The sequence below is a fragment of the Cibotium barometz genome, chromosome 63 (genome assembly GCF_041138505.1).
Source record: "Cibotium barometz isolate CiBa-2024 chromosome 63, ASM4113850v1, whole genome shotgun sequence".
In the NCBI taxonomy this organism is placed as follows: Eukaryota; Viridiplantae; Streptophyta; class Polypodiopsida; order Cyatheales; family Cibotiaceae; genus Cibotium; species Cibotium barometz.
In genome coordinates, this window is record NC_141108.1 from 16,739,105 (window position 1) to 16,811,193 (window position 72,089).

The window sequence follows — 72,089 nt, forward strand, 5'->3', positions numbered from 1 at the left end:
GATTATGCAGCCACATCTTCTCCAAATTTAAATTGGAACCCTCCATATTCCTTCACTCACCATCGACTCTTTTTGCATCCAAGCCTTGCTTTTTACAATTGAGCATCTATATTTATATTTGAGCCTCACTAATTTCTTCTATCTCCATTTCCTTCGTAGTAGGGAAAAAGGCTTCTCAAGTCCTCAAAGACACTTTAGAAAAGAGCACAATAAAAAAGTCTCTCCTAATCCTAGGAGAGAACTAGGGTTAATCAAAGGCATGTGTAAGAGTTTCTCCTTGCACATCATCATTGGAGGGGATCTACACTCCACGGATAGAAGGATCCAGTGGGGTTAGATGCACTATCTTCTAACTTGTGCATAGCTCCACTCCTCTCCTTCGATTTGTGCTTCCAACACTTGCAAAGGCAACTCTCCTCTCACTCTTCTACTCTCCTCCAATTTGTCACCAAAGAGGATGCTTCAAACACTTACAAACACTTACAAAGGAAACTCCCCTCTTGCTCTTCTACTCTTAACTCTCACACATATATACAAGAGCAATAGAAAGCAAGAGAATTCTATTGGCACAAAGGGGGATTGTGTCTTTGCATTATAAGAAATTAGCTTATGTACATATGGCCCTTATTCACACACTTGGGCATGCAAAACACATAACTTATCTAGGTGGTCAGCTTTCTCTCATAACTTATCTAAGTGGTCAGCTTTCTCTCATAACTTATCTAGGTGGCCAGATTTCTCATAAAGGTTACAACTTTTATTGTTGTGACTTTACATGACACTTATTGCTTGCCCTCATATGTAGTGGAGAGCAACTAGCTAACCCAAAATGGGGTTAACACTATGGAAGAAATCATAAATTTGCTAAGTGTTAAACCTAAAACTAGAGACTTATTGACCCTATTGATATCTAAGTGGATGAAGGATATGTTTAATGTGAAAAGATCCAAGGTATGGTCTTAGAAGTGTGATTTAAGTAGTGAAAAAGGTAGATCCAGCAACAATTTTCTTGATGATATGGGTGGGCTTCATAAAAACAATATTGAGTGGCAATACATCCACATGGGTTGTCAACAATTTTTGAATTAGCATGTGTGAAGCTTGCTTTTCATTTGTCGAATCTATAGATGTGGTGGTGAGGAGTTAAGATGTGTTGAAGCTTGCTTTGTATATTCACCAATTTCTTTAAATGAAATTATTGTTTTATGTTGTTGTTTAAGTAGAATTTGCATTCTAAATTGTTAAATAAATAAATAATGGATATGTATATTAGTATTGCTTTTGCTTTTAGTATTTCATAATTTCTCACTTCAAGTGTTTAAAATATTTTTTGGTATGGACCTTATAGTGCATTGTATATAAAATCCTGAGTATTGGCTTATGATCCAATTCTTTTGTTTTAATACTATAATTTTATCCCAAATTTTTAAAAAAACACATAAAAGAAAAAGCTTTCGAATGAAATCATTTTGTCCGAAATGTAAGACCACAAAATCCTTTTATATAAAATGTAGACCAAAAACGAATAACTCATTTTACATGATGTGCCAACAAATAATGCAATTGAATAATGAGGCCAAACATGTTATTTGCAAATAAAATAAATTTTTGAATACGAATAATGTAACTTACTATGCATGATGTGCCAACAAATAATGTGATTGAATAATGAGGCCAAATATGTTATTCGTGAATAAAACTAATTGTGTCGAATACGAGTAATGTAACTTAGGAAGTGATATTTCACTACATTTAAATTTTGTTAGCGCATGTTAAATGATAGACTTTTCCATGATTCCTTGCATGGATCTCTAAGGTGTGATTTTCATATCTTCTTGAAGAGGATTTTTTGCTCCTTTCTCCTTGTTTTCTCCTTGTTCTTTTGTAACCTTGGGTGACCTAATGATATTTTATCCTTTTATTCTTCCTGCTTTCCATAAAGTAAAAATTTCCTCTTGTAAATTTCATAATTCTCCTTCATAAAAAACAAGCTTAAAAAATATTAGTGTGCCTTAAGATAATGGGAGAGCTGGGGATCACCAACCCTTGGCCTCCACTAACCTCAAAATCAAGGTGGTGGACGAAAATCTTACCTTATCCATGGGTGTGGTTAGGATCAATAAGTTGGGCTCGTGCTGATTGACCTTTGATCATGTCTTTGCTATTATAAACTTTAAAAAGTATATGATGTATAATGTGATCCTAGGAAGACCATTTATCAGACAACTTAGAATGATTCATGACTGGGGAATTGACCATGTCTACTTACACAAAAAAGAAGTGGCCATGAAGGTCAATCTTGGAAATTGGAGTCACCACCTAGTTACAAAGCATTTTGAAGAGGATGACGACTCTGTCACACCCACCACTGATAGAAGTGAAGAAGAGGAAAAGCTAGAAGTGTGTGTCTTTTTGAAAATGTCCAATCTGATGATCTATCATCTATGGAACTAAACTTCAATGCTAAAGATCTTCCTGAGCCTAGTGAAGATGAGAATTAACTCCACAACAACAAATACGATACCCAAGACTAGCGGTTCTCATTTTTGTAATGCCCATGGTAAAGAAATTGCCCTTGTCATGACCATGGAAATCTATCTAGAGTCTCGAGATCCTAGTTAGTCTATACCAAGAACTTAGTCTAAGATATTGTGAACTTGAAAACTCCTTAAGGAAGGTACTGGATACTTTCGTTGAGCTTTAGGGACCCTTGAGCCCCCTTGAGAATTCAAGCGTGGTTCAAACCAGCATTTTTAAACCAAGGAGAGGCTCAAAATAGAGAAAAAAAAGTAAAGCCTATAAAAATTATTACAGAAGAACCCCTTATGATTGAAAATGACCATGACTAGCTCTGTTACCTCAGAGCTGTAACCCACAAAGACTTATGTCAAAGTTGGGAAGTCAATAGGGAGGGGGGAGCACAACCAACACAAATAATTGCCTTCTTATGCAAGGTCGAACTCCCTCCCCATCCTGCTTAACCCTAAGAATAAAAAAAACTTAGCCATTTTGCTAGGCAAAAACGGAACAAGGAGTTGGCAAGAAAAGACAAGGAAGCCAAAGCTAGGATGAAAGATGACTTGTAGAGCTGGGAATTTTGAATGAGGCAAGGCTATATGCAGTGGTGGGAATGTAGACACAAAAGAGTTTAAAGGAAGCATTAATTTTATGCCAATGTGAATAAATGTAAGTTTCATGATGTGTAACATCAAGAAAGGAAAAAAGAAACTAAAACTTAGTAAACTAAGACCTTACAAAGTGGTTGAATTGTCCAAGAGTGGTGCAACTTTGGAAGGTTTCCAAATGGATACTTTCATTAATGGTAGCAAGCTGCACCATTACTATGGGCCCTTAACTCAAGAATAAAAAGAATGAGCTTTAAAGGGAAGCCCAAAAAGATTCCAAAGACAGACAAGAAAAAGTCAGATAAAGACACTAGACATTACACACAATATATGGCGGAACTTATAGGAATTGAGAAAGAAGAGGAACGAGAAGTTAAGCCCCCACAATTGTGGTTGCATATTATTGGAGGTGTAAATCTTGCATGGGTAGTGGGGATTATAAGATGGGAAAAGGGAGGCTAAGTAATCCCACATATACAAAGGCACTGTGGAAGATGAAAGTGTATATATAGTCCAAAGGGACCCCTCCTATCTTTAACTCCCCCAAACTTGCTCTTTTGTGGAAGATTGGAGGGTTGGTTAGGTAGGGTGGGGACTTGCCTTAGCATGCTAGAGCCTCCACCAGTCCATGCGGATGTGTGTGCCCTCTAGGGGTGCTAGAGCATCTCTAGAAAGTACATTGGGCACATATGTTGGCTGATCATCTGTCTATTTGTGATGTGGTATCATAACACATCATTGGGCAGGTGTGTACCACTCTTGGTTTCCAAGATGTTATCAGAGTCTTAGTTCATAGTCCCCCTCTCTGCTCATGTAAGATTGGAGGGGGTGTTGGAAGTGTAAATCTTGCATAGGTAGTGGGGATTATAGGATGGGAAAAGGGAGGCCAAGTAATCCCACATGCAAAGGCAATGTGGAAGATGAAAGGGTATGTATAGTCCAAAGGGATCCCTCCTATCTTCAACTCCCCCAAGCTTATCTTTTGTGGAAGACTGGTGGAAGACTGGTTAGGCAGGGTGGGAACTTGCCTTAGCATGCCAAAGCCTCCACAAGTCCATGCAGATATGTGCCTCCAGGGGTGTTAACAACTCTAAAATCATGTTGGGCACATATGTTGGCCAACCATCTATCCATTTGTGGTGTGGTATCATGACATCATTGGGCGGTGGCAACTCTTGGTTTCCAAGACATAGAGGGTGACAAGTTTTTATACACAAACTAGGTCTTCTAGATTATGATGCAAGCCACAACCTAATGTCTTATGAGACTTAGACTTCTTCTAGGAAAAACCTCCATTGTATTCCCCACAGTGCAACCAGTTGGTTACAAAATGGTGTTTGACATAGCTGATCATGTAGCATAAGGAAAATTCTTTCTAATGCCTCATGGTGATCTATCAGAAGAGCTCTTGTTGAGGAGAAATTGGATGAGCCATTTTAAGATGCACGGTGTGGACTAGGATTCTATAAGTACTTCATTAAAAGTTTTTGGTCGCAACAAGTCAATATTCTCCTATCGGAGGACAAAATTATAAACCTACCTGATGAAGAACTATTTTAGTTGTATTTCCTGCACTCTTTGAGTGTTAAAAACCTGCCACCCTAACTACAGTACCACTGAAAGCTCGTGAGAATGTCTTAGACTTGCCAAGTTGTAGTCAAACATTTCACCCCATAACAAGTCATCACACTAGGGCCTCAACACAAACAAAAAGTCCCAAGACAACCCCAGGCTCAAAAAATCACAACATTGGTTACCCAAACGACTTCTTAAAAGCCCAAAATTGTCCTCCAAATGATTTAATTTGGGTAGACAAAGCCAACGACAATGACCCTAGGAAATTTTCCACAAAAAAAAAAAAAAAAAAAAAACTATGTTTATAGCAAAAAGACCCAATAGGACCTTATACACCAAACTTGATGTGCACACGTCAAGTGTGGGTCCCTAAGGACCTTCTCATGGCTCAAGGATATTATGTAGGGATGACGTCAATTTGGATCCCCAAAAGGAAACCCTACAAAACAATACACTAGCAATAATGGCTTCAAACAAAGACTTACCTAAGGATTTAACAACCTAACTCCGTTCTAATGGAGGCAACATCCAAGAACTACCTAAGGTTTTAGAATGAGGTAGTCTCTCACACCTGGTAAAAATCATCTCCCCTTGCCATGCACAAACACATTAACAATGCCTCACAAGTTGAAAATGTCATTAAAGTGTGATTAAGTTGCTTTTAAGTATGCATTTACGTCCAAAAGAAGGTAGTGCAAACATGTATAAACATATACTAAAGTTATTTAAACTCTTTGATAGATGACTTCGGGCACCTCTCGTGGGTGTGGGAAGCAAATTGTTGGAGAACAATCATACTTGCACAGGAGAACATACCTGGAGAACGAAGGACCTGAGGGATACCGTATCATCAAAGATAAAGCAACATTGTACGACATCACCTGCACCTTCCACTATAACTTTTCGGAGTGGTTCATGGTCTTTCTACTATAACTCTTTGGAGTCCTTGTTAATCCAATTTTAGGATTAACAAGAGCTACCACCTTTGTCTTACATTAAGGAGTCATGGTGGTAGATACACCAAAGGGTCATACATTCAAGATATGAAGTAATAGTGTCCAAAGCTACAACTTGGACAAGCGCCTGTAATGGTGTGACGGAGGAAGTATGGTGATTCCCGCTTCAAGAGCATATGGTAGCAAGTTAGGATGAAGTCCTAAGTGATGTACTTCATGGATATATTATGAGAGTAGTCATTGTAATAGCATTAGGCCTCTTATGAGCCTAAGGTGCCCGACTAGCCACACAGTTTAAGTGAGTGTGAACACTTATGGCCATGTATATAAGTGAATTTCTCTCATAATACAACATACTCTCCCATTGTGCAATTGAGTCTTGCTCGTGCTAATCCTCTTGCTAATCTCTCTCCCTAATGCATGCTAGTGAGTGTGTGTGAGTGAAGTGAGGTGAGAGGAGGGACGAGGACCCGTAGTGCAACACAGCGGTGTGACAATGCTTGTGGGAGACGCGTTGGAATTGCTTCTCAAGGAGTTGTAGAGCTTGGAAACCTCAAGGGTTACGAGCTCAACCATTGGAAAGATCCTCACACGACAGTTGTTTGCGGTTCACCAGGTAATCTCTTTTTGGATATGTTTTAAAGAGGGTTAGGGTGGGCCATAACATTTTTGGCGCCACTGTCGGGGAGCTATCCCTTGGCTTTTTCCATTGTTTTACCTCTAATCTACGCATAACCCATTGCCCATTATCTTGATTAATGGTTTTCCATGAAAAAGATGTGGATTTGATGGTGATTTGTGTGAGATTTGGTGTAGACTAGCTCTCTTTTTTTTTTTGAAAAGAATGCTTTTTGCTTAATTTTTAGATTAATTTGTTGTTTTTGTGGTTTTTTATGTTCTTAGGGCTTGCACATAGTTGTATTAGACTTAGTTTGCATCCATTGCATCAAACAATGCAATTCTTAATGTGAATGTTAGCTCTCTTTAATTTAAGCATAGATCTAAGATCATTAAATTGAGTTTAATTGTGTGTGTTTTGTTGAAATTGTTTGGATTAGAGTGTTAGCAAGCATTAGGAGTAGCTTAATCCTTTAAAAAATTTCTTAAAACCATCAAAAAATCCTTGAATTTGACTAATTTATCTTAATGGACTGGTTTTTATCTCATTAAGGGTGATTAATCTTGTTCAAGAGGCCAAAAAATTAGAAAATGTGTTAATTGGAGTCTAAATTGATCATATGAGTAGTCGAAATTGGGGTTTTGATCACTCGGAGAACTTTGACTCTCTTTGCTTAAATTTACCTTAAAAGAAGAGACTATAATTAAGAGTCTAATTAATTTTCTAATTTAGATTAATTTACATAATTCTTGATGTACAAAGATTAGGTTTTCCTTGCTCTATCCAATGATGTGCTCAATTGTGTGAATTAATTAGGGATTAATGGTTAATTAGAGTCCTTGATTAGTGTAAAAGAGAAAAAGATTAGTGAAAGGATTAATCTTAGATTAATCTTTAATCACTTTTTTACACGACTCATTAAGGCTAATGAGCATTCAATGAGTAGATACTCCTGAGTTGTCAAATTTGTCCATTTTGGGAGTCATTTATGAAGGGTGTAAGGGGTGTCATTAAAAGGTTGACTTTTTTGATTCCCACACTTTTTTGGAAAAAGCCCATACCCCTTTCATTTTAAATTCAAAAATATTCTCCCCCCAAAAAGAAAAATTCGTATTTTCCACGACTCCAAAAAAAATCGAATTTAATATTCCGTAGAGCCAATTCACAGCGTGAAACACTCAGTGTTTCACGGCGTGATAGCCTAAGGTTTCACTCGACCAAAAAAAAAATCAAATTTAATATTCCGTGAAGTTCGGTTTACGATGTGAACCATTTTCTACACTTTCACGTGAAAAAAAAATCGAATTTAATATTCCGTGGAGTCCGGTTTACGACATGAAACACTCAGTGTTTCAGAGCGTGAAAGCCTAAGGTTTCACGCGCCAAAAAAAAAATCAAATTTAATATTCCATGAAGAGTTCACGGCGTGAACCATTTTCTACACTTTCACGCGAAAAAAAAATATCAAATTTAATATTCTGTGGAGTTCGGTTCACGGTGTGAAACACTCCGTGTTTCACGTGCCAAAAAAATTGAATTTAATATTCCGTGAAGTCAGGTTCATGGCATAAACCATTTTCTGCACTTTCACGCGAAAAAAAATCGAACTTAATATTCCGTGGAGTCCAGTTCACAGCGTGAAAGCCTACGCCCCAAAAAAAAAATCGAATTTAATATTCTGTGAAGTCCGATTCACGGTGTAAATCATTTTCTACTCACACAAAAAAAACAAATTTAATATTCCGTGGAGTCCGGTTCACGGCGTGAAAAGGGGTCTATCGGCCCTCCCAAAAAAAAAGACTCTAGAAACCACCCCTGTTTGGAGGCCCATATCTCCTAAAGCGTATATCCAACGAAGGCGCTCTAAGGCTCATCGGAAAGCTGATATTCAGCTCTTCGACTTTGGACTGTTGTCTGAAGTCAAAATCCACCATTTTGGACTCCGACCAGTAGCCTCAAAATTCAACCCGAAAATCGAGGCAAAAAACAACCCAAAAACCACGAAAAATCACAAAAAATTGCGCGAAAACGACGACAAGCCATAATCAAGCTACTTTTTGGGGGTCTAAACGATAAAATCGCATACGACTCAGGGAAACAAAGTTGTAGTACTCCAAAAATACTACAACCCTACAAAGTTTTTCAAAATTCCTTTTGGAACACCCTTAAAAATGTGTTGCGAAATAGGAAATTTTTTTCGTCTTGAGACATTGATGGAAAACAAGTTTTAGGACCTCCTCTTCCATTTGGAAAGTTCCTACATACTCTAACTCTTGGACTCACGTTGTGAGTCATGGGAAAAATTAAACGATGTTCAATTGAAGAGATGTTTCATGATGGGCTTAAAGAATAATAGCTTACACAACTCAATCATTGTATCCAATCTAGAAACATTCGATCAATGTTGTAAAGAAGAAATACATTTAGATGACAACATGCTAGAAGATGAGCATGCTATGAGGTGTTCCTCATCTAAACCAAGTGAAGCAATGGCAAAAGAAAGATCGATCTCGGAATTGACATTCCCCGAATTTTATACAGCCTTGCCTTACATTAGACATCTATAAGAGAGGATGAAAATCTTCAAACCCAAACATCCTTAATGCCTCTAAAAGTGAGGATGAAAATCTTCAAACCTAGACATCCTTAATGCCTCTAAAAGTGAGGAACGAAATGCCTTGTGTTGAGTGCAATCACTACGGTCATCCCAATCCTCATTGTGCATACAAGGCACCTATTCTTCTATACTGCATATATTGTAAAACCTTTAACCATGATACTAAAAAATGTCCCGCTTCATCCACAAAATGTACTCAAAACCTCCATCTCCTGTGCACCAAACAGAAACAGTCCAAAGGGTAGAAACTGCTCAGGAAGTAGTTAATCAGACACTTGAGTGTTTCTATTGTCGTGGACCTCACAAGGTGGTAGACTGCACAGTTTGGAATACTTCCATGCCCATAGTCACTAACACCTTGCGACCAATGTGTGAATGATGTGGCATTGATCACATGTTCCAAGATTGCCCAAGACAAGTTGCATCAATGCAACTTGTCTCACAAAATACAACTCTTAACATCTTAAGTGTACAAAACACGCAATTGTCCACAGTGCCATTGAATATGCTTACACGTTTACAAACCAAGGCACGACAAACTATCAAAAAGAATGTAAAAGACAACACCTCAACATGGGTAGAAGAACATGCTTTAAAACAGAACCCAAAAGAGAATACAAAACCTTCTAAACCCAAGAAAAATAGAGGACAATAAACTGTCGAAACCAAGGTCAAATTAAAAGACAAGGAAAAGAAGTCTGTAAAGGACATAAACACAAAAGAGCCCAAAGTTATACATGATGCAGAAGCATCCACCTCAAAGACCGCCACCACACAAACCTCAACACCCATATATATGCGACATAAGATACAAAAACCCAAAAGAAAATTTGATCTCATCGCATGGGTAAACATAATGAAAAACTGACAAACCAAAGAAAGTCAGAGAATGAAACAAGTTCTAGTATATCGCTAAGTGAGGGTGAAACAAGTTCTTACTCTTCGCTCAGTGCACCACATAAACCAATCAAGAAACTAGAACCCACCCAACCACCCCAAATGGATAATAATAATCACATGACATATGCGGAACACAAAAAGGAAGCTCAGGAGAGCATGCTTAGCTTGGTTGAATGTCTTACAGGGTCACCGGTTGTGATTGAGCCTCATAATGACAATCCTAAAAGAGTAACCAAGATACAAAGCCTAGAGGAGTACCACTTTCCCTTTCAAGAGGAAGACATACTCTCTACAAAAGAGTCATTTGAAACAGACTGTTCTAACTATAGGCTTGAAAAAGCACGTGAGGAATTCGATAATTCCCTGACAACACTAAAACAGTCTCTCAAAACCTCATTCGGAGGAATGCTCTTCTCTCATAATAAAGCCAACATCACATCGGCACTTGCACCTTTAATAGCTCAACATGAGTTATACAAGGACATAACGAGCTACATAAAACAAGACTGTCAAGAGGATTCATAAGTTTCCAAACAGCCCTCATTAAGAATTTTTAGAGGGCCAAGTGTGCCATTGTACGCATTGGATACTCTTGAAAAAGCTAAAACCCAAACAGAGGATGAAAGTGAATGGGAATATGAAACAGAAACCGAGTCAATAACCAAAACATCCATGGTTCCTTTGGAAGATTCTATCATGGTATGGTTGGATTTTCCTATAGGCAATGATGTTCAGCGCAAACGTGCATTGATTAGCCCTCGAGCAAGTCATAACATCATGACAATAGACATTTGGGTGTCATTGGGACAACCTAAACTCATCCCTACAAGCAATAGTCTTGCAAAAGGAACCAAGGAACAAAACATTGAAGTTTCAGGTTAATTTAGATACGTTACTCAAACAAATCGATGGCGATATGGAATTTATATTTCATGTTACCCTAGATTCCCTTGAGTATGATGTCGTCTCATCATCGACAGCCACTCCACAAGAGGCTTTAGACTCATCATCATCAACAATGCCCATGAGTCTCAAACCTGTAGCCTCAGCACACCAAAGTCAAGGAGGGCCCTCAAAGAACTCCACCAATGCAACAAGTGTGGGTACCAAAAACACTGCTACAAGCACAAGGGTAAGAAATACCAAAGCTTGGGTCCCCCCCAAGCGCATCACAAAGTCCCCTAAGCTTGCACAAAGAAGAAAGCCTCAACACCAAGCACATGGGCCACCAAATTACAGTGTTCGTCAAAGATACCCGGGTGCCTATGCATGTACTTCAACAACAAGGATACTATGATGGTAATTCCATCGTATGGTTGCCAAAATCAAACAATGTGAAGAAAACCTCATCACCAACTCCAACCCCAACAACTTCACCTAAAGTTCGACAAGAATAGAGGCCCAAACAACAGCAAGCAAATCACTGAACCACTCTCTACATTCAGCACCAACACAAGAGCTTGTCTGTTCAAGCAAACAATCAGCAGTCTTCCCTACTGCCTCGACATCATTTCAGCACAACAAATTTAAGAATCAATACGGCGACTTATGAGCACATCAAAAACAAAATAACAATGCTCTTATCACCCCTCTAAAAAGTGAGAAATGAGCGCACAAGAAGTTGTTACTTGCAAATCATGACCTAGATGACCCATAACATTTATAAAAAAAAACCTTCGAGGTCAATACCTGCAAATTCACAGAATTCCATCTCACGGAATTACAATTCACACAGTTCCATCTTACGGCTTAAGAACCTGCACTTTCACGATTTAAGCCTCATCGCCATATCACACAATAGCTACTATATAATTGTTAAGCTTATTGCTTACTATTCTTTGGGCTCAATTAATGTAGCAGCTGCTCCATGAGTACGTATCCATACTCATGCACTAGAGAACATTTACACCAAAGCCTCACCATCAACAACTTCCAAGTACATCTCTGGATGGGGAGGCATGGTGGGTGAAAGCCTGGTCAATGGTACAACCCATCGCCTAGAATTTTCCTTTAAATTACAAACCTCTCTAAATGACGCCGCAATCTTCACAACTCAATGATTTTCAATCCCTAGTGAAGATCTCTATATTAGCCTCACAAGTCGACATAATTCTTTCAATCCTCACCAAGTGGCTACTTCAACACACAGAGCAGTTCAATAAGAGTCTATATGATTCAATTCTTGTACTTCATGTAAATCTGCTTCATAAGAGCACTTAAATAAGGGACATCATCAAAAGCCAATTACTTCAAATGATGAATGTCGCTTCAATGAATCAAATGAGGAATTGAGAATCACCATCTTGTTCTGATGATTAAGTCTACGTTCCTATAGAATCATTCCCTCTCTTCTCTCCCATTATTAACATCTCTTAGTGTCCCCACTAACAAAAATCACATGTAACCTTGCTCATGATTGCCAAAAATAAATTGAGGCAAAAAAAAAGAGCTCACACAAATTTGTGCAATTGAGTCTTGCTCTTGCTAATCCTCTTGCTAATCTTTCTCCCTAATGCATGCTAGTGAGTGTGTGTGAGTGAAGTGAGGTGAGAGGAGGGACGAGGACCCATAGTGCAACGCGGCAGTGTGACAACACTCGCGGAGACGCGGTGGAATTGCTTCTCAAGGAGTTGTAGGGCTTGGTGACCTCAAGGGTTACGAGCTCAGCCATTGGAAAGATCCTCACGACAGTTGTTTCAAAGAGGGTTAGAGTGAGCCATAACAATCCTTCATGGTCTTTCGAGGACCATTAGTGAAAGCAAAGCTAGAACATCTAAGGCTATGGACAGTGGCATCAAAAATGGGGGAAGACTTCAACGATAAGATCATTTTTTGATATCTTCATGGTGTCTCTCCCAATCTACTAGGGTTTCTACAATTCAGTGGTTGGGGCGACAACAATTCCTACACCATCCGACTCACCAAGTAGCATATCCAATTCATGTACTCCCTACTCTTAATGGATCCAATTGCACATCCTAGAGTCTTCCACCTCAAGCAACTCATTACATTGAAGGCCACTGGTGATGGAACTCCAATGGCGAATAATAATGGTGTACTTTTTGATACAATAGAGGATGAGGATTTCAAAAGGTGTTACAGAGCCCTATCACTGCTTCTCCAAGTGCACGGAATAGATAGGCACAACAAGATTCCTAAAAATCTTGTGGGTACACCAGGGGCACAAGATAACTAGAGTGGTATGATATAAAAGGGCCTAGAAATCTACTCCAAGAACCATAAACATACAATCTGCAACCCTTACATCTTGTACACGTTGCTCATGGTCCCATTAATTGTCCTCTACATCAACAACTACAATGCTCCTCTACATCAACAACTACAATGCTCCTAACCATGGTAACTACAATGACCATTTCCACTTCACCTTCTTCTACCTCATAAACCATATCTACTACCTCATAAACCATATCTATTAATTGTCCTCTACATCAACAACTACAATGCTCCTAACCATGGTAACTACAATGACCATTTCCACTTCACCTTCTTCTACCTCATAAACCATATCTACTACCCTATTCTCTACACCACCATCTTCATCCATCCCACCCTTATATCTACTGCTCCTGCACCCATATCTTCTACCACTCTCCCAATATCTACACCATCCATATCCACTTCTATCTCATACACCACCACCCTACCCATGACCCCACTGTTAGAAAACCCATTTCCCATGTTCACATCCACTGAGAATAAGCTTCTCCTATAATTTCCACCTTTGAAGTTCCAAAAAGTGGATGCATCCATGGCCCGCAGAATATGCCTACCCTAGTTACAAAAGAACCTCATTGAGGCATCATCTTCTTCCTAAGAACCCAAAGATACGATGTCAGTAGAACAAAGCCTAGCTTTATCATATGTATTGATGAGCCATAGCTTGTTTAAAATTCACAAGCAAATATCTAGTTCCATGGATAAGCTAGAGCTTATGCAGATACAATATAATGGAGTCATGCACCAAAACTCTCAATTGCAAGAGGATATTGAAGCCATGAAGACAGAACAAGAGGCATTAAAAACTCAAGTAGCAAAACAAGAACAACTTCAAGGATAATGTGATCAACTTGAAGATTAACTCAAAACACTCGATGTTTGGCACATAGGACCAAGAACAACTTCAAGATAATGTGATCAACTTGAAGATTAACTCAAAACACTCGATGTTTGGCACATAGGACCAAGAATAGATAGAAAGACATAAGGACATAGTGTGTGATAGGTGCAAGACAATGTTATATCACCATGGGAATGACATCTTTAGTAACTTAGAATCTTGGGAATACAACTTTGTCAAATGAGGAACTATTCATCAAAGGCTCCATCTTTTATAGAGGGCTGTGAGAGGGTAATCCCATATGATCCCCTAGAAAAAATGACCTTGCCAAAAGATGATCTAAAGAGGATATTATGGCTTATGCACCACATTTTAATAGGCATGTCATCATGGAGTGCCAACATCAAGAGCTAAAGCACTATGGGACACAATGGCAAACGAGCACCAATTCCTCAAATCCCCATCTTGTAGATCTATCGGATATGAGAATGGTTATCTTTATCATCATTCATAGATGTTTTTAAAGGTGAGGAATGAACATCGATCCGCGTGTAGTGAGGAGGTTATACAATCATAGAAGAAGACATAGTTATACAGAAGGAAGGATGGTACAGGAGGCTGATCAGAGTGGAGAAAGAATTGGATAGAAAAGAAATACTACTCAGACATTTATGCCGAGGCTTCTTGTTTGAGGGGTTGAAGTGCTAGGAAGAATGGGTTATCCAAAATAATCGAGGGATTGGTTGCTGGAAGACTGGGATATCTAAGAATGGTAAAACAACCACTTGTTCATGCACTGTTCAAGGGAATCCAGGCGATGTGTTGTACCATGGGCCAAGGTTTCACTCGCCAAGGTTTCACCCACCAAGGTTGTACCATGGGCCAAGGTTTCATCTAGAGATATACCTAAAAGCATATCAGTGATGACAGTATCATGCATGCACACTTTGTATGACTTTGGGGTCAAGTGGATTATTGTGGTCTTTAGTTTGTCTCACTGTTTTGGTTATTTGATCAAGGAGAAGTGTGAGCTTTTGCGTTGAAGTGTTTTGGCCGAGAAGCTTCTATCGTTGGTGGTGGACATGCGTTCCTTAAGTAGGGTTTATGTCCTGAGTTTGAGATTAGTGTGCTCATATATTTGAGGTTAGTGTGTTCATGTGTTTTATGTGAAGTGCTCAATGGAGAAGTGGGTCACTGACTCAAGCTTCTAAAATATTTTTGGATTTTCTAGAGCAGTGCACTTGAGTCATGGACATTAAAAAAATTTATGTGGCAAAAGATGAGAGGTGCATGTAGGCTCCTACTTATTATGCTTTTCTTCTTAGTTTTTGTCTTTGTTTTCTTTTTCTTTTTTTAAACTTGGCTTGAGAGTAGAAAGGACACATGTTATCACCCACACACACAAGTGCCATCGCTTGCACAAGGGAGATTCCAACCCACAACCTGGGGACTCTTGAACTCCGTTCTAATTGTTGCATTAACATGCAATCGACCTTTTATCTTTGTTTTCTCGCTCTCTCCAAGTTCTTGTTGTTGCTTGTTCTTTATTGTTGCTTTTCTTTCTGCTTTCTTTAAGTAAAAAGTTATGAAAGTCTCTCCCTCTCCCTCCCTTTGAACAAGGCAAAACCTCTCTCTCTGTCTCTCTGTCTCTCCCTCTCCCTTCCCTTTGAACAAGGCAAAACCTCTCTCTCTCTCTCTCTCTCTCTCTCTCTCTCTCACACACACACACTCTCTCTTCCAGGGCTAGAATTTGAAGGTTAAAGTACTCTTCAAGGGGGTAGAAACCTTCACAAGAAGAGTGAGAAAGGAAGGGTTTTGAGAAATTTAGTTACATACCTTTGCAAAAACAAAAACAAGTTTTAAAAAAAAACCCTTCAAAAGAAAAAATTGGGAGCCTCTTCTCTCTCTCTCTCGCTCTCGCTCGCTCGCTCTCGTGCACACGCGCACGCCTACGCGTCTCTCCACGATCGCAACAAGGCTGCTGACGATTGGCGACAGCGGACAGGGATTAGCGCTGAGCCGGGCGAGGATGCGCGAACAGGTGCGAACTATTGGGTCGGGGGCGTGAGGGCTCGCAAGGGGAGGAGCAAGAGCCAACGGGGGCGCATGAGAACAGATGGCAGGGGCGTGACGGGGCGGGGGCGTTAGAAGGAGCATGGGTGAGCAAGCAGTGGCGGTCGTGAGCGTGCAGGCGGCCAGGGTGTTGCAGACGGCGTGGCTGAAGGAGAGCATGGCGAGGAGCGGGGTCTATAGAATGGCGCGGGAGGCAGGGACCTGATGAACACACACACAGACGGAGTACACGACAAGACGTCACGCCCACGCAAGCCTGCGCAGGCGGGCTATTTTTAATTAATGGGGGGTGGGTTATATTTTTATTAATTAATTAATTGAAAAAAGAAAGAAAGAAAGGAGGGGGGGAATTTCAAACGCAGAAATTAGTTTATGGCATGATCTCTATGGAAAGGCCCTTTTGTTAATGCTTGCTTGTCGAAAAAGCTCAAGTAGACAATTTGGTCATGTAGATTTTCTATTGAGACCTCATAAGGTACCATAAATCCACTTCTTCAGTCGCGTAAAGCTCAAGGTTTAGAGACCTCATAAGCCATAAACCTCTAAAACTCCATTTTTCAATCTCTGGATTTTTTTTACTTTTTTTCTACAAATGTACACAGTGATATCGTCAATGTGGAACAATCCAAACCCATGTGGGAAGATATTGGCTTGGTCCTGATGAAGTCCATGGTTCTCATTGCCATATGTTTGGCAACCTCCCTTCCTACTGTGCTTGACAAGACAATTATTCCTTCCCGCTAACTCACATGATAACCCTATGAAAGAAGAAGACACTACATTTACCATCAAGTGAGAGCACGAAAAACTTTGGACGAGGAAACCCCTGGGTCAAGCAAGGCCTATGCTAAGGAATTTAGGCTATCAATGAGAAACTATAGAGAAAGGTGAAATCCAAACCTCAACTACGACAATCAAACATCCTACCAAGGAAGCAACCAAGCAGACATCAAGGCCTCATCACAAGTCATCGTATTCACTTGAAGCTTGGGGAAGAAAAAGATGATGTTGGGTGCCTATCAAGATACTAGAAGCTCAAGGATACCAGAAAGGAGTCACCTAACGTATGGATACTACAAAGGAGCCGCCAACATATGGATACCAAAGAAGGTGAACGATTGAAAATCAAACTATTCTAGTGAGTCAAAATTTACATCTAGAATGGAATGGCGGCCTAACAAGATGACATCTCCAAAGGACAATGCCAACATAAAGCCACAAGAATCTAGAAAAGTCAAGAAGCCTAAGCTACAAGAACCATCATGGTCTTGGGTCTTGGGAAAATAAATCCCAACCATCAAATCAACAAGCTTTGTTTTTAAAGAAAGAACCATAGGATATTGACACATCAGTAGTGGGGATTTTACACAAATGAAAGCAAATGAGTTGACAACACATAAGCAGTGAGAATGTTAAAAAATAGAAGGCCAATAAAACCTCAGCACATGGAATGTTAAAAAATAGAGAGCTAATAAAAATTTGCCACAACAACAAGGAGAATTTAAAAAAATGGTTCCACCCAAGACCGTGATGGTTGGGAAAGGCCGTGGGTTTGCCTTTCCCTAGAAAAATGGCTAGTGTCGGCTCCCCATTTTCCTCTAGGGAAAGGCCTCCCCATGGCCTTTCCCTACACCTTCCTGTAACAATGCCAACTCCCCATTTTCCTCTAGGAAAAGGCCTCCCCATAGCCTTTCCCTACACCTTCCTATAACAATGTCAGCTCTTCATTTTCCTCTAAGAAAAGTCCTCCCCATGGCCTTCCCCTACACCTTCCTGGAACAATGGTATTGATTATTAGATAATAACATAATGGAGTAAAACAGGAAACACCATGAAAGGCTTGTTCCAAGGGGAAAGAAAAAGTGACAGAACCACACCCAATAGGAGATGGACACATAAGAACGCGTCGCAGGGTCAATGAATATATTGATATATTGGATGAACACCAACCAAACAAATAGAACTGCCCAAGCAATCAAAGATAACGAGGCAACAAAGCCAAGGGGAAAGTTCACAGCAGAGCCACATGCTGCAAACAAAAGGAGAAGCCAAAACAAGGGAACTGAAAGTTGTAAACAGAGACCCTCTTTACAATGAATCAAAATGAACAAGCAAAGCAAATGAGCTTGAACATGATAATGGTTCTCTTTGCACTAAAGTGGCTACTATGCAAAAGAGCTAGATGCTTAAAAAAAGAAGATGCAAGATCTACAAGAACAAGTCCAAAGGATGACAACGAGGTTGTAGGATGCTGAACTAAATTACGACATACATGTAAAGGAAGAATTGCAAGACGCCTAATTGAATTACGACACCATATAACTAAAGGAAGAAGCACATAAGCTGGAAACCATGCAAGCTAGCTCAAAGTGGAACAAGATGCCGCCAAGGCCATGAAAAGCCAAATCTCCAACTAGATAATGAAAAGGATTCCTTGGAGGCTAAGATCAAGGATACAAGAAAGTAAAGACGGCACAAGAAAAAATCATGCAAATCACAAACACAATGATGGAAACAAAGGATAATATAGAATAAGCAAGGCAATTGACTAAGTAGAGCAAGACAAGTTATGATATCCTACTACAAGCAAGGCAAGAATGAGAGGATGTAATATCAATACTTTTGTAAGCTCATGAGGATCAAGTGGCAAATTCAGAATAGCAAGAGCAAACGAGAAAAGAGGATGACCGAACGGAACAACTTATCATAAGAGCCTCTACCTTGAGTGAGTGATTCCTCAAGCCCCTCCTCTGATTTTCTCCTTATTTTTTGCTACACTAATACTCTCACTCATTCAATTTAATATCAACATTGTGGACACCACTAACACAAGGAGACATATGAAAGAATGAAAGGTATGCATGCTGACCCCACAATCATTATGGCTATATTCCATGCTTATCTAGAGCTCTCTGATCCTACTGCTATTTTTAATTTTTGATCATGGTGTAGGGTGCTCTGGAACTTCACCATTTTTTATGAAAGGGAAGATAGACTTTAACTATTTATAACTACTGACATACCCTCTATGCCAGCCTCCTTGAGAAACTCTAATAAATTTTGGATTGGTTCAAGGTATATGATTGGGTCGAAGCCCATCACACTCATTAATATCTATTACTCCTTCGAACAGTTATTAACTACCTTCGTGTATGACTTTTCTATTGAGCAAGTAGAGTATCCCAAGAGAGCTCCTAATGAGGAGGATAAAGTGTGCCTTCTCTTTGATCCCACAAAGCCCCCACCTCCACCTAAAAATGAGGATGAATATCAAGAGAGAAAAAAGGGAGAGCTTCATTCCTTGCTTACATTCATTGCAATCTCCACTAACACTCTAAAAATTAATGAGGTTTACAAGTGATGAACATAATATAACTAGATATTCTTTCTCACCACGTCATGATGATTTTACCACTAACACTTGAGGATCCATCATGAACACACCCAAAAACAAAGGAACCAAACAATTCAATAGCTATTCCAAACAACCTAAGAATAGTGCAAAAAGCCTGACCCCAAAATAATAGAAGCAATGTCAAACGAGAGTTATAACAAAACATGATCAACACAGGGTTCTAAACTCCATTGCCTTACTTTAGAAGAACTCTTCGCCTTTGCAACAACATTGTGGTAACGCGTTTGTAGTGCTTATAGAGACATTGTACCTGTAGTTTCTGAAGGAGGAGAAAAGTAAGGTCCTTCAAAAATAAAAATCAGGTTTCCGAAAAAGATGCATTCAGCTTAACCTAGAACTTGTTCAATTTTAAAAATTAATCCTTCTCTTGAATTAATGTGCTACCTCAAAACTTTTCAAGATTTAGTTACATTAAAGTACGAAGAAAATGCTTGTTCAAAATTACATTTTATTTGCTCTTGTCTACATGTGCGAGAGCTGAGAGTAGAAGCTAGAATGATTCTTGTTGCATGTTCCTTTCTATAGTAGAGTGGCCCTACCAAGCATTAGAAGAAGCTTCTTTGGTTACATCTTGGAGGAGAGGCTTTGAGGAGAGTGGAGTTACACAAATTAAGCTCGAGGACTACAAGTGGACGACCGAGCTCGGGACTAAGGTAAGTTCCCCACAATGGTTGTAATCCTTTCACTCTAGGAAGGGTAGGAAACAAGCATAACACATACCCATATGCATATTTTCACACTTTTGAAATTTTGGGTAATGTGAGGTTATAATCAGTTACAATTCCGTGCCTTGAGACAGGCAATTCCTACCATCCCATGGGCTATCGCCATATCACTAAAACGAAATCATATAGTCTTTAAAAGTCTTTTACATGCTTAGACATCACAAAGATAATCAATGACTACCTTTAAGGACTTCCTAGGTTGCTAGACATTAGCCTTTGGAAAGCATCCAATAGATTGCAAAACCAAACTACATGACCCATCTAAAACTATCTTATGCTTATCTTTTAATCAAGGAGTGATTATGTTGTACTTATTGAAATCATCCACAAACTTGTGCAGTTTAGATCTTGCTACTTATCCATGAAAGATGTATCAAGTTCTCCTTGCACTAGGCTTTTCAAGCTAACATAGATTGTCAATTTCTATTCTTCTTGGGCGACACAATGAAAATGGGTGAAGCCCATCATATGCTTGATTTATTAGTGAAACATGTATATTAGAATTCTTATTTGAACAATCTCTAGTTTTGAATGTGTAAATGACATGATGATATGGGAGGCCAAGTTTTGAAATAAAATATCCCATCTCGATAGAGTGATTTTCTTTAAAGATTAAGTTTTCTAATGCAATTCGAATGCTTCACATATCATGTCTTTTTGGGACTGGGAATATGTTGTTTAGTTTCATTGACATTTTCAACTGAATCATAACAAAGGTAGAAAAGCCAGCATTCCTTTAGCCTTTAAAATAATAATGATAACATTTGACAAACACCGAAAATTGAGTATGTTGACAAGTTGATGGCACAACTGCCTTTGCAATAGCATTGTGGTGGTAATGAGTTTGTGGTGCTTATAGATGCATCGTACATGTAGTTTCTTAAGGAGGGGGAAAAGTAAGGGCCTTCAAAAATAAAACCAGGTTCCAGGAAAAAATACATTCAGCTTAGCCTAGAACTTGTTCGATTTTAAAAAAACAATCCTTCTTGAATTAATGTGATACCTCAAAACTTCTCAAGTTTTAGTTATTGTTACATTAAAGTAAGAAGAAAATGCTTGTTCAGAATTACAATGTCCGCGAGACGGGCTTTAGCTTGAGCAATATAGGGCTGAGTTCTCTCAAAGAGAGGACTTAACTTAGCCCAAATCTACGCGACGCATCTAAATTCAATACCCACTCTCACATTAAAAAAAAGAGAGGACTTAGCCCAAATCTTAAGCGACTCATCTAAATTCAATACGCACTCTCAAATAAAATAAATAAATAAATTATAATTTAGTCTTAGATTCATGGTGAAGAGGATTTATGTGAAAACTATGGTGTCCTGAACACTCCATACAACTTATGCATTCCTCATTAATTTGGTCCATCCACATGGTGGACGACTCTTCTTGCAATTGGGTTGGCAACTAATCACTAATTTGAGCGGGAACATTCAAATTTTGAGTTGATTACAGCATTTGTGTTCTTCCTTCTGAAGGCCACAACCCACAGGGACAACAATGCAGCGCCATCTCTCCCACCCTCCGCCCAACACCCTCGCAGATTCACCATCGCCCACCTGCATTTCTCTCGAACCTGGCCAAGATGACTCATTAGATCTCTCTCTCAGCCTTACTTGTTGCAGTTCCCATGGCTTTTCTTCCCTTCCAAGCCCTTCCGCATTCCCTTCGTTTTTATCAGAGGACAGCCAGGTAGACGAGCCCTGAAGACGGAAAGCAGTGCTTCACGTTTTCGTAATTTAAATTAACGCTAATTTGAGCCTTGAATATCTGCAGCTTGAGGGATCGGAATCGTTGAGCTTGGATTGCACGGAGTTATGCCATTGTTATCGTCATCACTGCAGTTCTGGATGTGAAGTTTTTATCGATACAACACAGGTACAAGGTTCCCAATGCACTGCTTCCTTATGAAAATTTACATGGATAAACCCTTAATCTAATCGCAGACACCTAGCCCTAACCCTAACCCTAATTTGGAGCTTTGCAGGACGATTTGAATTTGGAGGCCTCACAGGGAAAAATCATCTGTGAAGCTCTGGAGGATGAGTCACTGGGCAAGGCCTCACGCAAGGAAACCCTAGTTCAAAAGTGCGAACCTCTGCAGGAGAATGGGCATTTCGAGGCCTTGCAAAGAGAGGCCTTAGTTCAGGATTCTGACTCAGCAAAACCTCTACTTCTCTCTTCATCTCTACACCTAGCTTCCTCGGCACAGAACCCTGCATTGGCGCCAAGAAGCCACAAGAATGGTGGGGATTCTCACACTGGCCCCTATGCAAGCCATAGCCAAAGCCATGCAAACTGCCACATTGACCCCCTTAAAAACCGTACTCAAAGCAATGGAAACTGTTTCATTGACCCCCATGAAACCCATAGCCATAATAGCTGTCGCATTCTGGCCCTGCAAATTGCTTCCTCTGTGCTTCCATCTTCAAGACAAAATGCTTCCACCATCATCATAGAAACTGGAGAAGCAGATGGCAAGGAGAACATCGTAGAAGATCATCACATAGATGGCAGTAGAGGATCAGAACTGTTCAAGCAGGCAGCTTTGCCAGGGTTGCAGAAAACCATAAATCCCATATTTGAAGAGCAAATCATTAACCCTAACCCTATTCTTGAAGGGTCGGAGAAAGTCTTACATCCTAATTTGTCAGAGCAAGCACGAAAGAGGATTGGTGGAGTAACAAGTCGTTGGATGTGCCCAAGGGATGGCAAGAAAAATTTTAAGCCCAAACCCAGGCAAATCCTTCTTGATAAGTGGCTTGCAAAGCAAAGGTAGAAAGATTCTGTTAATTATAGCGTTTGAGCTCGCAACTTGAGTGCCATTTTCACAATACAATCTCTGTAATCACTTCATATACTGCCTCAAGTAAAAGTAATCAATGAAATTGTGGCTATTTGTTAGCATTGCTTGAAAGATGTGCATGTGCATCAAAGGAGTTACCACAGTACTTTAAATAAAGTATATTGTCCACAGGGTATAGCTGAGTGGTGAAGGCATTGACCTTGTCAGGTGAGACTGGTTCAAATTCTTGCTTGCTCCACTCTTTGGATGCCCAGTTGTCTATGCTAATAACATATAAGCATGTACCTTTTTTGTAGGCAGCGTTCAAGTCTGTGTCTAATTACATCTTGAGGGTTGTAAGCCTTACCATCTGTCTAATTACATCTTGTTTTGTTTTGAGGATTGTAAGCCTTCTCCAACTATGTCTAATTGCACTATGTTGATCATTTACATGAGGTTCATACTACATTTTATGGTTAATACCATATGCAATCTCCAACTTGATGAGTGCAGTTGTATCACACTTAATTCCACGTGAAATGTAACTTTTCCTTTGGCAAATAAAGCAGTTCATGTTTTAGGGGATGTGTCTTAAATTCTGTAAAATGTGGTGGCATGCATGAGTGTTTCAAGTGGTGGCACGCATGAACATGCATTGTTGTACTTTCTAATTCCAACCAAATTTTTTTTAGAAGAAAACCTTTCACACCAGAATTTATGTAGAATTTTGTATAGATGGTTTTTTCTCGTATTCTGTGTCCATTGTTTACACTTAACCTAGCTTCTACCTTGGCATAACGAACCCCCCTAACCCCCACTGTCCCAACACTTGTAGAAACTTTAAGGTCCCTTGAGCTTAAAAACACTTAAGGATATTAAGGTGTACAATATGTAACCTTTTATCACCAAAAAATTGTTACCTTAGCTACTGTGGATTTCACTACACGGATGAAGTTTCAATGCTCCTATGAACTATTCTAACTGGCATTACAAGGTTTGATATTTAATAAATTTGCGACAGCAAGAGCAATCGTTTCTAGCGTAGGAAGTCTGAATGGTACCAACATAGCGGCTGCAACATGTAGGCATTAGCAAGCATTCTTTTCATATGTAGTGATACCTCTCTTGAGCTATTGCTGCATGGTTAAAAGACTGTTCACGTTATTCATTTTGATATTATCTTTTTGAATTTTCCTCTCTCTGCAAGTTGTGTGCAATACTCCAACTTGCTTTGATATGTTGCTCTTGGCCTGCTCGTGTCTCATAATAATAACTGGCAACAACACAATTTACATGGTTTACGGTTTCCAACCAAATGCAAGATTTGAAGGATCCTAAATTTGGCCATCATATTTGACAAATTTTAAAGCCGCAACTTATTCAATCTCAATCTCCCTTCACAATCATTTTGATCACTCTTGATTTTGCCCTGTTCTTTATTTCTGATAGATCTACACATTCAAATAGCAAAATCTTGGAATAAAGATAAGCCTTTGATGAGCAGTGTGTACAAGGTCCAGGAACGGATTCATCACCATGTGGCTGAGAACATTGATTACTAGCGATTCCAGCTTCAGACTTCATGCAGATGAGTTGCACCCTACAGTCCGAATTGAGACCCAGTATCTGAGAGTGATTAGCAAATTTTAAAATACCAGGAAAGTAAAATTGAGTATATAACTTAAGCAATCCTACTCCTGACAAAATCAGAATTTACAAATTCTCAATAAACTTCTTTGCGGCATGAATGAAGAAATTATGGCTACCACTAAATTGTTACAATATAATAATGGACATAGTCAATTCTTTAAGTTCTCAATTATGCAAATGCCAATGTGGCTTCCAAAGGGGCATAAAAAGAGACAATAAGACTTCAATGCAAGAGCAAAATGCCATAATCTCAAAATGTTGGTACATACTTACCCTCATCAAACAAGTTCAATAAAGCTCACAAACAGAAAAAGCAATCCCTGTTCTTTTCTTTTCCCATGGGATCCATATAGATTGCTACACATTATCTAGAAAGATTGCCACAAAAACCATGGTGGCTTGAAGTTGCACACAAGCAGCCCACCAAACTTCTGATGTAATGCTGTTTCAACCACCCATTAGCAAGATCTAGTATTAACCAAAACTGCAAGATTACATTACATCCATCCCAAAGTGATAGTGACTGCAAAAAAAAAAAGAAAAAAGAAAAGGAAAGAGACCAGCAGGGGGGGGGGGGGGGGGGGGGGGGTGGGTCGAGGGCACATGCACATTTTACTGGTCGTGCAAAAAGATGCTGACCACACCAAAGGACAGAAAGGGGCGCTCCAAGTGCGTAGAAATGTCAGGGTGCCTCTTCAGCACTCCAAGTGGCCATTTACTGGAACTAATATTAATTGGGAACCTAGCCCAGGAGCTAAATTATCATATTGGGCCCTAACCTGAGTGTTTGAACCCCCGAGCTGCAAAAGGCTCCGTTGATCATCCACAGAGGAGTTTACTTTGGGCTGCATAGGATCCATCCTCCCGCCTAAAACCTGCAAAAAAGGGGAGAAAATTAGAGATAAAGAAAAGAGTGATTCAGTTGTGTTAAATAAGGACAAAGAGCAGCCATCCTGTGCAGAATATGTGTTAGTTACACTTTGAAAATACCAAAAGTCAATGCCATTGATGAGAAAGTTCAATCACTCTCTAAGGCACTAGTGTAGGTTGCTCTTGGTTCTGCTTGTTTCAAGGTGGACAATGAAGAAGGGAAAAGAGGAATATTCCACACAATTCTGGTATTAGGAGAGTTGTCGTGAGGCAACAAGAAGCCAACCAAGGGTGCAATTGCAATTTGCTACCCATCACGGAACCAAAATAACACAGCAACACTGCGCTCTCTAGACATTGAATTGCTGGCCCATTGAATGCCCACAAAAGTCAGATTGATAGAACAGCTTGGAGCCAACGTAGCATAAGTGATGATCTCTACTTTATGCAAATGTTGTGCTTCTTTTTCATCATGTTGCTCTAGACTCACGTAACAAGGATCATAAACATGGAAACTTTTTCATATATTACATATTTGTGCACCTATGTAGATGGGTAGGTTGAGATGGTTTCTGGTTATAATCTCTCTCACACACGCGTGCGCACGCACACGCACATACACAAGCAGTAGGAAAGTATCAGTTAACAGGTTCAAAACAGTATAATTTCCAGAGTCAATTGCGCACCATGATAGTATCATCCTTCCAATGTTCATATACTCATGCTTGTCAAAGGCAAAGAGGAATCAAAAGTCTATATCATAAAGTGTGGAATTTACAATTTTACATACACAAAAATTTTGCTGGTGAAGGGGCATTGAGATATATGCTTCATACACTTGGAAACAAAGTCATCATCCTTTGGTGGTAATCCAAAAGGCCCTTCCATCTAGTATAGGGCACAATACTTTAGCATAGAATACACAAATACTCTGGAATACACCCATCCAGTCAGGTAGGACAATCTCCATCATATAAACATATTAAAAGGACAAGGCCCATTTATATATAAACATATTAAAAGGACAAGGCCCATTTATAGATCTTGCAAAAAGGGACCTGGAATACTTATCTTCAGAAGATTCTACTGGGGAGGCCTTGTCCTTTTAATATAAACATATTAAAAGGACAAGGCCCATTTATAGATCTTGCAAAAAGGGACCTGGAATACTTATCTTCAGAAGATTCTACTGGGGAGGCTTATAATTAGCAAGCTCTAATAAGCATCTTTAATGGTCATGCTCTTCCTTCGCACGTTTGCTTGGGTTGAAGGATGAAGCCCTGACAGAGTCTTCTTTTAGCTTTGGCTTGATATCCTCTTGGTTCCAATCAAAAAGAAACTTTGTTGACGAGGATGAGGTTCCCACAAAATCCCTTCTTATCTTTGGCTTTGCGTTCTCTTGATCTTCCCCATCATATGTAGTGTTTGATGTCTTCTGATCCTCATCCACAGTTAAAAGCACTCCAAGAACCTGCCACATCAGTACGCAATCACAGCAGAACAAATTGTAAATACCAGGATATACTATACAAAGGCATTTAGTCTGCTACACGATTAGAATTCTTTCTACCCCTACCATGAAATCAAAAGTCAGTGTTGACAAACACCCGTGCCCTTAGGATCCCTATATCTATATATGTCTGCGTGTGCGCACGCGTGCATGCACACACTAAGAAAACCCTGTGTGCAAAGGGTATTAAAAAATAGGCTATATTTGTAAGAATTAAGTTGACCATCAAGAACTACCTCACAACTTATCGGCATCCAAGAACCCACAGCTTCTCTCCATGTCTTACAGTGGATTGGTGATATTGGTGATACTGTTTGTCTGTATATATAAACTGTTTTTAAATGTTATCGGGTCAGATCCCAAGCGGTCAGCACATGATACATTCCTGTGGTAGGAGCCTGGGATAACAGCAGTTCATATGCCCAATGTTTCCAACAATAAAACATATTTTGACATAGGTTTGTAACTGAAGAAACGTCATTCTTTTTTGTTGAACTATTCGGTCTGTGTCAATTGGTGTTGGTGGAGAGAGTTCATCAATGAGTTGTGAATTTGGCATTTATGAATCGAGGGGAGGTGTGTTCTCCTCGTTGGGGAGGCAAGGGTTCTCCCACGTTGGATGGTTCTTGGTACAAAGGTTGATTTGTTTGATCAAATGTAAAAGGTGATATATGAGTCTAGAAGATCCAAAACAAGTGGTTGTCATTTAGATGGTTTTTGGGCCACAACTATGGCATATAAGATGGCATCATTGTGTGGTGTTTTTGAGAGCTCATTGGAGCTATATCATATTGTATTTGTCGATCATTTGTATGGAGCTTTGATTAGCAATGAGAGCCTAAATATTGGTGTGGATTAATTGGTTCAATTTGCTTAATCTTGTCTCTTGTTTTGCCAAAAGGAATTGCTTAGAGGGTATTTTGATCCACCATAACCATGCCTAGATCCATGAAATTTTACATGGTATCACAGCCATGGCTGTGCATAGGATTATGGTGGATTTAAAGTTCATTAGGAGTTAATTAGTGAAGATTTTAAGGATAGCTTAGCTGAATCTTAAGGTTTGGCAGGCAATGGGTTTTTAGCCTAGCAATGTGGGTTTTTGACCGAGAAGAGGGAGGCCATAATTGTTCCGCCTTCGGGAAAGAGACCAAGCCACTTTCGGGTGGGCACTAAAGTTGCTACAAAAGACCTACTCAAGGAAAAAAATAAAAATTAAAAAAATCTTAGGGTTTGGCCTATCTCTTTCCTTTCCTCCACCTTGCTTACTAAAAAATTTGAAAAAAGGCAACTCTTTTCAACATAATAGTGAGCAAAAATTCAGTCTTCTAACTCATGCATACATATCTTCAGCAGAGCACCTCGCTACAGTCCAAGGCACCCAGAAGTCATCTTCAACATTCAGCCATCCGTCCCACATTCCCTCAGCAGATCTGGGTGTGTATATTGGCTTTTGAAGTGGCTTTGTCTACAGACCACTTGATGGTTCAGCTGACCTTTGGTCTACCTCGTCCTTGCATTTGGCATTCCACAGTCCATTGTCGTCAAGTTAGTTTCTTGGTAAAATCTGCATTGTAAAGAACTTCTCCTAAGTAATAAAAGTAAATACTCTACTTGCAGGAGGGGGCCATTCAGTGGGTAGTTGGGACACAATCAGTGTCAACTCTCCATCTTCTCTATCTACAGCTCTATCTCCTCGTTCAAATATTAAAGTGGATTGCTTAAACTCAAGGTATAAAGAAAACCTTGGTGTGTGCTACACAATCATACCGGTTGCATGCTATACCATGTGCAAGTCCGGCACATAATGATGCAACCCACTTGCAATACGTAAATGATGTAAAGGGTCGCCGGATGCTTGTTAGACCTATGGTCGGGTGCCCAAACAGCCACCCTAGAGTCATTAAGTTTACGGCAAAAAGGTTTTTTGTGTGAATCCATTTTATGGTACTAATAACACCAAAAAGGGGGTCTTGGATTGTTGGGTTGTGGAAAGACTACACCTATCAAATCCACACACCTAAAAAGGGAAAAAGGTGCTGAAGGTGAAGATCAAGGGTAATCCTCAGGATGAAAGTCATCTCAACCAAGTGAAGGTCTCCAAGTCAGTTTAGTCCTGGTTATTTACAGCCAGCAGTGTCATTCTACTCATTCAATAAAGCAAATACACCATACGTGGTGGGGGCCCTTTGGGACCCAACATTGTGTATTGTCTCTCTTCTCTCTCTCTCTGCACTCTTATTCTCATTACATTGTGCTATACTTCATCAAGAACAAAGGGCTGGAAGTTATTTATCAAAGTATAATGCTCGTCTATAAGCTTCCGCATGTTACAATGGTATCAAAGCTTTGAGTTTTGGTGAAGAAATTCAACCAAGCAAAAAAGGGAGAAAAATTTTGCTTGTGTGGTTCTTATTGTAACACCGAAAGCACTCCCCATTTTGTTAGAAATAATGTCCTGACATTATTATGGGCAGTGGCCAATGTATTAGGACCGGCCGGGCACTTTTTACTCACTTTAAGTGAGGTTTTTTCCCCGCGCCCAATAAGGCGCCCAACTTACCGTTATGTGAAACGGGCACCAGTTAGGGTTATTATATGCCCTAAGTTTTGTAACAAACTTATCTTCATATTTTGAGCTCCATCGTTTTGCTCCTTGCCTCCACACGTTTTGCTTCTGTTTGTTCGCGTGCTCCACACCGTCTCTTACTCACAATTGGTATCAGAGCAGGTTGTTGTTCCTGCTCCCGCCTTCCCTACTGCTGGTGAAGCACTTTCGTCGTGAAGACACACCTCTATTGTGCTGGTCGCCTGCTTCTGGTGCTGAAAAACAGGTCGCCCTCCTTCTACAGACCTGGGCGACTGCTTTCTGTGTGTCTCGGGCACTGTTCTGGTGCAAAAAGCAGTGCTGGTCGTTTCCTTTGAGGATACTAAATGTATGGTCCGTGACAGGGAAAGTGACTTTGCTTTGGTTGCTACAGGGACCTTATGTCGCGGTTTGTACCGTCTTGATCCTTATGAGAGGCACAGTGCATGTGTTGTTTCTACCTCTACATCTGCTATGCAGGATGCAGAGTTGTGGCATGCCAGGTTTGGGCATGTAAATTATGGCAGTCTCATGGCACTTCAGAAGCTGAAAATGGTAGATGCCCTACCTAATTTAGAGACTCCTCCCAGACATGTGTGTGAGGGATGTATTTTGGGAAAGATGCATCGTCAGGCTTTCAAAAAGGATAGAGTTGTTAGAGCTGTCCGCAAATTGCAGCTCATTCACAGTGATGTATGTGGTCCAATGAGGACACAATCCTTGGGAGGTCATTGGTATTTTGTTACTTTTATTGATGACTTTTCCAGATATGCCTGGGTGTATGCTTTGAAGAACAAATCTGATGTCTTTATGCATTTCCGACATTATGTCAACATGGTTGAAAATGCAACAGGACAAAAAGTGCAGACTCTCAGAACTGACAGAGGGGGGGAATACTTATCTAAAGTATTTGATGCTTTTTGTTTAGAGAAGGGCATAGTACACCAGTGTACTACACCATATACACCTTAGCAGAATGGTGTGGCCGAACGAAAGAATAGGTCACTCATGGAGATGGCCAGGTGTATGCTGAAAGCAAAGGGATTGCCACATAAGTTTTGGGTGGAAGCTCTTATGTGTGCCACTCATGTGTTGAACAGGTGCCCTACAAAGGCACTCAGATCTGTTACACCCTATGAAGCTTGGTTTGATCGGAAACCTAGTGTTGATTATTTTCGTGTGTTTGGTTGCTTGGCTTATGCACATGTACCACAGGAGCTTCGTGGGAAGCTTGATGATAAAGCCATAAAGTGCATATTTGTTGGCTACAGCAGTCAAAGTAAAGGGTACCGTCTCTATAATCCTGTCACACGCAGGATTTTTGTGAGCAGAGATGTTGTTTTTGCAGAGAATTCAGCACAACCCATTGCTGAATTTAAATTTCAGCAACCTCAGGAGTCTTTTGATGTATTTGAAGGGTTGATACCCATTGGCATAGGAACCACAGCTGATATACCGGCTGAATTTCAGAATTTGCAGCCACCACCTCGTGTGTTTGATGCTTTAAATCAGCCCCAGGCTGAGCCTGACATACAGCAAGCAGAAGAGGATATTGTTGTACAAGAGAGGACAGCTTTGCAAGAAGCTAGAACCATTCCTCGTTGGGCTATACAGACTCTTCAAGAGAGTAGACTTGCTGCTCCATTACCAGGTAGGACACGTAGGAGTACACGTGAGGCTGAAAGCTCTCACTTTTCCGAGTCAACTTGGGTGAGTTCTATTATGGATGAAGAGGAACCTGAGAGTTTTGAAGATGCAAGTGAAAATCAGCATTGGATGCAGGCCATGCAAGCTGAATTGGATTCTATTGTTAAGAATCATACATGGGATTTGGTGGATTTGCCTCCTGGCAAGAAGGCAATTGGTACAAAGTGGGTTTATAAGGTTAAACGCAAACCAGATGGTACCATTGACAGGTACAAAGCAAGGCTGGTTGCTAAGGGCTATGCTCAGAAAAAGGGCATAGATTATGAAGAAACTTTTGCCCCCACTTCTCGGATGACCACCATCCGTGTTGTTGTTGCTATGGCTGCACATTATGGCTGGTTTGTACATCAGTTGGACATAAAAACAGCCTTTTTGAATGGTGATCTTGAGGAAGAGGTTTATGTGATACAACCTCTTGGTTTGGCTATCTCTGGTCAAGAGCACAAGGTGTGCAAGTTGAGGAAAGCTTTGTATGGCTTAAAACAAGCACCGCGTGCCTGGTATGCAAAGATTGATGCATTTTTGACTAGCCAGGGGTTCACCAACAGTCCAACTGAAAGCACCCTCTACATCAAGAAAGATGGGGGGGATATTTTGATAATCATTCTTTCAATCAATGAGCTCCCGTCCTGGATCTTCTGCCAAAATGGACCAAAATAACTATCAGTCCTGCAAAGCCCTCTCAATGACTGAAATAAGTCAGTAGAAATCTCGGTGAACGACAAAGTATTCACCTCTCTAATCCGACTAAGCGCATCTGCAATACTATTCATGGACCCTTTCCGATAACGGATCTCAAAATCAAAATCTTGCATTAACTCTGCCCAACGAGCTTTCCTTCCTCTCAAATCATCCGCATCACACACATACTTGATTGACTGATGATCAGTCAATACCACAAACTTGGAGCCATATAAATAATGTCTCCAAACCTTGAGAGCATGAATCACAGCATAAAGCTCCTTCTCAAGGGTTGGCCAATGAGATTGAGTGTCGTCTAGCTTTTTACTTTCAAAAGCAACCGGTCTACCATCTTGAAAATTGCAGCATGGGGATTACTACCCCATCAATGATACACTTTCCATTGCAGCATGGGGAAAGAAGAAGATTGCCGATGGTAATGTTTCATTCAGATTCAATGAGTTCAACAACATTTTTATTGAAATGCGAAAGCTACAAAAGGCAATGATATTGTTCTATGGGTTGCCTTCTGGATGTAAGTAGGTTTCGTAACCTTGCACGCATTAGGTCTGTGCTCATTTTGTTCGATTTCCGTGTTTTATAGGTTCCAAGGTCTCCTTCGTGCTGAAGTTGGACGAGTGCCAGATTGGAGCATTTGAGGTTCCCAATAAGGAGACACACGAGGTGCTAACATGGGTCTAGGAGAGGGTGCCTTGGGGGTTAATGATGTGATAAAGTCACAAATAGGGGGTGAGAAGCTGGATGTTGATGGTTTAGGGAGCTTTGATGTTGATTGGCATCTTGGCAAGGATCTGAAGACAATAAAGTGTATGTTGGGTTGAACACTCAAGGTGCAAATACAGCTCACTCTCACTGGCATCAGTTTCAAGAACATAAGGCCGACTAGGATCAGGCAATGCTAAGATAGGTGCTTCCTTGACTTTATCTTTCAAAAGTCTGAAAACTATATCCAAATCGTTATTCCAAGTGATAGGCTGATTTGACTTACGTCCACGACCTTTCAATAAGTCGGTCATCGGTAGTGTGAACTGAGAGTACTCCCGTACAAATTTCCGAAGAAAAACTACAAAACCGAGAAAAGAACGAAGTTGTTTCACTGTTCGCGGTATAGGCCAGTCCAAAACCTTCTGAACTCGGTCATAGTCAATGCTCAATCCATCTCTAGTGATCTTGTGTCCCAAGTAAATGATGTCGGTCATAAAGAACTCACATTTACTTAACTTAGCATATAGTCGATTCTGTCTTAAAATAGCTAAGACAATCGTGAGGTGTCTGACATGATCCTCAAGAGTACGACTATAAATCAAAATATCATCCAGGAACACCACCACAAATTTTCCCAAATGTGTTCACGAAAAAGATCGTAGTAGTCCCATCACGCGACGACGAGTTATGGATACAGGTTTTAAAGGTCAGGTGCCGACAGGGTTGTCAGCTACAGTGCTGGAGGTATGTTTCTTCCACTTGGAGTGTTAGCAGGACAGAGAGGCATTCTTGGACCGAGGGATACATGGAGATCCGAAAACCTTGTATTTGGAGATCGGTGCTCAACAAGCTCAGAGTTGGAGGCTTGAATACCAGGGCTAATGTAGACATTGTGGGCCTCTAGGGTGTCTAGAGGGAGTGCCAACAGGGAGACAGTTTGGCAGTGTTCTCTAAGGAGAAGATTTTTTCTTGGAGGTAGAGTCAGACGACATCCTTTCTTGGGCTGAAGAGAGAGCACATTGTGTGGACTGGTGTGATACAGATTGGGTTGGAGATAGGTGGTTCATTTTTGGATTTTGCTGAACTTTTGGATTGGGAGCAGTTTCTTGGAGTACGTGGCAGAGGCGAGAGCAGATCGACTTCTCGACTTGCTTTGGAGGTTTGCTTTTCCAGCTCCTTGGACCGGTTTCTCTCCCAGGATGTGAGAGGGGGTATTAGCATTATTCATCTCCTGGTAGTATGCCCAAGTTGTGTATCAGGAGTGCCCAGATTTATCCCGAGCAGCACCATATTTCTCCCTCTACTCTCAGGGCCCTTGGTTGTAGGGTTGGCCACCCATTTTTCACATGTTTATTTTAGCTAGTCGTAAGTCTTTTCTCGAGCAATTCGGCCAGCTTATTTTGGGGCTATATAAGGCTTGCCTGCTTCTCATTTGTACTCACCTTGACACAGAGGCTTCCAGGCCCGAGTCCTCCCTCAGGGGAGTTTCTCATCATGCCCTCACTTACAGGGACCACCCCTTGCACAGGACTGTTTGTATCATTGCTTCTTCATCATTATGCAGATTCGTTTTCTCTCTCTCTGTGCCTATGTCTCACGCTTTCCGCTACGCACTTTTGACAACAGCAACACAAGAAGACCAAAGACCACATGTGGAACATGAGCAACAATTCCTTGTAGCTCTGAATGCGAGGGCAATTCCGACAACTTCCTCAACTCATCTTCACGAGAAGATGAATTTCAATAAGTATAATAGTAAACTCGACCCCGCTGCTTTGTCTTCTTGGAATTAGTAGTTTGAAGCTTATTTTGCTCCGGGTAGAAAGTCAAAAGTGGATAATGTACTGTTAGCTAGTTGCCTCATCGAAGGTGAGGCAATTACTTGGTAGACTCATTGGGCCCAGGCCAATTTCCTATTCAGAGTTGCTCCCTATGAGTGTAAAGAATGTAGCATTATGTCGACATGGCAACCCAAGACAGCAGGTGCACGTGAAATAGCCATGTCTAGATCCATGAAATTTTACATTTTTGCCAATGGTACTTGTTATGTACAAACTCTAAATAGACCCTTTGAATCCTTTATAAACTTTTTGAATCTCCATCTTGCTTCATGCTAGAAATGAAACAACGAACAAGTAAGAGTTCAAAGAGCGTGATTTCCACACCTCACAATCAGGACCATCTATCTCAAGGCATTCCTCGTCCTTTTCATTCCCTTTCCATGGTTTGAATGCACCTGCTGTGCTTGCATGCTGCACAAGGTCAACATAAACAATTTTGTAAGCCTCAAAGCATATCAAAGAAGTGAGCAATTTAAGCTATCTAGAAGCAAATAGTAAAAGTCTTCTATTTTGAAGAGAATCCTATGCACAAAGACACTTTTGAACACACAATTGCAGTACTGATCCAAAGCAATACAGCAACTGGTTGAGCGATGAAACAAATCTCACAGACCTCATAGCAGGAAAAATAGTGACCAAAATTTTCTCCACTAAATACTGAACATAATTAAGTTGTGATAGTAGAGCAGAGCCACTTAGGCATGCAGCACATGATGCTGCTAATGGTAAATCCAGGAAGACTAGGATGTGGGGCAGAAGAATTAAGAATGGGAACTAGAGACAAAAGAGTTCAAGCATATCTACATCTGAAGCTCAATAATGCTGATGAGAGCTCTCCCCATGATTGGGGAACATCTTATAGTGATTGTGGCAAGGCTGCTACCTGATACCCTGACATATAGGAACATCTCTTAGGGTAGATAAGATTTTCTGCAAGTGACCTCAACTTAAACCAACATGATCATGGCATACTCATAGCTCCTAATCAAGTGTGATCCAAAGAGCATACCAACCTCATCCCATCCTTGAACTTCTCTTCTGGGATAAAGTGAGCCCTTATAGAAGCAAAATGCTGCGCTCTATGCCTTTGCCTGTGAATAAATACAGATATTTAGTCAGACTATGTCTAACTAAATAGGTCAAAGCAAAACTCTGCTGCTTTTGTCTCTAACCAAATAGGGAAAAAGCCTGCCACAGATTCATGATAGGCTTTCATGCACGGTTACAGAACAAACCCATTTAAATGGCCAAAAATTAATAATGTTTGGCATATTAAAACACAACAGCATGAAAGCCTTCATCAACTTTGCCTAAATATTTACAAATGCCTGCTGGCAAGCCATTTACATACTAGCAGAAAATTAGCCCTGAGATTAAGTAAGCGTGCAGCCATCACTTTCAACCTGTTGTTTTTCCCTAAACTTGCAAAAAATGTGAGCAGCTATGACTGCAGCACGATTTAGGATTACATTCTTTTTCTCTTCCGTCTTTCTCCTGCACTTGTATGTGAGCTTCCAAAACTTGTACTTTCAAAGGTAATATTCTTATTTGGCATTTTCGTACAATTTTATCTGTTTGCATTTTCATGCTTTTATGGTGTCATACAATTTTGTGAAGGCCATCATGTTTGCGTTTTAATGTTCGACAACTATGCTTTCACGGCTGCACCGGGCATCCTAAGCTTTGCCCTCTAATCATAGCCGCAAATCCTTCTTGGCAACTTTGGACAGCTCAATGAGATTAAAGTGGAACCTGAGGAAGTGATACTGGAGAGACCCTTCAACACGCCCACCCCATCCCTGCTACCCCTAGTCGGTGCCCCTTGGATGTTGATCCAGCTTCATCAGTGAGGCCACAAATTTCCACACCCAGCACTTGTTAGCTTAGGGCATGACAGGCCTCATACCTGCAGAATTCTAGTAATGCATCTGGAGTAGTTCCCCACAACCCTTCCATCTCCCCCCCCCCAAGGTTTCGTTCTTCCTTTGGATAACAGCTCATAAGTGTCTTGTGGTGGGGACCTGGATGGCCATGATGGGAAGACTGGCCAGCTCAATGGGAAAGTGGGACACCAATTGGTGTTATATTTTTCTTTCTCAAACGTACCTTTTGTCAAATGTAGCTTTCTTCTATCAATGGAAGAATCTTTTCTTTTTGTGGTGGTGTGGGGTAGGGAAGAGGAAGGGGAAGTGATCTCAAAATTTAGCCCTGTTATCTCCACCACACGTCCACATTCAAGCCATATATGACATAGTAAAGCATGTTACTCATCTATTGGCTTACTTCTATAAACAATCATAAATAGTAGAACATACTGTCATTCAGTAATAAGATCTTCCCAAATTCCATAGATCTATGAAACAAGAACCGCAATGCACAAACCATACTTTATTTAACCTTCAAAGAGATCAAATACTGGCTTACTAAGTAAAAAAGCATCCCATTTACCTCCAGCCAAAAAAAGAAACCACGCAAAAGTTTGAGCTTCTCTTCTCGTGAGGTTGTTGATGTGAGCTTGAAAGCCAGGTCTGCAAAACAATGTACAAATACAAAAAACCTAAGTGCAATCGGCACCAAATTAAGTGCATATGTGCTTTCCTTTAACACGCACCAATGTGTGTTTGCAAGCATGGTACATGTGTGCAGGTGTGTGCATGCCAATGCATTTTGAATCTTAACCTTTGAAAAGGTTGGCATTATTGTTTCCTCAGCTTCCTGGCATTAAAATCCATTTGGCAACAAGTCAATGGAAGACAAGCCTAGACCTATTCGCCAGCAAATGCAAAAGCAGCACCTCTTCTCCACTCCCACTAGGATCACACTACTTCCTCATGGCATCTGCACATAAGAGGGAAGCTACAACCATTTCTATTCTGATGTCTCAACTTTCCTGAAGGAATGCCAATTTCTAAAAACTTAGATCACGGAGTTAGTTATCCTGAAATATGTGTACTGTACCAGTAGTGCAATGTTCTAATAAACAAGGAGTTTGTTTAAGACTGCAAGGCTTGCAAATTGTGTGCTGAGTTCTGTCCTGAATCTCAATAAACCCTTCTACACTTTAGCAAAACACAATCACAAATCTCCAAACTATGAAACTCAACAGCGTTTCTTAGACATCTTTACAGACCTGAATGGTGGTCGATGTAAGAAGAGCCTGCTTCTTTTGTTGGGAAGCTGGATGTCCCGAGACGTGTTTCAAGGGTCCGACAAACAGGTTTGCGGCATCTAATCTTTTCCCACAGATCTTTCAGTTCTGCAGAATCGAACGGCTCTGCAAGCCTGGCCTGCAGCTTATCCTGAAAAGCTTCTCTTGGACGTAAAAATGCAGGGAATGAATCACACTTCGTTTCTGGTACCTTTCCGTCACATTCACTGCCCTGTGTTTTCTTTGCATCATCTATCTTGGAAGTTTCGTTTGATTGCTCTCTATGGGTATAAAATGCACCTTGTCCATCAGTCCTCACATCATCAAAGTTTTGTGATTCTTCTTTCATCTTCCTTATGGGCACCTTGGTTTCCACATCACCACCAACATTGTGACTGCTTTTTGCGGTGTTCCGTGCCATCCCAGAGCCCTTGCATGCATCCACACGTGTTCGTCCACGTACCTCATTACTTGCCAACCTCTCTCCAAGAGAAAGGCACCATCGCTTACCCACTTTCCTTGCAGAGATGCTTTCTGGAGATTCCCCTGTTTGTAGATGCACCAGAAAGTCATGCACATTATCAAAACCTCGTGCGCGGAGTTCAGCAAATGATATTTTGGGTGGTTGGAGATTCTGTTTTTTTCTGCAAGGTCCACAATTGCAGCTGCATGGTAAAAAGAGCATTGTTTAAGCACTACAAGAATGCATAGGCCCTGTTTGTACACGTCCGTTGCGATCAATCACTGATTAACAATTTCTTGAACAAAAACATACCAATTTTTTGTTGACTGATTTACAATTTCTTCAGCTGAAACACATACCAGTTTTTGCAGCCCACACCGCATCCCCCTCTACATTTTGGGCAGATCCAGCTGTCATTATCATCCGCCATCTCGATGTCAATGTCTTCTCCATGTCTGTTTTTTAGACAGCTACGACAGAAGGCAATGACGCACCGTCTGCATAAGACATGCTTTTGCACTGTCTTTTGCCTGCAAAAATGGCACGTGATCCCAAGTTCGGAGTCGTAGACAAGACCCCTTTGGTACCGCCTACCTGCATCTTGCCTTCTGCGAGCTTGTTTCTTTCTAGGGCGGAAATCTTTATAGCTGAAACCTGAACTGCTGCTGGAAGTAGAGGGACCGTCAGGATATTTTTTTTCACCTGCTGCTTCTTTATTTCTTGAATCCATTGATTCTCGGGCAATGAAGTGAGTGAACGTGTTGTTTTTAAAACTCTTTCCTCTGATGATGATGATGACGACGACAACAAAGATGATGAAGGCAATGCTGATGATGATATAGTGATGCTGACGATGATGATTCCGGTGATGATGATGCCGGTGATGATGATGATGTCGGTGATGGTGATGTGCTGATGATGTGGATCCGCCTTCGCTGCTGCTGCTGCTGCTGATGATGATGATGATGATGGTGTTGCTGATGTGTTGATGATGATTCTACAACCCACCTTGGGGTTTGGTTATATACAGTGGAGGTAGCTCCTGCTACTCACACAGGGAAAGCTTCTTCAGAGAACACAGCAACAAGTGAGCTTATCAGGTAGGGAGAAAGAATGCATCTCTGTGAAGCCCAGCCATGGCAAGCTTATTAGACAGGGTGAAAGAAAGAGCGTCTCTGTGAAGCCCAGCGTGTTCATTTTGCATGCATGGAAGGAGCGTACATGCAGCCTCACCGAGGAAAGCAACCAGGACCCACGCCCTTTCTACACGCGCGTTCAATGGGCGGCCGCTACTTAGCAGGGCCCTTGTAATAGGTCCTTTCCACACTTTGGGAGATGCATCAAAGGTCCATTCAGAGGGTACTGCCCAAATTTGAACTTTATACTTTACCCTAGTGCGAAGATTTGAATTTTCTACTTTACGCTCACTATCACTCAAGCCCATTCACAATCTCAGTTTCACACAAGCCCCTTCATTGTTCACTGACAGTTTTACTCAAAACAAAAAAATCGTCATTTGGTAGCCTGCTTCATCTGCAAAGTTTTCTTCTGTCACTATTGTATGCTGATTCATTAGCGTTGCAAAGAAAATCTCTATATCCCCTGTTTTTTTTTAATTTATTCCACCAAAGTTTCTTGTTTTTGCCTTAGCTTGCCCTTACTTTTAGATGGTCGGGTACATTGAATTGTGAAGCATGGCAAGATAGAGCTAGCCTTCTCTTTTTAAGTAATAAATGTTTGATATGTCATTTTTGTGAAGCATACCATTCGAGCTAGAGCTATAAGTTCATGACTATTTATTTACATATTTTCCATCAAGAATCTCTGTTGAGAAGATATTGCTGAGACTAGACATGTGATTTGAATTTCTAATAAACTATCTTATTGACACTTTTAATAATTAATAAATAAACAGTTTCAAGTATTTCATTTTTCAAAATCAAGCATGTATATGCAAGTTGGCCAACCTCTTGCACTATCCCATGCTCCTATATAAAGGCATGTTCCACTCCCATTTAGCTCAACATTTAGCTAGACGCCATATCCTAAACGCCTTGTATTTGAGAGGAGCCACCAATAAAAGGATTTGGGACCTTACATTGGAAACCTGCACACACACACACACACACACACACACACACACACACACAAGCTCTTGTGCATCTCAATGTACCTTTTTTCCTCTCTCAAATGATAAATTTTATATTAATGAGACCCCCACTAACCCAGGTACCTCTAAGCCTAATGTAAAGCCTCATTCTAGGGAGGAAATTAAATGGGTTGCATGGGAGTTGTATTAGGGCCAAATTAGGCAATGGATTAAGCAAGGTGCTAATGATAATGTACTCCAACCTATTTAAATGCACCCCCATTCTAGTGCAAATGAGTGAGCTAAATCTAACTTCTTGCCTTGTCATTATCTTGACATTCTTAATCATGTTTTCTCTACTTTCATTGCGCAAGTATGATCAACTTAATCTACTTCTATCCACCTTAGTGTACTCCCGGCTTAATTTTCAAGTGTGACTTCAAGATGTTGCATTGTGTAAAGTGTTTTAATCATAAAACATGTTGAAAGCACTGTATTGTTTCAAATAAAACATGATACAAATTTCTCTCACCGCATGTTATTACATATGTTTGTAATGGTCATGACGATGGTAATGTGTGCCGTACATCCCATAGTCACATGGAAGCAAGGTAAAAAATAAGATGCCTCCATGAATATATTAGTGTAGGTGGGTTAACGATTATTCCTCCTATATAAATCTAAAATTATAGAAAATGGGGTGAATGTTTATAAAAAATACCCTAAAATGTCCAAAATTGGGCAAATATTTTCTAAAACCCATCAAAATGGCCAAAATTTGGGCAAATATTTCAAGATATCGAGCGAACTTTTTTTGCAAAAACCCCACAAAAATAGCCAATTGGCGAACATTAGCCCCTATTTTTTTCCTTGCATGGAAGATGCTTTGTACAAGATATGCATAGAATGAGCACGGTGAGAAATCTACCACTATTATCAAATTATCACCATTAAGGAAGCATAGAAAGAGGAGGAGGACCAATAGAAACATCGATAAAGGTTGAGGAGGAGAAGTAATAGTAGAGAAAGAGAAAGAGAAGAAGAACTAATAATAGAGGAGGAGAAATAGTAATAGAAAAGGAGGAGGAGAGGGAGCAAAAACAACAAAGAAGTAGAAGTAATGATAGCAAACAAGAAAGACAAGGAGGAGGAGCAGTAGCAAAAAAGAAAGACAAGGAGGAGGAGGAGGAGCTCTTGTAAATCTTACCATAGTGGTGTGGCACAATTTTCATGTAAATTACACCTAATTGCCATGTAAAAGCCCTCATTCAAGATGCTATAGTTACAACAAGTAGAGGGTAAGAGCATTAACAACAACAACATCATCATGAAAAGGCAGAATAATTACCATCGTCATCATCAAATATGTTGAATGTGGACATGGAGTGGAAGCACTCAAGTGTTTTGAACAGATGAAAGAAGAGCATAGGGGTTGCAATTATAGAAAGTGGAACATCATCAAAAAATGGGAGGAAGCAATATATCATCATCACCACTACCACCATCATCATAAATAAATGGGACAAAGGCATAGAATGAAAGTGCACAAGGGATGCAAGTGGAGAGAGTAAGAGTTGGGTTGCATTTGCAACAAAAGGAAGGTAAAGTTGACACCAAAAGGAGGGTAAGAGTGGCATGAGGATCGTCATCATCAACAACAAATGGTAGGCTAAGCATCATCATGTGATATGTAGGGGAATGGGGTGGAAGCAATATAATCAATGGTTACAATATAATAATCAACATACTCAATTCTTTAACAGCCTTGGGTTTCTCAATTATGTAAATGTCAATGTGGCTTCCAAAGGGGCATAAAAAGAGAGACAATAAGACTTCAATGCAAGAGCAAAATGCCATAATCTCAAAATTTTGCTACGTACCTACCCCCATCAAACAAGTTCACTAAGGTTCACAAACAGAAAAAGCAATCCTTGTTCTTTTCTTTTTCCCATGGGATCCATATAGATTGCCAGAAAAACCATGGTGGCTTGAAGTTGCACACGAGCAATCTTGAAGTTGCAGACAAGCAATCCACCAAACTTATGATGTAATGTTGTTTCAACCACCCATTAGTACGATCCTAATATTAACCAAAACTACAAGATCAAATTACATCCATCTCAAAGAGGTTGTGATTGCAAAAAAAAAAGGAAAGAGGGGAATGGGGGTGGTTTGGGGAGCAGCACATGCACATTTTATCCATAGTGCAAAAAGATGTTAACCACACCAAAGGACAAAAAGGGGCACTGCCTAGAAAGGTTAGGGTGCCTCTCTTGCACTCCAAGTGGCCATTTACTGGAACTACTATTAATTGGGAACCTAGCCCAAGACCTAAATTATCATACTAGGCCTAACCTAAGTGTTTAAACCCTCGAGCTGCAAAAGGCTCGATCGATCATCCACACAGGAGTTGACTTTGGGGTGCATAGGATCCATCCTCCCCCCTAGAAAATTGAAGATAAAGAAAAGAGTGATTTGGTTGTGTTGCATAGGATCCATCCTCCCCCCTAGAACATTACAAATAAAGGTTGTGTTAAATGTCTTAGTTCAACTTTGAAAATACCAAAAGTCAATCCCATTGATGAGAAAGTTCACTCACTCTCTAAGGCACTACTGTAGGTTGCTCTTGGTTCTACTTCTTTCAAGGTGGACAATGAAGAAGGAAAAAGGGGAATACTCCACACAATTCTAGTATTAGGAGAGTCCTTGTGAGGCAACAAGAAGCTAACCAAGACTTTGCACTTTCTTTGTTCGATGCTTTTGCCATTAGCACTCTTTTGTTCATTAATCAAGCGTGTTCGTTTCCTCCGGGCATCCTAGTAAAACGCAAAACACCCCATCCCATTCCAACCTCGATATGTGAAACGTTTTCTACCATATGTACTGATAATTTTCAAGAGACATGGTTTGACAGCCCGGACCCCTTCAAATCGTATATGTGATTGCCTTCAGATGCAAATCTAGTATTGGCTAAAAACTTTTTCCCTCTTTACCAGTAAAAAAGCAAACGAAGATTATTGTATAATAATCCATACTTAAGAATGGGAAGTAACCTCACGAGGTGAACCAAGAACAATTGGTGAGGATAGCCTTTTCCAAGACCGTAACCAACTGCTTATCGGGGTGGGTTCGGGACGGTCCCGATTGCATACTTATCGGCAATGTCGAATGGTGAGGTGCATCCACTCAAAATAATGAAAGCAAAATAACACACCACCACTGCACTCTCTAGACATTGAATTGCTGGCCCATTGAATGCCCACAAAAGTCACATTGATAGAACAGCTTGGAGCCAACGTAGCAGAAGTGATGATCTCTACTTTATGCAAATGTTGTGCTTCTTTTTCATCCTTCTCTAGGCTCACGTAATGAGGATCATAAACATGGGAACGTTTTCATATTTTACATATTTGTGCACCTATGTAGATAGGTAGGTTGAGATGGTTTGTGGTTATATTCTCTCTCTCTCTCTCTCTCTCTCTCTCTCTCTCTCTCTCTCTCTCTCTCTCTCTCTCTCTCTCTCTCACACACACACACACACACACACACACACACCACACAGGCGCACAGACGTGCACGTGCGTACACAAGCAGTAGGAGAGTATCAGTTAACAAGTAAAAACATAATCTCCAGAGTCAATTGTGCACCATGATAGTATCGTTCTTCTAATATTCATATACTCATGCTTGTAAAAGGCAAAGAGGATTCAAAAGTCTATATCAAAAATTGTGGAATTTACAACTTCACATACATAAAACATTTGTTGATGAAGGAGCATTGAGATATATGTTTCATACACTTCAAAACAAACTCATCATCCTTTGGTGGTAATCCAAAAGGCCCTTCCATCTAGTATAGGGCACAATACTTTAGCATAGGAAACACAAGTACTCTGGAATACACCCATCCAGTCAGGTAGGACAATCTCCAGCATATAAACATATTAAAGGACAAGGCCCATTTATAGATCTTGCAAAAAGGGACCTGGAATACTTACCTTCAGAAGATTCTACTGGGGAGACTTATAATTAGTAAGCTCTAATAAGCATCTTCAATGGTCACGCTCTTCCTTGACACGTTTGCTTGGGTTGAAGGCTAAGCCTTGATCGAGTCTTCTTTTAGCATTGGCTTGATATCCTCTTGGTCCCAATCAAAAAGAAACTTTGTTGACGAGGATGAGGTTCCCACAAAATCCCTTCTTATCTTTGGCTTTGCGTTCTCTTGATCTTCCCCATCATATGTAGTGTTTGATGTCTTCTGATCCTCATCCACAGTTAAAAGCACTCCAAGAACCTGCCACATCAGTACACAAACACAGCAGAACAAATTATAAATACTGGGATATACTATACAAAGGCATTCAGTCTGCTACACGATTAGAATCTAATTCTTCTTCTACTCCTAACATGAAATCAAAAGTCAATGTTGACAAACACATGTGCCCTTAGGATCCTTATATATATATATAGTACAAAAAGGTGTACATGTCTTGGCAAGCCTTTGGCTGCCATCAAAAGGTTATCTGACCCAAAAGAGTCCTAGTCTAGTGATTCTACTCCCTAGAGGACTGAATGAGTCAAACAATGAGCAATTGCTGCCTTATATAGGCCTTGGAACCCCTCATGGACTGGCTGACCTGCTGTCGGCCAGGTGCTTGGACAAATAATCCTTTCTTGCTGCAGACAGCAGACAGAAGCATATCTCACTCATGTGCTGGCCGACAACCACCTAAGTCCTCCACAAGGTATTCCCTGCCCACACTAGCTGCACCAGCTCCTGTATCTGGTTCTTTATCTCTTGCCCTTCAAGGATCAGCAGCATGCACATGACAATGAAGAACCCATCGAAGAACGCCTTGGTGAAGCCTACGCCAATGCCAATCTTGTTGTTGTCACATGCATCCTGCACTTGGATGCCACGTGTACATATATGTACAACGGGGTGCAAGACTTAAGAGTGGTAACTAGCCCTTTGTGAGCCGTTGTCCGGGGACGAGTTAGCCAGGGATCGACTATCACGGGTCAAGGTCAGGTGTGCATGTCCTGCACATGAAGTCAGTGCATGACCCACACGTACGTGTAACCCTCTGGAATGATGTAGAGGTGTACCGGGCATTTATTAGGCTTCCATCCGAATGCACAGGCACCCAAACTAGTGTCAAGAGACATAGGAGTAGAAGAGGAGAAGAAGACCTAACCAAGATCTTGAGTAAAGGCATGGGGCTTAGCCATAGGCCAAGCATTACCCAGTTGTCCAGCAGATAAGGCTGTCAGCCAGCCTCAAGGGCTGCCCAACTTCACACGTGTGAATCTCTATAGCATTTAATGCTATTTTCTGCAAGTTGTGAGCATGAAAACAAGCTGACATCATCCTAGGAGCCCACTAGACCGCATGAAGAGTATATACAGCCATTCAGTCCCTTGCATAAATCTTTCATATATTCATTTTGCAAGAGCCACGGTTCAAAGGCCTAGACAGCCATTCAGTCTCTTACATAAATCTCTCATATATTCTGCAAGAGCCACCATTCAAGGGCCTACATAGCCAAGAGGAGCCAAGGACAAGGTGCAAGATGAAGATCACGGGTAATCTTCAGGATGAAAGTCATCTCAGCCAAGTGAAGGTCTGCAAGTCAGTTTAGTCGTGGTTATTTACAACCAGCAGTCTGTCATTCTACTCATGCAATGAAGCAAATAAACCATACGTGGTGGGGGCCCTTTGGGACCCAACATTGTATATTGTCTCTCTTCTCTCTCTGCACTCTTATTGTCATTACATTGTGCTACACTTCATCAAGAACAAAGGGCTGGAAGTTGTTTATCAAAGTGTAATGCTCGTCTGTAAGCTTCCGCATGTTACAATGATATCAAAGCGTTGCATTTTGGTGAAGAAATTCAACCAAGCAAAAAAAGGGGGGGGTGGGAATTTGCTTGTATGGTTCTTTTTGTAAGACGTCAGAAGCACTCCCCATTCTACTGTGACCCTGTCCCTTGAAGGATAGTCGATTTTCAGCCTCCAGAATGTGACTAGAAACGTCTCCCACACACAATGGGCATGGTTTGTTCATGCTCAAGAAGAACCTTGACCGCTCCCACTATGGCGATGTCCAACAATGAGAGGGGACAACAGATCCCAAAAGAGACTTTTACTTCTACATCAACAGCATCAAGGAGCACTACTCTCATTGGGGACCAATGACAATGATGTTCCAGAATTTCATAAATCTCTTGAAGCAACAAGGAGAATGATTGCTTGAGCAAAAAACTATGATCCAAGCCCTGGAGACCTCTTCCAGCCTCTTCTTCCCCCATCGCTAGTTCTCACCTAGGTCCCTACCCCAATTCCTACCTCTACTAACTCCACTAAGAGATTAACATAGTAGGCTCGTTCTCCACTTGAGTCGCAAATACAGGAGAGCTAGAGCTTCAGATGCACGCGAACACTCGACCCCACTGCTTTGTCTTCTTGGATTCAGTAGTTTGAAGCTTATTTTGCTCCAGGTAGAAAGTCAAATGTGGATAAAGTAGTGTTAGCTAGTTGCCTCATCGAAGGTGAGGCCATTTCTTGGTAGACTCATTGGGCAGGCCAATTTCCTATTCAGAGTTGCTGCCTATGAATGGGACCGATTTGTCACACTGGCCTCAAGAAGCGGTTTTTACTGCCTGCACAATGGGTTCTCTAGTTTGCAAACAAAGTCAGAGTTGTTATTGATTCATTGTGGTTTGGACCTAGACAACCACGATTACTCTTGCCATGGATGTGGCGGCTCAGGGGTAGTCTTGCCAAGGGCACCAAATGGGCAAGCATTGGTGGTATGGGATGCCAAGGCTGATTGGCATGGAACCGTGGGAGTGGAACCTTAGCCCCTGGCTCAAGGGAGGTTTGCGGACATGAACCTACGGTAGGGTGGTGAGCTTGCCTGCGTCCCTTTTATTTGGTTTCTCTAATCTTGTTTATGCCTGTGTATTAGGTGATCCTCGAGAGGAGTCTCTCACACAATGCCCATCATAAAAGTTGTCCTGAGTGTACATAATGTAGCATTATGTCGACATGACAACCCAAGACAGCATGTGCACGTGAAATAACCATATGTAGATCCATGAAACTTTACATTTTTGCCAATGGCACTTATTATGTACAAACTCTAAATAGACCCTCTGAACCCTTTATAAACTTTTTGAATCTCCATCTTGCTTCATGCTAGAAAAGAAACAAAGAAAAAATAAGAGTTCAAAGAGCATGATTTCCACACCTCACAATCAAGACCGTCTATCTCAACTCGTCCTTTTCCTTCCCTTTCCATGGTTTGAATGCACCTGCTATGCTTGCATGCTGCACAAGGTAAACATAAACAAATTTTGTAAGCCTCAAAGCTTATCAAAGAAGTGAGCAATTTAAGCTATCTAGAAACAAATAGCATATCAAAGAAGTGAGCATTACTCGTCCTTTTCATTCCCTTTCCATGGTTTGAATGCACCTGCTGTGCTTGCATGCTGCACAAGGTAAACATAAACAAATTTTGTAAGCCTCAAAGCATATCAAAGAAGCGAGCAATTTAAGCTATCTAGAAACAAAAAGCAAAAGTCTTCTATTTTGAAGAGAATCCTATGCACAAAGACACTTTTGAACACACAATTGCAGTACTGATCCAAAGCAATACAGCAACTGGTTGAGCAATAAAATAAATCTCACAGACATCATAGCAGGAAAAATAGTGACCTAAATTTTATCCACTAAATACTGATAATAATTTAGTTATGATAGTAGAGCAGAGCCACTTAGGCATGCAGCACATTATGCTGCTAATGGTAAATCTAGGAAGACTAGGATGTGGGGTAGAAGTATTAAGAATGGGAACTAGAGATAAAAGAGTTCACGCATATCTACGTGTGAAGCTCAATAATGCCGAGGATGAGAGCTCTCCCCATGATTGGGGAACATCTTATAGTGATTGTGCAAGGCTGCTGCCTGAGACCCTGACATATAGGAACGTCTCTTAGGGTAGATAAGATTTCTTGCAAGTGACCTCAACTTAAACCAACATGATCATGGTATACTGTAAGGTCCCTCCCAAGCCATGTATATATGTGTCTCTTTTAATATAGATTTCAATAAGGAAAGAGAGTGTAATTAGAGAAAAGTGAGACAACAAAGCTAGAAACATTAGGAAAGTGTTAGAATAAAAATATTAGCTCCAAAAATCCTAAAAGAAATAAGAAGATAAGAATAGTTATATTAAGAGATAAGTATCTCCAAAAATAGAAATTCGAATTTAGGTGATAGGAGGTCATATTTAGAGTACTTTTACACATTTAGAGTCCATGCATACTAAAAATGTGGAAAAACAACGCGTTTCTAAAGATGGCGCGTTTGTGGCTATATACAGACGTTTTTGCCTATTCTACCCACGCTGGCTTGTAGACCAGATGTCTTCTCGTTCTTTTGACTGGTTATACGACCATATTCTGAGTTTTTGTCAGAGAGTTATGGCCGAAACAATTTGCTGTTTCTGTCAGGGTCTCTACATAGAGAAAACTGTGAGAAGGCAGCAAGTAGCCTCAAGGTAATCCTAGAGTTTGAGATTTATATATCCCTTCATTCTTATCTAATATCTTAGAAAAGAAGCTTAGATTGCTATGGTCTTTCGGAGGAAGAGACCAAAAACTCCATAGCTTTTCTTTTAGAGAAAGAATAGTATGCCATAGCCCTGTAAGAGAAGGCTATTTTGCCATAGACCTTAGAAAGAGAGAAGAGTCACAGTATGAGTAAGAGGAGATAAAGCTTGGAGATTATTGGATGATTACAATCAAAAGACAAGGTATTAGAAGACTCTATTCTCATATGTCAAGTTCTAAAGCTCTTCTTAACGAGCAAAGGCAACGATAAACGATAAATTTCTATAAGGTATATATATATATTTTGTTTTTCAATTATATATCATTCTTAGGGGTTGAGGTATGGCCCCGGCTTCTCTATTAATTGTTAATAGTGATCTATTTGATTGATTTACTATTTAAAGTTTGTATTCTTTTAAACAACAGCATATGCCTTAATAAAGAATGTCTTATCGCAATCTCAAGTTGAAATGCAAAAATCTTTGTGAAAAGAATTGTTTTCTTAAGAAAGTAACATGGATTCTAGTCCTATGGTTTAGTTGAGTAAATAGATTGTTATCTTGGTTAAATTAAGGTACAGGTACAACTCTCCCTGCCTTGACGCTGCTCCGTTCTTGTGCTTGTATAGCCGGACGGCAGAGACGTTAGTAAGGCTCGGAGTTGGCCCATGGTATCCCTCATACCATTGGGAGAATGAGGTTCGTCGATTGAGGCGAGTGATTGTGATGCTACCTAGTTCTGAGGGCCCAGGCTAGTGCGGTGAATTAGCCCACCCTAGTGCGCAGACATCCCTCTGAGGGACGGGAGGATCGAGCGATGGAGCCTGAGAGGGCGACGGGCCGGCTTGAGTCCTCGCGCCAGCGGCCGACGATGAGGTGTATGGTCCCGTAGGGTTTTGCCCAGCATGTAGAGGCTGGAAGGCCGAATTCTAGATCATCGGCGGTATAAAAGAAAAGAATAAGAGAGCCAGTTTGGCTTGTATGGAATTTGATTCATGTATCAACTTTTATATATATATATCTTGTCTTTGGCATGATTGTATTGTGTAAAAAGACTGTTTTAACAAACCTTGTGAAAAGGGCCGTAGTTAAGGAACATGTTTATTTATGTCAAACAGTGTGGTAGGATTAATTAGAAAACAAATTGACGTGTGAGTAGGGTGGAAAGTGGGAGGATGGAATGCCCCGATGGCACCATCCTACGGATGGGTGGACCCGATTAGTCGGGTAGCTTTCCAACATATTAAGTGAAAGCCCTACATTAGATAAATAGGTTCTTGGGCAATTCTATTCTAGAAGACTAGGCCAGCGGCTGTGCCTTACATGGATGAGGAAAAAAGCGTTGTTTCTAGAAATAAAGACTAGTAGTTGCGCAAATTTATGATCAATTACCCTATGGGTGATTTGATAGAAGACCACGCTTCCCCTACGGGATAGAACTAGGTCTTACCTATGAATCGTATCCTTGAATCTCTGTATGGTCAAGGTGTCGACGATGAGTAGGAAATTTTCTCTAAGATAAGACTTAGTAGACTATCTTAAGTGTTTCCCCTATTTTAGAAGGGGGGGAACCTTACAAGTGGTATCAGAGCCGATCTTAGTTCCTAGGTTTAGTTTTTCAAAGGTTAACCGTCAAGGGATTAAAACAAGTGATTGTTTATCATATGAGGACGAATCAATCATCTCTACTGGCCATAGAAGTGATTTCAATATCCTCACATGTTGAGACAATCATCATATGAAATTGTTCTTGTATCTTGGGGGTGCACACGCAAGATATTTGTACAATAAATTTGAGAGATAAGATTAGGGAGAAAACCTTTTGTGAGGAAAATTATAGGGTGATCAAATTAAGAAACTAGTGAGAGACTGAATGACTAGAAGGATAGACCAAAACTTTGTTTAGAGAAATTTTCAGGATATATCTCATTAGTTGGCATATTATAAATTATTAAGATTATAACTCCATTAAGGTTTGAATAGTTGACGTGTGAATGCCATCCATTGGATGCTTTACACTAGGACAATCATCCAATATTTTGAACCTGTCTCAGACAAACATGGGTCTCAGATGTGTAATTCCTAGAGGATCATGCTCTTAGATGTGTTAATCCCAAGATACTAGATGTGTAATTTTCAAAAAACTAATCATCTTAGATGTGTCAATCCTGATAACCTTTAGATGTGTCAATCCCAAGGCACCAAATGTGTAATTCTCAAAAAATGAAGATCTCAAATGTATTAATCGTGATTGCCTTCAAATGTGGTGCTATGATAAGTATTTGATAGTTTTGAACTTTTAATGGATACAATGAAAGAAGCAAGCTCACCCTTGCTCGCGTCTAAAAATCGCAAGAAATGCCAAATTAGTTGGAAGCATTGTTGTCAATCTAACCACACCACTAGAACCAGAATCAGTTATGGGATGCCATGAAATTACACCTTCGTGAAAGGTTTTGTGCTCCAAGATTTCAAGAGGATAAAATGAATGAATTTTTGGAGCCAACCCAAGAAAGGAAGACTCTAAAAGAATACCACCAAACTTTTGTTAAACTTCTCCGATTTACTCTAGAGATGGATGAGGTAACTCTTCTCCATCGATTCATTTGGAAGCTTAATCTATCTTTGAATAACCTCATCAAGAATGTGAAATCATCTTCTATTTCAAAGCCATAATTATAGCCAAAGACTATGATAAAGTTTTTTTTATATATGGAAAGTGTCGAGAGGGATATAAGTCCTCCTATGTTAATCAAGAAGAGGTTTCCTAATTCAAGAGGGACGTCAAGCCCACCCCCTAGCTACAAGGAATCATGAGCTAGAGCAAAAATTAGGTCAAGAAATAGGGATAGCAGGGTTAAAGATAATCAAATTCAACAAGTATTTCTATGAGTAAATAGAAGAGGATTGGTGCAAGATTCATGTGAAGTAATGTGTATGATGAATAGAGGTATTCTACAAGACGATACTAAGATTATGAAATTACTATCATAGGTTAGATTACATAAAGGATTGATTTCCTTACATTTTTCCATGATAATTTGTTAAGTACCATATTACATGGGAGTATAGAATAAGAAATTCGAAGGTTCATATCATATGAGAGGTATATGGATGCATGAACTTAGGATAATAAGGCCAATTAACTTTAGAATAATAGACATTTTGGAGGCACAACAAAACAAGCCAAACACATGAAATAAGGGACTCGGAACAATGTTTAGATAAAAGAAGATTTCTATCTAGTGGGAACACTACTTTGAAAGAGACAGGAAGATTTACTTAGATACTACCCTAGCTCGCGAGATGAGGACATCTCGAATCTTTTAAGTGGGGGAGATTGTAAGGTCCCTCCCAAGCCATGTATGTATGTGTCTCTTTTAATATAGATTTCAATAAGGAAAGAGAGTGTAATTAGAGAAAAGTGAGACAACAAAGCTAGAAACATTAGGAAAGTGTTAGAATAAAAATATTAGCCCCAACAATCCTAAAAGAAATAAGAAGATAAGAATAGTTTTATTAAGAGATAAGTATCTCCAAAAATAGAAATTCGAATTTAGGTGATAGAAGGTCATATTTAGAGTACTTTTACACATTTAGAGTCCATGCATACTAAAAATGTGGAAAAACAACGCGTTTCTAAAGATGGCACGTTTGTGGCTATATACAGACGTTTTTGCCTATTCTACCCGCGCTAGCTTGTAGACCAGATGTCTTCTCGTTCTTTTAACTGGTTATACAATTATATTCTGAGTTTTTGTCAGAGAGTTATGGCCGAAACAATTTGCTGTTTCTGTCAGGGTCTCTATACAGAGAAAACTGTGAGAAGGCAGCAAGTAGCCTCAAGGTAATCCTAGAGTTTGAGATTTATATATCCCTTCATTCTTATCTAATATCTTAGAAAATAAGCTTAGATTGCTATGGTCTTTCGGAGGAAGAGACCAAAAACTCCATAGCTTTTCTTTTAGAGAAAGAATAGTATGCCATAGCCCTATAAGAGAAGGCTATTTTGCCATAGACCTTAGAAAGAGAGAAGAGTCACAGTATGAGTAAGAGGAGATAAAGCTTGGAGATTATTGGATGATTACAATCAAAAGACAAGGTATTAGAAGACTCTATTCTCATATGTCAAGTTCTAAAGCTCTTGTTAACGAGCAAAGGCAACGATAAACGATGAATTTCTATAAGGTATATATATATTTTTTGTTTTTCAATTATATATTATTCTTAGGGATTGAGGTATGGCCCTGACTTCTCTATTAATTGTTAATAGTGATCTATTTGATTGATTTACTATTTAAAGTTTGTATTCTTTTAAACAACAGCATATGCCTTAATAAAGAATGTCTTATCGCAATCTCAAGTTGAAATGCAAAAATCTTTGTGAAAAGAATTGTTTTCTTAAGAAAGTAACATGGATTCTAGTCCTATGGTTTAGTTGAGTAAATAGATTGTTATCTTGGTTAAATTAAGGTACAGGTACAACTCTCCCTGCCTTGACGCTGCCCCGTTCTTGTGCTTGTATAGCCGGACGACGGAGACGTTAGTAAGGCTCGGAGTTGGCCCATGGTATCCCTCATACCATTGGGAGAATGAGGTTCGCCGATTGAGGCGAGTGATTGTGATGCTGCCTAGTTCTGAGGGCCCAGGCTAGTGCGATGAATTAGCCCACCCTAGTGCGCAGACATCCCTCTGAGGGGCGGGAGGATTGAGCGATGGAGCCTGAGAGGGCGACGGGCCGGCTTGAGTCCTCGCCAGTGGCCGACGATGAGGTGTATGGTCCCGTAGGGTTTTGCCCAGCATGTAGAGGCTGGAAGGCCGAATTCTAGATCATCGGCGGTATAAAGGAAAAGAATAAGAGAGCCAGTTTGGCTTGTATGGAATTTGATTCATGTATCAACTTTTATATATATATATCTTGTCTTTGGCATGATTGTATTGTGTAAAAAGGCTGTTTTAATAAACCATGTGAAAAGGACCGTAATTAAGGAACATGTTTATTTATGTCAAACAGTGTGGTAGGATTAATTAGAAAACAAATTGACGTGTGAGTAGGGTGGAAAGTGAGAGGATGGAATGCCCCGATGGCACCATCCTACAGATGGGTGGACCCGATTAGTCGGGTAGCTTTCCAACATATTAAGTGAAAGCCCTACGTTAGATAAATAGGTTCTCGGGGGCAATTCTATTCTAGAAGACTAGGCCAGCGGCTGTGCCTTACATGGATGAGGAAAAAAGCGTTGTTTCTAGAAATAAAGACTAGTAGTTGCCCAAATTTATGATCAATTACCCTATGGGTGATTTGATAGAAGACCACGCTCCCCCTACGGGATAGAACTAGGTTTTATCTATGAATCGTATCCTTGAATCAAAATAGAAGCAAAATGCTGCGCTCTGTGCCCTTATAGAAGCAAAATGCTGCGCTCTGTGCCTTTGCCTCTGACTAAATACACATATTTAGTCAGACTATGTCTAACTAAATAGGTCAAAGCAAAATGTTACTGCTTTTGTCTCTGACCAAATAGGGAGAAAGCCTGCTGCATATTCCTTCACGCACGGTTACAGGACAACCACATTTAAATGGCCAAAAATAAAAAATGTTTGGCTAAAACACAACAGCATGAAAGCCTTCGTGAACTTTGCCTAAAGATTTACAAATGCCTGCTGGCAAGCCATTTACATACTAGCAGAAAAATAGCCCTGAGATTAAGTAAGCGTGCAGCCATCACTTTCAACCTGTTGTTTGTTCGCATTTTCATGATTTTATGGTGTCGTACGATTTCGTGAAGGTCATCATGTTTGCACTTTTATGTTTGACAACTATGCTTTCATGGCTGCACACCAGGCATCCTAAGCTTTGCCCTCTAGTCGTAGCCGCAGGTCCTTCTTGGCAACTTTGGATGTAAAAGAATGGAATCAATCAGATTAAAGGGGAACCTGAGGGAGTGAGACTGGAGAGACCCTTCAACATGCGCCTAGGCGGTGCCCCTTGGATGTTGATCCAGCTTCATCAGTGAGGCCACAAATTCCCGCACCCATGGATTAGGGCATGAGACAGGCCTCACACCTGCAGAATTCTAGTGATGCATCTGGAGTAGTTCCACCCCCCGAAGGTCTCGTTCTTCCTTTGGAAATTGGATAACAGCTCACATGTGTCTTGTGGTGGGGACCTGGATGGCCATAATGGGAAGACTGGCCATCTCATAAGGGTCTATATGACATAGTAAAGCATGTCACTCATCTATTGGCTTATTTCTATAAACAATCATAAATAGTAGAACATATTGTCATTCAGTAATAAGATCTTCCCGAATTCTATAGGTCTATGAAACAAGAACCGCAATGCACAAACCATACTTATTCAACCTTCAAAGAGATCATATACTGGCTTACTAAGTAAGAAAGCATCCCGTTTACCTCCAGCCAAAAAAAGAAACCATGCAAAAGTTTGAGCTTCTCTTCTTGTGAGCTTGTTGATGTGAGCTTGAAAGTCAAGTCTGCAAAAAAATGTTCAAATACAGAAAACCTAAGTGCAATCGGCATCAAATTAAGTGTATATGTGCTTTCCTTTAACACGCATCAATGTGTGTGTTTGCTAGCATGGTACATGTGTGCAGGTGTGTGCATGCCAATGCATTTTGAATCTTAACCTTTGAAAGGGTTGGCATTATTGATTCCTCAACTTTCTGGCATTAAAATCCATTTGACAACAAGTCAATGGAAGACAAGCCTAGACCTATCTGCCAGCAAATACAAAAGCAGCACCTTTTCTCCACTCCCACTAGGATCACACTACTTCCTCATGGCATCTGCACATAAGAGGGAAGCTACAACCATTTCTCTTATGATGTCTCAACAATCACTTTCCCTAAAGGAATGCCAATTTTTAAAAACTTAGATCACGGAGTTAGTTATCCTGAAATATGTGTACTGTATCAGTAGTGGTTTGTTTGAGACTGCAAGGCTTGCAAATTGTGTACTCACTTCTGTCCTGAATCTCAATAAACCTTTCTACACTTTAGCAGAACACAATCACAAATCTTCAAACTATAAAACTCAACAGTGTTTCTCAGACATCTTTACAGACCTGAATGGTGGTCGATGTAGGAAGAGCCTGCTCCTTTAGTTGGGAAGCTGGATTTCCCATGACATGTTTCAAGGGTCTGACAAACAGGTTTGCAGCATCTAATCTTTTCCCACAAATCTTTCAGTTCAGCAGAATCGAACGGCTCTGCAAGCCTGGCCTCGAGATTATCCTGAAAAGTTTCTCTTGGCCGTAAAAATGAAGGGAATGAATCACACTCCTTTTCTAGTACCTTTCCCTCACATTCACTGCCTTGTGTTTTCTTTGCATCATCTATCTTGGTATAAAATGCACCTTGTCCAGTGTTACCATCAATCCTCACATCATCAAACTTTTGTGATTCTTCTTTCATCTTCCTTATGGGCACCCTGGTTTCCACATCACCACCAACATTGTGACTGCTTTTTGGGGTGTTACGTGCCATGCCAGAGCCTTTGCATGCGTCCACACGTGTTCGTCCACGTACTTCATTACTTGCCAACCTCTTTCCAAGAGAAAGGCACCACCGCTTACCCACTTTCCTTGCAGAGATACTTTCTAGAGATTCCCCTGTTTGTAGATGCACCAGAAAGTCATGCACATTATCAAAACCTCCTGTGCGGAGTTCAGCAAATGATATTTTGGGTGGTTGGAGATTCTGTTTTTTTCTGCAAGGTCCACAATTGCAGCTACATGGTAAAAATAGCATTGGTTAAGCACTGCAAGAATACATATGCCCTGTTTGTGCACGTCTCTTGCTATCAAATACTGATTAAAAATTTCTTGAACAAAAAACATTCCAATTTTTTGTTGACTGATTTACAATTTCTTCAACTGAAACACATACCAATTTTTGCAGCTCACACCACATCCCCCTCTACATTTTGGGCAGATCCAGCTGTCATTATCATCCGCCATCTCGATGTCATTGTCTTCTCCATGTCTATTTTTCAGACACCTACCACAGAAGGCAATGGCGCACCATCGGCATAAGGCATGCTTTTCCACTGTCTTTTGCCTGCAAAAGTGGCACATGATCCCAAGTTCGGAGTCATAGAGAAGACCCCTTTGGTACCGCCGAGCTACATCTTGCCTTCTGAGAAAATCTTTATGGCTGAAACCTGAATTGCTGCTGGAACTAGAGGGACCATCAGGAATTTCTTTTTCACCTGCTGCTTCTTTATTTCTTGAATCCATTGTTTCTCGGGCAATGAAGTGAGTGAACTTGTTGTCTTTAAAACTCCTTCCTCGGATGATGATGACGACGACGACGACAAAGATGATGATGTCAGAATACGCAGCGGAGACGATGACCAAATCTGGGAACACGAGCAAAATGCAATGCAGAAAATAACAGCACAAGAGAGAGAGAGTGGTAGAGGCGTGTAACTCTGCTCTATATACACAAGAAGATCCCGAGAATGATACAAATGTGACAAGGGGGCTGGGGGCCATTTTATATGGCCCCCCAACAGCAGTCGGCCTGCTGTAGGGCAGCCGACAGGACCACAAAACCCCACGATTGCTGAAATGCACAGTCGACTTGCAGGAGCAGGGGGGCCGGCCAGTATCAAGGAGGTCCACGACCTATGCAGAGCAGTCGGCCACCTCCAGTGTCTCCACAGATGCAGTCGGCCAAGTTCAAGGTCCTCCTGCCACTACAAGACTGCCTCCCATGCCACAGAAAAATAGGAAAAAAATGGGAGAAAAATACGGAGAGTGGGGAAAAATGAGAAAACACCTAATAAGGGCGGGCACACCCACAACACAGGCCCTGGTGTATATGTATAGACAGGAGATGACTTCTAACACCCCCTCTCAGCTCCTAGCTGTGAAACCAACCACAGGGAGCTGGCGTGCCGCTGAGCAAATCCTACCGCTGAGCAAATCCTGAGATAGCGACTTCGTGAAGAGATCCACCGTACTCCGTCGAACAGAACTCTAGCAAGATGTCATCAGCAACGATCTGTTCACGAACAAAGTGCCTTTGGATGACCATGGGTTCCTCCCAGTGGAAGCCCAATCCTGCAATGCAACCTTTGTATCCGCACCACCTCACAAGCAGCATCACAAGCAACCCGATACTTTGCCTCTGTCGTCAACAAGGCAAAAGATGACTGCCTCTTACTGCTCCGTATAACTGCTCCTGGGCCTGAAGTAGATCTCCTCGTGTCCGAATCTTCTCCCCAAACTGAGTCACTCCAACCGTGGAGTCGGACTCCATCAATCAATCCCCTCCTGTGTACAAGAGTCCATGATCCTTCGCATGCCGTAGAAACCACAGGAAATGCAATCCCGCCTCCCAAAGAGTCATCCGCAACCATGAGCTCAACTGCCTCATCAAGAAGCTCCCGTCCAATCTGGTGTCCATCAACCAGATCAATGAACCATTCTGCTTCTGAGTCAAAGAGGCATTACACGGCTCACAAGGATCAACACCTGTTGCGGTGCAAAACCAAGTCCTGGAAACCTGCTGAAGACCACGTAAGGCCTTCTGAAACCTGTCAACCACCCTCTCTGAATCCAGAACCACAAAGCTTGGGGAATACACCTCCTTCTGCAATTGCCACTTGCCTGGCTTTCCAAAAGGTCCCCGTGGAAAGAACATCCTCATCTACAGGAGTTTCTTTGTCCCGAATACTACGAGACATCAGAGCATAAGTTACCTGTTCAGTTTCCTCCGACTGACAAACACAAGAACCACCAACATCAGTACTGGAAAGTTATTGCCAACTGCTGCCATTAACTGGCAAGCTATCCACCATCTGGTCCCGGAAAGCCTGCACCTACAGCGTATCCACACTTAAGTGGCCAATACCAAACTGTCACTCATCACAATCCTGAGGAGCTGGGAGAGAGAGTGCTGAAAGCTTGTAAACTCCATTCTCCACTCCGCCTTCCCAGACTACCTCGCATGTTGCTTTGCCTCGGAGAGCAACAAAATGCTCATCAAACTCCACCCGTACGCCAGTCTTGCAAACCTGATGCACTGACAACAGATGAAAACCAAGTGACAGAACATACAACACCTGGGAGGAATGCTTTCCCCCTCTGCCATCGGGAATTATCTCCAACCTGCCCTCACTGTGAACGGGATAGTGGATGTATCCCCCGTAAGAATGTGACCAGAATACCTGCAGAGATCTTGTAAATCAGAACGGGAAGGAGTCATGTGCCTGGAAGCACCACTGTCTAGAATCCACTCCCGTGTATCCGTTTTGCAGAGAGTCCTCCAACCTTCTTCCTTCCTGAAGAAAATAAAACATCGGTGTCCATCACCTCCACGTGCACAAAAGCCAGAGTTTTCATGATTGCTGCTGACTTCACCCTTCTCGGTCTTCCGCTTCGGACATTGCCTCCAATAGTGGCCTTTCTCGCCACAATCATAACAGGTACTCTCCGCCTTTAGTTTCTCGCGGTCAGTAACCGACTTCTTCTCAGAAGACTTCTCCGATGAAGCCTTCCCTTTGCCCGTGTTACGGCCTTTCGATCGTTGGCCAGTTAAGGCCTCCAAACCTCCACCCTGAGGAGGGTTCGTGAATCGTTTCTCCTGGTCCAAGACCATGGGCACAAGCTCCTCCCACGTGATGGTACTGAGCTTGCCACTGGTAATCAAAGACGAGTAAAATGCTGAGTACTGAGAGAGCAAGTGTGAACAACCTTATGGCCATGTCCTCTGATGATATCTCCTTCCCAGCCTGAAGAACTTCTTGCTGAAGAGCCTGCAGCTTGTTAATATGCTCCCGTATCATCGACGACTTTACAGGGCTCATAACCCACATCTGTACTTCCAAGGAAATCCTCTTCATGGGCGATACCCTGTTGTAAAGAGAAGCCAAATGCTGCCATATACCTCTCGCCAGCGTCATATGCTTTACATGATTAATTACCTGCGGTGTGTGCAGTTGAGAAAGATAAACGAACGGACCTTGGCGTTGACATGATCCCACATCTATGCTTGTGCCTCCCGGTCCTTTCGGATCGACGGTAACTCCCCTTCCTCTACTTCCGACGAAATCAGCGAGGTCGTAAGACTCCAGAACAAATTTCATCATAACCTTCCATATGCCGTAGTTGTTCCCGTCCAACTGACGGTCCACCGGGAACGTGGGGAGTGTCGGGATCTTCACATGCCTCTCGGCCATCTCTAACAGATCTACCATTGCGAGATGTACTTTGAAAAGGGTGGGTGCATGGGAACAAAGAAGAACTGACACTTGCAAGTGGCTGTCCAGCAAATCAGCCCGCCGTCCTCTTGCTTCTCCTCTTCCCAAACAGTCCCGACCAATCAGCAACACAATAGTCACCCTCTTGCTCACACAAATCCCAAGAACTATCTAGAGCCTAGGCTCTGATACCATGTCAGAATACGCAGCGGAGATGTTAGAAGCACCAGTATCTACATTCAAAATATCTCCTAATCCTAACACATCTCTTGTTGTGCAAGTGAGCATGTGTTGTGCTATATCATAACAAATAGCTGCTCACTTATGTCATCACCTTATTTACTTGATGATGTATAGTTGCCTTGCTCTACAACTTACTATTTTTTATATCATTATGATTTTTATAGTAGATCTTTGCAATGTGCCCTGGTTTTCCATAATAATAGCACTCTATGATTTATTTGCCAATCACCTTGACCTCTTTGGCTCCTTTTTCCTCTAGAGTGGCTTATTTCACCTATATGAGATTGATTTTCTTACTATTGTTGGTTGCTTGCTAGTTTCGATTTTCAAAACCACCACCAAATCTGAGTAGGAGGCATGTTCATGTGCATTCTAAAGGATGAACCTCCCCTAATATTCCTCTCCTCATGGATGAGGAGAGGAATCAATTCTTGAAAATCAGGAAAGTTATCTCAAATTCCAATGGAGGTTTGAAACTGGTTGTATTCTTTGCTAAGACCATTCGACACTATATCATCATTATCTATTGTGGTGATCTAATAGAAGCAAGGGCATCTGCAAGCCCTTTAATTTTCATCGAGTAATCATTTATACACAGCTTCCCTCGGTTCGTATTATGCAACTTCTACAGATATTGAATTCAACACAATGGAAGAATCATCTTGATGCAAGAGAAATGATGCTAAGTTATAAAGTCCTTATCCATGAGTGTAAGTATGCATTTGCTTGTTAGCGCAACTCGGACAACATACCACCATCTTGGATTAAATTGGTCGAGATAGAAACAATCCACAAAAAAAGTAATAAGAATAAGTAAAATGGATAAATTATGTATTAATAATCTAAATACAATACAATGCACTTATATGTGTACAAAGTTTAATCTAAATACATTATGTATCGATAATCTAAATACAATGTACTTATATGTGTATTCACTTTATCATATTATTCTAGCAAAACAAAGGTTTTTCCTATATGTATAACTAACTAAAAAATATACATGTGAATGGAGAAAGTGTTAAAACACTTACATGGAAACTGTTATGTGCACATAACATGTGCACATTACATGGAAACTGTTATGTGCACATTATATGTGCATATACTAGGAGGCTAACCCACATTAGAGGCTTGTCAGCATGGGAGCATGGAAACAAGCTCTAGTGGAGCATGGGTTAGGGCTAACCTTAAGGGTTGAGATTAGGGTCAGGCATCCCAAGGGTCACACATGGGAAATGGAGAGTCAAGAGTCACTTAAGGGCTCTCCTATATAATAGGGGCATGGGGCACACTCAAGGGATGTCCTCTTGTGTGTAGAACATTGTATCTACTCTCATGCCATTTCACACTAGAGCTATGTGCTGCTAGAATGATGTTATATCTCTTGGTGGTATGGGACACCAAGGTAAGGTATGTGGTACTTTATTGTATATAGAGACAGGTTTTAGTATGTAAAAGTCTGGGATAAGGCCATCTCATTCCTTTTATACAAGATTTTATTCATATTTCCTAGATGGCATACTAGGGAGTTCCAAATTGGTAAGGTATGTATGGGTGGTATCATGGTGGTATGGGATGTTAGTGATCCCTCACATATATTATCTTATCGGATAATTTGGGCTCAGGATTATTGTCTTGCTTACATCACTTGTTGGCATGTTGACCCCCACATTCAAAGACAATCTCATTTTTTGACTTCACTTGAAGTTGTAGTGTAGGCATTCTCTAGATAAACTCATTTTACCTATAGCTTGCATGTTTTGAGATGAGTGTAATCTCGTCGGTATTTTCACTTATTGAAATCTCTTTCTTTAGAGTTCAACGAGTCTATCTTGTTGCGTTCAGATTAAGGAATTTTGGATTCTTCCTTTGTTGGCATTTCTTTCTCTAGTTCCGTCCCCTTTAGGTGATTTATACAGTCCACCCGGATGTACATATGTGACTTATTGAGACGTTGATGACTCCCTATGTTGATATGGGTGACTCAGGACGCCGATAATTCCATGTGCAGATGTGGGTACGTCGGGCTCCCGATGGATCCTTGGTTCCTACCGTTAATGCCATGTCTTTCTACTTTATTCCGAATGCTTTACAACAAGGAAACTACCTTGAGTATGAGTTTCTCTTATCATCCACAATCTAATGGGCAAATAGAGCGTGTGAATCAAATTGTAGAGGATATGTTTCATGCATATGTCTCTGGAAAACCATCAAATTGGGAAAAGTATCTTCCAATGATGGAATTTGCATATAACAGCTCTAAACATATGGCTACTGGTTTTAGTCCATTCATGCTTATGTATGGTATCAACCCAGGGCACCTATTGATGTCGGTCTTAAGGACATTGAGCTTGATGCATCGAGGGATTTCTTGTGTGATATGCAGGAAATGATGACTGAAGATTGGGATTCTAGAGGACGCTCACCTCAATCTTTTGAACCAAGGGCGTTGGTTTATTAAAAGTTCCTAAAGACTATCAGACTTTATCAACAAGAAAATACTCGAAATTATCTCCTAGATATTATGGTCCATTTCGAGCTATACGTCAGATTGGCACGATTGCGTATGAATTAAAACTACCTCCACATGTTAGAGTTCATCTAGTCTTTCATGTTCGTAGATTGAAAGAGAAACTGGGAGGTGAGGATAATAACATAGTTACTCCTCAAGAACTCGTTGAAGTCAAGGATTTATTCTATGTTCCACATGAACCTGAAAAGGTACTTGAATTTAGGGAAAGGAAACTTCGGTCGACTAATCCCCGAGGTTAAAATTAGGTGGAAAGATAGGGAAATAGAGGATTCGACTTGGGAGTTGGTTGAGAATGTTCAACGCAAATTTCCTTCTTTTCATTGCAAAAGTGCAATATTTTGAGAGAGGGAAAGTATGTTATGTGCACATATGTGCATATACTAGGAGGCTAACCCACATTAGGCTTGTGAGCATGGAAACAAGCTCTAGTAGAGCATGGGTTAGGGCTAACCCATGCCTGACCCTAACCTTAAGGGTTGAGGTTAGGGTCAGGCATCCAAGGGTCACACATGGGAAATGGAGAGTCAAGAGTAACTTGAGGGCCCTCCTATATAATAGGGCCATGGGACACACTCAAGGGATGTCCTCTTGTGTAGAACATTGTATCTACTCTCATGCCATTTCACACTAGAGCTATGTGCTACTAGAACGATGTTATATCTCTTGGTGGTATGGGACACCTAGGTAAGGTATGTGGTACTTCATTGTATTTATGTGTGCACCCTTGGGCTCAGGGGTGGTTGGGTGGATGAGTTTATGCCTAGTTTATACATGTTTATGTATGATGGTTATTGAGATCTTAGGGTTTTAACAGAAACCCCACCCTCTTGCGCTTTCCTACTCTAGGCTATTCACCTCTTCTTCCTCTCTTTGCTCTCTATAAGTAAAATGGCCATGATAAGGAGCATTGATTTGGTAAAAGAAAAACTTGTAGTGGGATTGTTCCTCCTCCTTATTTGATCCTCTTGTCTTTGGATCTTTCCGTGCTCATATTTCTTGATTCATTTTTGCATCTCCCCAAATTTGTGCATATAAAAATTATTGGCTTTTATTATTATAGTATTGTCCATTCTTTGTCTTATCCCTTTTCCTTGACCCACCAACCATATGTCATCCTCATTGCTCCTCATTACTCCAATGTAGGGTGCAAACATTTTAAATTGTTTCATGAGATTAGTAGTGTGGTAATGTTGTTTCATGGGATAATGTGGCTTCTTATGAGCCTAAAGTGCCCGGTCGGCCACAGTTTAAGTGAGTGTGAACACTTATGGCCATGTATATAAGTGAATTTCTCTCATAATACAACATACTCTCCCATTGTGCAATTGAGTCTTGCTCTTGCTAATCCTCTTGCTAATCTCTCTCCCTAATGCATGCTAGTGAGTGTGTGTGAGTGAAGTGAGGTGAGAGGAGGGACGAGGACCCATAGTGCAATGTGGCGGTGTGACAATGCTCGTAGGAGACGTGGTGGAATTACTCCTCAAGGAGTTGTAGAGCTTGGAGATCTCAAAGGTTACAAGCCCAGCCATTGGAAATATCCTCACGATAGTTTACGGTTCACCAAGTAATCTCTTTTTGGATGTGTTTCAAGGAGGGTTAGGGTGAGCCATAACATTTTTGGCACCGCTGCCGGGGAGCCATCCCTTGGCTTTTTCCATTGTTTTGTCTCTAATCTACGCATAACCCATTGACCATTATCTTGATTAATGGTTTCCCATGAAAAAGATGTGGATTTAATGGTGATTTGTGTGATTTGTAGAATAGCTCTCTTTTTTATTTTTAAAAATAATGCTTTTTGTTTAATTTTTAGATTAATTTTCTGTTTTTGTTGTGGTTTTTATGGGTTTTCATGTTCTTAGGGCTTGCACATAGTTTATATTAGGCTTAGTTTGCATCCATTGTATCAAAGAATGCAAGAGAATGCATTTCTTAGTGAATGTTAGCTCTCTTTAGTTTAAACATAGATCTAAGATCGTTAATTTTAGTTTAATTGTGTGTTTTTTGATGAAAATTATTTGGATTAGAGTGTTAGCAAGCATTAAGAGTAGCTTAATCTTTCAAAAAATTTCTTAAAACCATAAAAAAAACCCTTGAATTTGACTAATTTCTCTTAATGGACTGGTTTCTGTCATTAAGGGTGATTAATCTTGTTCAAGAGGCTAAAAATTTAGAAAATATATTAATTAGGGTCTAAATTAATCATATGACTAGTCGAAATTAAGATTTTTGAGTGTTTTGAGAGCATCTAGATGCATCAAAACACCTAATCACATCAATTTTTTGATCAATTGGAGAAATTTGACTCTCTTTGCTTAAATTTACCTTAAAAGAGGAGACTATAATTAAGAGTCTAATTAATCTCCTAATTTAGATCAATTTACACAATTGTTGATGCCCAAGGATTAGCATTCCCTTGCTCTATCCACCAACGATGTGCTCAATTGTGTGAATTAATTAGGGATTAATGGTTAGTTAGAGTCCTTGATTCGTGTAAAAGAGAGAAAGATTAATGAAAGGATTAATCTTAGATTAATTCTTAATCACTTTTTTTTACATAACTCATTAAGGCTAATGAGCATTCAATGAGTAGATACTCTCATGAGTTGTCAATTTGTCTATTTTGGGGGGTCATTTATGAAGGGTGTAAGGGGTGTCATTAAAAGGTTGACGTTTTTATTCTTACTTACCCTTTTGGGAAAATGCCCATATCCCTTTCATTTTAAATTAAAAAATTATTCCCCCCTAAAAAGGAAAATTCGTATTTCCCACTAGACCAAAAAAAAGGGATTTGGGAAATCATTGAAGATCTTGTAAAGGTTGGGTGGATTGCAGACATCTTGACACTACGTGTAGCTTAGTGAAGTTTGTTACCAAGAGGCCCAAGGCCCAACTTCACTAAGCTACACTGTGTGTAGCTTAGTGAAGTTTGTTACCAAGAGACCCAAGGTCTTGGCAATGTATCATGTGACGTGTCAATAGTGACCTGAGCTTCTGAAGCCCTCACAAATATATGTTCATTGTGGTTGAGAGGGTAGTGAGAGTCCAACAGGAACTAATGCGCACATTGGTCTACTAAAAGTGTATGAGCTGCGGAAACCACCCCTGTTTCTGAAGCCCTCACAAATATATGTTCATTGTGGTTGAGAGGGTAGTGAGAGTCCAACAGGAACTAATGCGCACATTGGTCTACCAAAAGTGTATGAGCTGCGGAAACCACCCCTGTTTGGAGGCCCGTATCTCCTAAACCGTATATCCGATGAAGGCGCTCCAGGGCTCATCGAAAAGCTGACATCGAGCTCTTCGACTTTCGAGGTCTTCCAAAGTCAAAATCGACCATTTTGGCCTTCGACTAGCAACCTCAAAATTTGACCTAAAATTGAGGCAAAAAACAGTCCAAAAACCATGAAAATCGTAAAAATTAGCGTGAAAACGACGAACCATATTCGGGCTACTTTTTGAGGGTCTAAATGATAAACGTGATGCGAAACAAGGAAAAAATTCTCGGGAAAATTTTTCGTCTTGAGACAGTGATGGAAAATAGGTTTTAGGACCTCCTCTTCCATCTAGGAAGTTCTTAGCATACGCTTTTTTGAGAAAAATATATCTGTTGTTCACGTGCGTATAGCACCTAAGCTTATTAGGGCAAATGGACACTCGTTTGATCAAACGAATAGTACGCCAAGCCTCTTGAGGCTGTATAACGGGCTATGGAAAAGTATAAAAAGCAAAAAAAAACTGTAATTGCTTATTAAGGAGCATTTAGGCACTCCAACATGGCCACGATAGAGGGAGTGCCAGCAAGGATCACATAAGGACTAAACCCAATGGCTGTCATCTTCGAGCCATTGAGATCTATGTCGCCAATTCACCTCCCCATGTCATTGGCCATGCCTATAACAAGCGTGTCATCAGGTTTTACACCTGACTTTGATCCCATCGGACTTTGGTCCCTTACCTAACATTCCCGCAAATCCTATAAGTACCAACACTTTCCTGGATGCCCACACCTTGGACATACTCACTAGTCTAGGAAGGGGGGTGGCCCAAGGACTTATTGAGTCTCTTCCAACAAGAGCACTCACATACGGCCTCAGTGATTCATACAGAAATACGACCGTATAAATTTTTTAAAATATGGACAAATATGACGCAACAACAGACCCTATTCAATTCATTCAAATTTTTGAATAGAGATGTGAAGCCTTTGGAAATCCCAACTGTCCCACTAAGGTACATGCGTTGAACTTATGCTTAGAGGAAAAAGCTAGTCGATGGTTCATTGCATTGATGCCGACGATCAAGACCAACTTCAAAACCTTGAAATCAACCTTTATACATGGCTTTTCCAGACAAGGTGATTGATGGAGTGCAGTAACAGAACTCTATTCAATTGAGCTTCAACCCAATGAATCCATTAGAGATTTTATCCTTCGGATAAAACTCTTGGACTCTCGTTTTGTAAGTCATGGGAAAAATTAAATGATGTTCAATTGAGGTGATGTTTCATGATGGGCTTGAAGAATAACAGCTTCCACAACTTGATCATTGTATCCAATTCGGAAAGATTCGATCAATGTTGCAAAGAAGCAATACATTTAAATGACAACATACTAGAAGATGAGCATGCTAGAAGATGAGCATGCTACGAGGTGTTTCTCATCTAATTCAAGTGAAGCAATGGCAAAAGAAAGATCGATCTCAGAATTAACATTTCTTGAATTTTATGCAACCTTGCTTAAAACATTACAGTAGACATTTATAAGACAGGATGAAAACCTTCAATAAACAGAACCTAAAAGAGAAAACAAAACCTTCTAAACCAAAGAAAGACAAGGAACAAAAAACTATCGAAACCAAGGTCGAATTAAAAGACAGAGAAAAGGAGTCTATACAAGACATAAACCCAAAAGGGGACATAAACATGAAAGAGCCAAAAGCTATATAGGATGTAGATGCATCCACATCAAAGCCTACCATACAAACCTCAACACCCATATGTACGACATAGGATACAAAAACCCAAAAGAAAATTCGTTCTCATTGCATGGGTAAACATAATGAAAAATTGACAAACCAAAGAAAGTCAGCAAATGAAACAAGTTCTAGTACATCACTAAGTGGGGATGAAACAAGTTCTTACTCTTCGCTTAATGCACCACATAGACCAATCAAGAAACTAGAACCCACCCAACCACCCCAAATGGATAATAATGATCACAGAACATATGCAGAACGCAAAAAGCAAGCTCAGGAGAGCATGCTTAGCTTGGTTGAATGTCTTACAGGTTCACCGGTTTGTGATTAAGCCACATAATGCCAATTCCAAAAGAGCAACCAAGATTAAAAGCCTAGAAGAGTACCGCTTTCCCTTTCAAGAGGAAGACATACTCTCTACAGAGGAGTCATTTGAGGCAGATTATACAAACTATAGGTTTGAGAAAGCACGTGGGGAATTCAATAATTCCCTTATAAGATTAAAATAATCTCTCAAAACCTCATTCAAAGGAATGCTCTTCTCTCATGAGAAAGCCAGCATCACATCAACACTTGCATCTTTAATGGCTCAACCTGAGTTATACAAGGACATAACAAACTACATAAAACAGGACGGTGAGGATTTGCAAGTTTCCAAACATCCCTCATTAAGAATTATCAGAGGGTCAAGTATGCCAGTGTACGCATTGGGTACTCTTGAAAAAGCTGAGACCCAAAGAGAGGATGAAAGTGAATGGGAATATGAAACAGACACAGGATCTAAAGCTGAAACAATAACCGAAACACTCATGGTTCCTTTGGAAGATTCTATCGTGGTATGGTTGGATTTCCCTATAGGCAATGATGTTCAGCAAACGCGCATTCATTAGCCCTCGAGCTAGTCATAGCATCGTTTGACAATAGACACTTGGGTGCCATTGGGATAACCTAAACTCATCCCTATAAGCAATAGTCTTGCAAGAGGATCCAATGGACAAAACATTGAAGTTCTATGTTCCTTTAGATACACTACTTAAACAATCGATGTGGCGATATGGAATTTACATTCCATGTTATCCTAGAATCCCTTGAGTATGATGTCTTTGGTGGACCTTGGATAAGTGAAACGTTATTTTCACTAGATGAATCCATGCAAACAGTCACCTTGAACACTCCTGCAGGCAATGTACAGTCACCTTGAACACTCCTGCAGGCAATGTACAATTGCTATTACGGGAGGAAGAAACCTTGGAGGAGCTGGAACTTCCAACATATCTTACTGAAAAGATTGCTAAGATTTTGGTTGGATTGGAAATTTCAAATAAAATCACCACAGCTCAAGCATAGCTTTATCCAACACGAGAAAACAATCTCATGACCCTCGAGCTATGGGATTTGTTAGGTCAACCAACACTCCACACGACACATCCTGAAAGGATTACCTTTACACAAGACTTGAACATGCCATGTTTGGGGTACTTTGAACATACAATGTATATTGAAACTAACCCCCTCACTTGCAAGATTTTTGTGGGCTGAGTATGTGTTGGAAGTAGATTTAATCTTGGGGCATAAATGGACTGTTGCTGCCCAAGCACCACTGTGCTTTGCTAGCGATAGAGTCATCATGATGGTCAACGACAAAAAGTTAACAATACCATACTGCGAGGAAGAGGATCCAACTTTAATGGATTTCTATGATGCTTGAACACAAACGGATACAAGCCTCTTCCATAAAAGCCCCTCTACACAAGGACCTACCATCTGCGTCAACAACCGACTCTGATAAAGCATCAACTCCTTTAACCCCATCCTCACCTATGAAGTTCGATGCCAAAACATCGCAATCAGCAGCTATTCTTGAAGAAGTTCCCAGAGCCCAACCATCTATCTCTAACAGGGAACTCAAAGGAAAGACCTCGGAGCCTATGCATTTTCATCGACAAACCTCAACAAAGGAGACAACCACATGCCCATCAAAGGCCTCGTCTCATCGACAGCCACTCCATAAGAGACTCTAACCTCATCATCATCAACAATGCCCATGAGTCTCAAACCCATAACCTCAGCACCAGCCAAAGTCAAGGAAGGCCTCAAACCTTCCACATCAACCTGAAAGAGCACAAAAGAGGAAGGTTGAAGGTAAATAAGGAGAAGGAGAGGAGAAGTAGTAGAGGGCTTCAAGCTTGAACGCCCTGTGGCCATATCCAAAATGACCTTGAGGCCTTGGGGTCATGCAAGAATTGTACTGACACTTGTTGTGTATGAAAAGAATGGCCCTTGGGCCATTCTTGGATGCCCCGTGACCATCCCAAAATGACCTTGATGCCTTGGAGTCATGCAAGAATGCCCCTTGGGCCATTCTTCCAAGGGGTCATGTAGGATCAGTCCTTACAGCAGTTATGCATGAAAAGAATGGCCCTAGGGCCATTCTTGGATTCCCCATGGCCATCCCAAAAATGACCTTGAGGCCTTGGGGTCATGCAAGAATGGCCCTAGGGCCATTCTTCCTCATGTTGTGCATGAAAAAGAATGGCCCTATGGCCATTCTTGGATGCCCCCATGGCCATCCCAAAATGACCTTGAGGCCTTGGAGTCATGCAAGAATGGTCCTGGGCCATTCTTTCGTGCACGGAAATAATGGCCATTTGGCCATTCTTGGATGTCCCCATGGCTACTATTTCATTCTCTGTGATTCTTAATAGTATCAAAATGTGGATGGAGAAGCAGCTACTTGTAGCTCAAGGCTACTATGAAGGTGCCAATCAAATTTGGGTGCCTTGACAGTCAAAACCTCTTCCTCCTCAACGAAACACTCAAAATCCAAGGAAGAAGAATACTCCACAACATTGTCCACAAAAGCCTATGTGAGTTCCTCACAAAGAACTCCACCAATGCAACATGTGTGGGTACCAAAAACACTGCTGCAAGCACAAGGGTACTACCAAACAAAACCTCTTCCTCCTCTTCCTCCTCAACAAAACACTCAAAATCCAAGGAAGAAGAATACTCCACAACATTGTCCACAAAAGCCTATGTGAGTTCCTCACAAAGAACTCCACCAATGCAACATGTGTGGGTACCAAAAACACTGCTGCAAGCACAAGGGTACTACCAAAGAAATACCAAAGCTTGGGTCCCCAAGCACATCACAAAGTCCCCTAAGCTTGCACAAAGAAGAAAGCCTCAACACCAAGCACATCGGCAACCAAATTACAGTGTTCGTCTCAAAGATGGGTGCCTGTGCATATACTTCAACAACAAGGATACTATTATGGTAATTCCATCATATGGTTGCCAAAATCAAACAATGGGAAGAAAACCTCACCACCGACTTCAACCCCAATAACTTCACCTATAGTTCGACAAGAATGGAGGTCCAAGTAAATCCCTCAATCGTGCATTTAGCACCAACACAAGAGCTGGTCTGTTCAAGCAAACAATCAGCAGTCTTCCCTACTGTCTCGACATCATTTCAGCAAATTCAAGAAGCAATACAGAGACTTAGGAGCATATCAAGAACAGAATAACAATGCTCTTGTCACCCCTCTAGAAGTAAGAAATGAGCGCATAAGAAGCTGTTGCTTGCAAATCATGACCTAGATGACCCATTTAAAAAAAAGAGGGTCAAAATCTATAAATTCACAGAATTTTATCTCACGGAATTACAGTTCAAGGAGTTTCATCTCACAGCTTAAGAACCTGCACTTTCACGATTTAAGCCTCATCACGGATTAAGCCATATCACAAAATAGCCACTATATATTTGTTAAGCTTATTTCTTACTATTCTTTTGGCTAAATCAATGTAGCTCTGCTCCATGAGTACATATCCATACTCATGCACTAGAGAACATTTACACCAAAGCCTCACCATCGACAAATTCCAGGTACATCTCTGGATGGGGGGCCATGGTGGGCAAAAGCCTAGTCAATGGTACAACCCATTCGCCTGGAATTTTCCTTCAAAAATTACAAACCTCTCCAAACGACATCACCAACTTCACAAATCAATAATCTTCAATCCTTAGTGAAGATATCTATATTAGCCTCGCAAGTCGACGTAATTCTTTCAATCCTCACCAACAAGTGGCTACTTCAACACAGAGCAGTTTAATAAGAGTCTATATGACTTAATTCTTGTACTTCATATAAATCAATAAGAGTCTATATGACTCAATTCTTGTACTTCATGTAAATCTGCTTCATAAGAGTACTTAAATATGCATAAAAACATTAAAAGCACATGGACAAAAGAAGACAAGGTCAGGTCCTACTCAACAACATTTTACAATATCCTGCCACATAAGGGGACATCATCACAAGCCAATTACTTCAAATGATGAA

The 72,089-nt window shown here is 40.7% G+C and overlaps 3 protein-coding genes and 1 long non-coding RNA gene across 4 annotated transcripts; 1 reads left to right on the plus strand and 3 right to left on the minus strand.

The window, feature by feature from the left end:
- Window positions 1–21,480: 21,480 nt before the first annotated feature.
- LOC147603769 (uncharacterized) lies at window positions 21,481–22,975 on the plus strand. Its single transcript, XM_086796175.1, has 3 exons — window positions 21,481–21,781; window positions 21,866–21,967; window positions 22,077–22,975. The coding sequence occupies exons 1-3, from the start codon at window positions 21,590–21,592 to the stop codon at window positions 22,866–22,868; spliced, it is 1,086 nt and encodes a 361-aa protein (XP_086652301.1). The 5' UTR covers window positions 21,481–21,589; the 3' UTR covers window positions 22,869–22,975.
- Window positions 22,976–24,751: 1,776 nt separating this feature from the next.
- On the minus strand, window positions 24,752–26,304 carry LOC147603771 (uncharacterized). The gene is made up of 3 exons (XR_015265505.1): window positions 26,185–26,304; window positions 25,304–25,399; window positions 24,752–24,966 (listed from the first exon to the last, which is right to left on the minus strand). It is a non-coding gene; the product is annotated as an uncharacterized LOC147603771 (long non-coding RNA).
- Window positions 24,752–39,324, minus strand: LOC147603770 (uncharacterized). Its single transcript, XM_086795888.1, has 5 exons — window positions 38,417–39,324; window positions 37,577–38,259; window positions 36,895–36,974; window positions 34,771–34,857; window positions 24,752–26,865 (listed from the first exon to the last, which is right to left on the minus strand). The coding sequence occupies exons 1-5, from the start codon at window positions 38,785–38,787 to the stop codon at window positions 26,623–26,625; spliced, it is 1,464 nt and encodes a 487-aa protein (XP_086652014.1). The 5' UTR covers window positions 38,788–39,324; the 3' UTR covers window positions 24,752–26,622.
- Window positions 39,325–47,485: 8,161 nt separating this feature from the next.
- On the minus strand, window positions 47,486–57,162 carry LOC147603772 (uncharacterized). The gene is made up of 5 exons (XM_086795889.1): window positions 56,672–57,162; window positions 55,849–56,513; window positions 55,412–55,570; window positions 55,179–55,258; window positions 47,486–47,640 (listed from the first exon to the last, which is right to left on the minus strand). Exons 1-3 carry the CDS (start codon window positions 57,019–57,021, stop codon window positions 55,554–55,556), a joined length of 1,032 nt encoding a protein of 343 aa, XP_086652015.1. The 5' UTR covers window positions 57,022–57,162; the 3' UTR covers window positions 47,486–47,640; window positions 55,179–55,258; window positions 55,412–55,553.
- Between the last annotated feature and the right edge of the window lie 14,927 nt (window positions 57,163–72,089).

Coding starts and splice junctions, on each gene's coding strand:
- LOC147603769 (XM_086796175.1), top strand. CDS start 21,590: ATGCAGCGCCATCTCTCCCACCCTCCGCCCAACACCCTCGCAGATTCA. Junction 21,782..21,865: donor TTTTATCAGAGGACAGCCAG/GTAGACGAGCCC, acceptor GAATATCTGCAG/CTTGAGGGATCGGAATCGTT. Junction 21,968..22,076: donor TTTTTATCGATACAACACAG/GTACAAGGTTCC, acceptor GGAGCTTTGCAG/GACGATTTGAATTTGGAGGC.
- LOC147603770 (XM_086795888.1), bottom strand. CDS start 38,787: ATGGATTCAAGAAATAAAGAAGCAGCAGGTGAAAAAAAATATCCTGAC. Junction 34,858..36,894: donor GTTTCTTTTTTTGGCTGGAG/GTAAATGGGATG, acceptor GACCTTGTGCAG/CATGCAAGCACAGCAGGTGC. Junction 26,866..34,770: donor TAGATGGTCCTGATTGTGAG/GTGTGGAAATCA, acceptor CTGATGTGGCAG/GTTCTTGGAGTGCTTTTAAC.
- LOC147603772 (XM_086795889.1), bottom strand. CDS start 57,021: ATGGATTCAAGAAATAAAGAAGCAGCAGGTGAAAAAGAAATTCCTGAT. Junction 56,514..56,671: donor GGTGTGAGCTGCAAAAATTG/GTATGTGTTTCA, acceptor TTTACCATGTAG/CTGCAATTGTGGACCTTGCA.